General features: G+C 37.2%; 2 protein-coding genes and 1 long non-coding RNA gene across 4 annotated transcripts; 2 read left to right on the top strand and 1 right to left on the bottom strand.

Moving 5' to 3' along the window:
• Positions 1-15,263: 15,263 nt before the first annotated feature.
• On the bottom strand, positions 15,264-25,130 carry LOC132050413 (triosephosphate isomerase, cytosolic-like). Its single transcript, XM_059441647.1, has 9 exons — positions 24,977-25,130; positions 21,514-21,589; positions 20,937-21,060; positions 20,354-20,438; positions 20,104-20,236; positions 16,653-16,747; positions 16,205-16,283; positions 15,615-15,697; positions 15,264-15,533 (listed from the first exon to the last, which is right to left on the bottom strand). Exons 1-9 carry the CDS (start codon positions 25,013-25,015, stop codon positions 15,483-15,485), a joined length of 765 nt encoding a protein of 254 aa, XP_059297630.1. The 5' UTR covers positions 25,016-25,130; the 3' UTR covers positions 15,264-15,482.
• A 7,999-nt stretch (positions 25,131-33,129) lies between these two features.
• Positions 33,130-40,390, top strand: LOC132050411 (uncharacterized). Its single transcript, XM_059441646.1, has 3 exons — positions 33,130-33,503; positions 38,637-38,850; positions 39,155-40,390. The coding sequence occupies exons 1-3, from the start codon at positions 33,309-33,311 to the stop codon at positions 39,640-39,642; spliced, it is 897 nt and encodes a 298-aa protein (XP_059297629.1). The 5' UTR covers positions 33,130-33,308; the 3' UTR covers positions 39,643-40,390.
• LOC132050412 (uncharacterized) lies at positions 33,517-36,430 on the top strand. 2 transcript variants are annotated; one of them, XR_009413410.1, is made up of 3 exons: positions 33,517-33,858; positions 33,959-34,547; positions 34,690-36,430. It is a non-coding gene; the product is annotated as an uncharacterized LOC132050412 (long non-coding RNA). The 2 variants fall into 2 exon arrangements; XR_009413411.1 differs by having other exon boundaries at positions 33,524-33,858; positions 33,959-34,525; positions 34,667-36,430.
• Positions 40,391-67,055: the final 26,665 nt, after the last annotated feature.

The raw sequence follows: 67,055 nt of genomic DNA, 5'->3' as shown, positions 1-67,055 counted from the left end.
CGATTGACGTTTTTAATTTCGGTTGTTGGATATTTATTTTAAAGGGGAGGAATCGAGGTTTATGGACCCTCCCTGGGTTTATAATCCGGATATGGATCCCGGACTATCGTTAATGCAAGACTTTCCAGGTTAGAGTGTAGTGTTTGATTACTTATCCGTTTACTTGTTATTTGCTTGTTTATATGCGTGAAAACCTTTGTCGCCTATGATACCAGGGCCCCGGGTTTTGGCAAAATTTTTTCCTCCCCCCTTTTCCCGGGTGGGGTTATTTTGGGGCGATGTTCGAGTCTCCGCCCGTTTCGGGGCATTCGTCGGCTTTTTAGTATTTAATATTGCAACCAGTCTCTCCTTGTTTTTTTTTCTCTTCCCCCGGTCGTACCCGGGGATTTCCGTTATCTATTTTGTAAATTTCTTGAAGCTCTTGTGAGTCTAGACATTTTAAATTTTCTTATAATAGAGCATTTTTTCCCGCATTTTGTATCAAATTAAGGTAGTTTTTCCAAGGGTTCCCCCACCGGGAAGGTTAGGGGGTGCCCGCTGATCCTGTTTTGGGGTCGGACACTTTTATCTTATCTCTAATTTCTGAGAATTCAAGAAATTAAAGAACAAGAAGAGAGGAAAAAAATCAAGAGGCCATTCGGCCCTTTGAAGAATAAAGCCGAGGGGAAAAAGAAAAAAAAAAGGGGAAGAGAGAAAGTTTCAATTTGTTTCCCCCTACCCAAAACCTTTCCCAAAGAGTCCAACATAGTGGAAGGCCCTTTTGGAAAAAGGCAATAACCTTGATAAGTTTCCAATTGAAGCCAAGTGAAGAATTCAAGTAAAAAGGTGAGAATTCACCCTTTTTTGTGTGTTAGATTTTGGCATGGGGTGTATAAAAAGGGATGGAATTCATGTATTAAGAAAATGGTGTGGGGCGTGGCGAGGGAAAACCGGGGGTTTTTTTATGTGTTGTTTTGGTGTTGGTTTTTGATGTAAAGTGTAGATACTATGAGAATTCATGGAGTATGAATATGGGGTGTGGCCGTAGGGCATTGGAGAGAAATCTGTGCTAAATATTTTACTTAATTTTTGGTTGAATTTTGTGCCCGGGGAAAAATAAATTGAATGTTTTTTGGAGAAGAGAGTTGGTAGGTTGATGTTTGTGGTGGGTGTTGGGGGAAAAAATGAGTCAATTTTATTAGTTTTTGGTTGTTGTTATGTTTATACCTTTTGCTAATGAATGGAAAATCTTGTAAAGTTATGAATTTGGAGTTTAATGTATTCAAATTGAATAAAATGTTCTTAAAAGGGGGAAGATAAGAGACTTGTATGATATCGTTGGTATATGAATTATTAGTTTGTTTTTGTTTTCTTGGGAAAGGTCTTGATGGAAGAGTTTTTACCCTGTTGTTAGAATGTATTTTGGGAGGGAAATTTGGAAATTTTTAATATGGTTCAAATGTTTGATATTTTGGCCCGGGTTAAATTTCCCCGGATTGTTGTTGATGAGAATTTTAAGATCTTTTGGGGAATATGTATTTACAAAGGGTGCCAAATTTCGAAAAGGTTTTTGTTTACAATTCAATTTAAAAAGGCATAATATTTGGAAAAGCCCAATTTTAGATTTGCAAGGAGTTTGAATTGGAGTGCCATAAGGAGCAAAAGGGTATGTAAATTTTATTTCCTTTCTTTGGATTTCTTAGACTTTAGGTTGATTTCGCCCTGGGACTTTCCTAACTCTAGAAACCCCAGATTGTAATTAACACTACATTGGGAGAATTGAATTAGAACTTGGAAAAATGGGGAAAAACTTCGGAACCGAATTTAACAAATAGGACCGATTACCCTAAGACCCTCCCAAGTGACGCCATGAAGTAATATACGTAAAATTTATATGCCCCCTCATTTGACTCGAGGTGGGCCCACTATTCCCGAATTCTTTCCTATTGTCCCCTTTTACTTATTTTCTTCATAGTTAAGGAAAGTTTTTGGTTATTATTTTAACTCAAATCTAGTTGTTTTAACTAATCCCCCGATTCTAAAACATGATTTTCCTTCCTAAAAGTTTCAAATGTTTTCCAAAATACTCGTTTTTTTCCAAAAACTAAGTTTTACAATATTCAAACCTTAAGTAAGACGCGTCAGACTCAGATGAAAAAAAAGATATTTTTGATTAGGTTCCAAGTCTAGATTCCGGTTGAGAGAGAACGTTAAACTATTTCGAATCCCCCCACTCCACCAGGGAAAAGTGTTTTCCTTTTAAAAATTTTAAGACGCAACGAGCCCGGGTCCTATGTTATACTTTCTCTGATTTGCCCCCATAATAGTCTCGCCTTATATTAACCATCCCTTCAAGGGGATAAGGGCCCCAATTTTTCTATAATATAATCGGAGGTTCCCCCCCCTTACGTCCTCCGATAAGTACAACCCGGGCCCCCCACTTGGGATATATATACTATATGTTTAAAAATATATTTGGGGGAAAACCCGGGAAAAAAGGCGGGGGCGGGGGGCGCCGGGGTTTCCACGGCGATCCGTACACTTGAATCATCCCGGCGCGGGGTCCCCGGGCGCGGGGAATTTTACTATGTGGGCGAGCAACTCCTCATGAATACTATTTGTATGATACTACGTATACTAAAAGGGGTTTTTACACGATATCTTGCTACGGATATACGATAGACATAAATTCACATTTATGAAAAAAAATGTTTTTTAAAAAAAAGAAAATAAAGATGGTATTCGGGGCAAAGGGTTCCTACGCACAAAATTATTTTCCCACCTTTATATATACCCCCCGATATTTTATTTATAATCTATACCCCGTTTTTGTTATTTTCCATCTTCATACTCTACATTATTCGTACCGCCCCTTCTTTTGGGGGGCGTTTCTGCCCCGCGTCGGCCGGTGCCCCGGACCGGGGTTCCCAGAGTTCCTCGGGGCATTTTGCCGGCGCTCGAGTTGTTCGGAGCCGGTCCTTGGTATTACTTTTGTGTATATATATTCGGGCACGGCGGTACTCGTACTTTCTATGTATATGTGTCTTATGTTTAGAGGCTCGCCACAGGCAGTTATGTACGGTAGCTATTGGTACTGCGGTGCCCGTCGGCTGTATAGAATGACGAAAGTAAAAGCTTACTAGTTTATGTTCGTAATTGTGCTATGTATGTTAATGCTAGTCAAAACAAAACAAAAAAACGGTGTAGTTCATACGTGCAATAAGAGTCAGCGGGTTCGCTCGGCTCCGAATATGGGGTCGGGTGCCCATCACACCCTAGTAAGATCGGGGTGTGACAGTTTCTACCACTATATTTAACTAAATGCCAGGAATTAGAAAAATTTGTGGGGATCAGACAGGTAATTTGTAACAGATCATTGATTTATTTTGCCAACTTTACAAGCAAAATTCTAAAATATCAAATGTAAAAAGGAGATTAAGATTACTTGTCACTAAATTATGGCAGGCATGATGTTTAAATTATTAATTCTCAAGTTAGGCAATAGCACGTTCTTGCAATATGTTCAATGTTGTAATATAGGGACCTTGCTGGATTCACCATCTATATAAAAACTGTAGGTAATCAATCCGTGTTCTGTATTGATGTATGAAAGTCATTATATACAAAGTAGGTATCTCCTATCGAATGATACTAGGCTAAATTATAGGACTGATTACAATACGTCGGGAAGAGAATATTTACTGATATTTACGTGTACTATTGCATAGTCTATCACACCCTTCTCGAAGCGGGAGGTTGTCGTACGCTTAGATCGTCCACCGAAATCATCAAAGAGCACGCGCGGAAGACCTTTAGTGAAGATATCTGCGATGCAGTAACGGGACGGGACGTGAAGAACACGAACTTCTCCACGGGCAACTTTCTCGCACGTACGAAATGTATGTCCATCTCGATATGTTTAGTGCGTTGGTCTTTGAAACGGATTACCGATAGGTATATGGCACTAACATTATCACAATAAACCAATGTAGCTGTCCGGATGGGACAACGGAGCTCCGAAAAGAAGGTTGCGAAGCCAACAGGACTCAGAGACGACATTAGCGACGCCACGGTATTCGGCTCGGCACTCGACTCTAGACATAGTAGGTTGCGTTTGGATGACCATGAGAGGAGGTTATCGCGAGAAGACACGGTGGATGTGGATCGGCGAGTGTACGGACAACCACCCCCCCGTTGTATAAAGAGGACAGAGAGAGCGATGGAGGATTTGTACGGATGGAGACCAAACTCAATTACCTTGAATGTATCGGACTATGCGTTTAAGAGCATACGTATGTGCAACCTTAGGATCATGCGTACGTGAAGGCATACTTGTTGAACCGTATAGGAGATGTCCGTCTTGTGAATGTAAGCGTACGTGCGCCGGCCATTAACACGATATTGGCGTGGGATCGTATCGCATGAGGCCCGCCCGTGGCACCGAAGTTTAGCTTTGGTGTTGGCCGTGTCGACTTGGCTTACTGAGCGATCATGCCCGCACGCTCTATAATATACAACTGCCGCATAATTTTTTTCTAAGAGAAAACATGTCGTGTGAAGTCCGGGTAACGATACCTTAAAATAGCTTAGAGGGACCAATCCTTCATAGCAAATTCGGCATTAAGCGAGAGGCATGATGGATTTTACGAGAGCATTTGAAGAGTTTGTGAGAATAATATCATCAACATATAGCGAGAATGTAAGCAATGTCGAACCTCGATAATAAATAAAGAGAGTGATCGGATCGGCTATGTGAAAAACCAATAGTGGAGACATAGTACGCAGCGTTGGAACCGTACGCACGGGGAGCTTGCTTAAGTCGTACAACGATTTCTTCAAGAGAGCAGAACATGATGGGGATGCCTTGGATCCTTAAACCCAATAGGCGTGCGTATATAATAGTCTCGTTAAGATTACCGTGTGGGAAAGCGTTCTTCGACGTCGGAATCCGATGAATGGGCCAAGAGTGTGCGAGTGCGTGCTCAAGACAACGCGAATAGTAGTCGGTTTGACAATCGGACTGAAAGTCTCGTCGCGATCCCACTCCGACATTGAGACTTGCCATCGCGAACAGACGGGCTTTGTGCCTCAAAAGAACTATCGAGATTTCTTTTTATGACTAAAAATCCACATAGAACGAATAAGATTCACATCGGTGGGACGTGGAACCAACTCCCACGTGCGGCTATTAATTAGATCATTATATTCATCAACCATGGCGACTTTCCAATTGGTGGGTCATTTAGAGCGACGAGTTTCGTGGGATAGGCGAGATGGAGAGAGTCTTTGAAGTATTTAAGTTGAGCGGTTGTTTGGGCTTAAAAATCCCATGTTGTCTTCTAGTGACCATGCGGGTGGGCTTGCGGCGATTACGGGTGGGGGCGGTGGGGGGTAGGGGTGGCAGGGCGGCCGACCGTGGGGTTGGACCAGGCGGGGGGGGGGGGGGGGGTGTGGGAGGGGCTGGCTGGGGTCACGGGTGGAGCGAGAGGGGGGGGGGGGGGGGGGAAGGGGCCGTGGGGCGGTGGCCACGTGTTACACCTTGGAAATTTCCCCTTAGTATCTAGTGAATGGACTAACAAAGGGAATGGTGAATATGAGATTTGGATAAGCAAGAAATAGAAATTTATAGCCCTAATTAAGATTTCCAAAGACATTCGAATTGAAGAGAGAAAGTTGTTAAGGAAAGCGAGTTATAAGATAGTGTGTCGGGCGAAGTTATGAGTATTGAGTTAATGATGCCTTAAGGATGTTTTGGAGAAGAGTTATAATGTCCCCTAGATTGCTAATGAAGTGATAAACAAGTGTTAAAAAGGTTCCATAAGGATTGGAGATCAAACGAAGCGACGGGAATAACTTCGGTGAAGAAGTGATTTCCACGACCACTTCCACGGCCCATATAATATTCCACGGACCGTGGATGGGTCCGTGGAACTGCCCCGCGAGAGAAGGCGGCTGGCTGGTCGTGAACCACGACCGATTCACGGCCGAGCGCTTGGTTCCGCGGGACCGTGGAACAGTCCGTGGAACTCCCGACGGGCTGAAATGTTCCAAGTTTATAAATGTGATCCCACTTCATTTTATTCATTTTCCATCAACTTTCTTCATCTCTCAAGACCTCTAGAACCTTCCATATTTCTCATCCATAAGAAAACGAAGGGAATCAAGGATCAACAACAAGAAATCAAGTGAATCAAGTGAAGGAAACTTCATTAAAGCCATCCAACTCAAGAAATCTCAAGAAAGGAAAAATAGGGTTTTGGTGGAAAAGGTGAATTGTCACCCAAGGATTATTCCTCCATCCTCTAAGGTAAGTTTCATGATCCTTACATGTTGTTTGAAGTATTTATAAGTTGAAACTCATGGATTGTAGAAGACTACGGGGAATGGGTCATAAATGTGTGAATAGTGCAATTAGTGAGTAGTAGTTGAATTAAATCATGAAAATGGTTGTGTTGATGTTACAAATGCATTATAAATGATGTTTAGAACATGAAATGAGTATTGTAGGAGAAAGAACGCGATAATAGACTTTGGTCATGATTTTGGAGAATTGGAGTAAAATTGTGAAATGCGAATAATGTAGATGAATGACGATTGTTGCTAGTGATATTGTTATTGATGTTATAAATGTTGGGAGTTGATATGGAATATGGCGGAAGGTAGTATAAACAAAGGAAATGCTGCCCAATTTTCTTTAACCCTGAGAAGCACGTTCTTGTAATTGCGTAGCTAATGTCGATACGAACTCTCTTGAAGGTAAGGACGTGAGCATTAAAAGAGAACGAGCAAGTGATAGAATAGCTAAACGACAAAGGTATGTGAGGCTTTACCCTTATTTCTAAGGCATGAAACTTATGTATGATGATCATTCCTCTTCGAGAATTCTTCCACGTTAGAAAGACGAAGAGCCCGTGTTCGTGAATAGTTAGACAAGATAAGAAATACGCTATGAATACGATAATGATAATGATAAGTTTAAGCCTAAGGATTCTAGGGATTACGCTATGACGAACCTACGAAGTTAATGATAACGACTATGATCCATGGATGCTCTTTCCTATATGTACTCACCTTAAATTGTAAATCCCTTCAAGGTGAGATATGATGCTTATGCTTATTCCATAACATGCTCGGGGGTTCACGACCTTATGTCACCCCGACATAAACATAGTTGCCCTTAAGCTCCAATGCATGTGTTGATGATATGTACGTGTATATGTAACTAAGGATGCTAACTATGGTAGAATTATGACAAGCTTATGAGACGATAAATAATAATGAAACGACGATATGCGTGATGACGAATGTACAATATGTCTATGAAATGAATGATAGTGATGAGTCTATGATGATATATGTGTGGTACGATGATGTATATGCATATGTGATGAACGATAATGGTAAGTATACGGTATATGTTATGAAGTCCACGCCATGAAAACGATATATTTTTTTTTTTATAGATTGTCCTTAATTTAAATACATGTTTTATGGAAAGTCATGTTATGGGTATGAGGTGTATGTGGTGATAAGAGATATACCGAGCCTCGTCATGGCCGGGTACGGAAGACATATATGTGATATTGTCGAGCCACCACGTGGCCGAATACGGATATTGTCAAGCCACCACGTGGCCGAATACGGATATTGTCGAGCCACCACATGGCCGAATACGGATACTGTCGAGCCACTATGTGGCTGAATACGGATATTGTCGATGCCCACGTGGCCGAATACGGATAATGTTCAAATGTGTATAAACAGATACGGCACTATGATAGGTATGTGTATGTGTTATGATGAATGCGAGATGATGATTTGTTGTGCTAAGACCATGATATGCTTGTGTGACGTATAATGATGTTAAGGATGATACCGAGCCTAGATGGTCGGGTACGTGATTGTACTGCATTATAAATTAGTGCATATTGTAAGTATGTGAATGCAACGAGTGCGTCATTAGAGGAATAAAGAGGTAAGTATGTATGGCGAACGTTAGAAGGTATTATGAGAAATGGACAGTCCCTTTTACCTTGTGCTATCCCTTATGTTCCTATTGTGCATTATTATTATTGTTCATGCTTTACCTACTCAGTACATATTTTGTGCGCGTCCTTTCTTTGGACGATATATTGTGTTCGTACCAGGAGTAGACGGGGGGATGGTGCGGATCCACAGTAGCTATCCCGGCGGATCGACAGAGCCCTCAGCTGCCTCGGAGGTGCTATTTTGAGATATTATTTTGTATATATATATATACTGGGCATGACGGGGTCCTGTCCCGTCTATATGTTCAATGTTCTAGTAGAGGCTCGTAGATACGTATGTGTGGGTAGCATGGTCTCACAGTCTTTATGTATATGTATGTATATATTATTTTGATAGCCTAGATGGCTGATGTTTATAAAGTAAATATGTTTCAAATCAAAGTCGTTTTTCTATGATTATTAATGATAAGATTTGTGAATGAAGGCAGGATAAGACATAGAATGAGTGGTGCTCGGTGGTCAGCCTCGGGTACCCGTCGCGGCCCTAGCTGGGTCGTGACACCACGGGTGCAGCAGTGGGGGGGAGGGGCTGGATCGAGGGGACGGCCGGGTGGAGTAAGGAACTTGTGACGGAAGAATGCGGGGGGTATATAAAGAAATCCCCGCTAGTCCAAAAAGTCGCCAAGAGTTGGGGTTGGGGAGTGCAATTTGGAGAAGGGAAGTGAGTTTCTTCAAAGATGACATCTTAGTGAGATGATGATTTTGTGGGTGGATAAATCATAACATTTATATCTCATGATTCGATGGATAGCCCAGAGACACACGGCGTGAATCTTGCTTGTAACTTATGAATAGTTGTAGATGGGAAAAGTGGATAGCATAGACACCCAAACCCGGAGATGAGAATAGGAGGGGTTCGTTGATAGAGAACTTGCGTCGGTGATTTATACCCGAGGACTTTGGTGGGAAGTATATTAAGGAGGTATGTGGCCGTTTGGAGAGCATGATGCCAAAAGAGGGGGGACGGAGGAGTGGACAAGAAGAGTGCGCACTATGTTGTTAATGGATTTAATTTTCTTTCCACTTTGCCGTTTTGAGGAGAGGTATGGGGGCAGAAAATCGGAAATTTAAACCATTTGAGGCGCGAAAAGATTGAAAATGCCCGTTGGCGAACTCCACCGCCCGTTATCACATTGAATGTTTTTAATGTCTCTTTCGAATTGAGTCCGTATTAATGCCTTAAAAGATAGAAAAGTGGAATAGACTTGGGAATTGTTAGAGATTGTAAAAGTCCAAAGAAAATTACTATAATCATCAAGAAAGAAAACAAAGTAGCGGTGCCCATTAGAACTTGAAACAGGAGATGTCCATAAATCATTATGAATGATGTCAAACGGCATAGTAGTAAATGACAATGAATCATAAAATGGCAATTTAACATGTTTCCCCAAAGGACAAGAGGTGCAAAAAAAGAAGTTCGGGCCCTATTACATTCAAATTAAGGCATTACTACGAAGAGAACTAAGAATAACATTTCCGGATGGCGAGTCGGGAATGCCACGAAGCTAGGTGATGCGGCGATGAAGGTGGATGGTGGAGTGGCCCGTTACGCATGCGCATTGATAGGATATAATTCCCCGGTCTCTCCCGTCTCGTTAGGCGGATCCCCGTCGGTAAATCCTTCACAGAAAACCCAAGAGGATCAAATTCAACAGAAACATTATTATCTTTAGTGAATTTACGTACGGAAATAAGGTTTTTGATGAGTTTTGACATGCGAGACATTTCGGAAGACGTAATCGAGGATTAGGTGGGGGAAGGGATGTATGACCATAGCCTCGGTGGAATAGTGCTACCGTTACCAACAATGATTCCCGAGGTGTGCCAATTAAAAAAGCGTGAGTACACGAGTTGGCGGTCGTGTGGGAAGTCGCTCAGGTCCGTGTACCAATTTTCATCCCGGTTGATGCATGGTTAGGGTGTGCATAGCGCGCACGTACGTCGGGTGTACCCGAGGGGTGGTCGGAACGTGCGTGGAATAGGCCTGCGAGGTCGTGGACCCGCGCGAGAATGTCGCTGTCGGGCCGCGGCGGGGGGGGTGGGACGGCTGACGCCTTGTCTCGTCGGATACGGGCGAGGGGGGGGCATTGACCAGCTGCGGGGCGGCCAGCGAGCGAGCCCCGTGGTAGCCCTGTAGGTGGCCTGTCCCGTCGGCCCGCGGCGGGTCATTTCGGCTCTGCCGGCGCGCGCGCCCGGCGAGTTCCCGCGGTTGTTGTTGTTATTATTACCCTTTCCGCGTTACGGTTAGAATTCACCTTACGATTATTATCGCGACGGTTAGTTGAATTATTGTTGCCGCGAGGGTGGCGGGGAGGGAGTATCGTTATCGACGGGGTAGAGCGCGGGATTGGAATCGCGGGCACGTTCATGAGCTTTGCGTGCGGAGCTTGGTGCGGAGCACAACGAGGAAAGAGGGCAACACGTCCTTGTTGGATGGTGGTGACAAAGTGTGCATATGTCTCCGTGTCCGGCGAGGAGCGCGAGACGGACGTTGGTCGGACACGGCGACCCCACGTTGGCAAGGCGATCCGCGAGACTTGAGCTTTATTATAATAGGCCATAACCGAGCCGAAGTCGGCCGTTTTGTGGTGGTGAATTCGGTTTCAAGGTACGGCACCCTTGAGTGCTTGTTATCTTGGAAAGTTGAGCAACTCGATTCCGAACCCTCTGTGACATCGTCGCCACGAAAATAGAGGTAAGAATATCATGGAGACGGTGGCGTATATCCGTTGAAGGACCGCCGCGTCTCCCCAGCCGTTTCCGGAGGCGGAAGGTTAGCCGCCTTTGTTGCGTTGTACGCGGTGAGTTCAATGGTGTCGGTTGGTAGTATGATGTGTTCGAAGTACGGAGTGGACGCGGGCTAGAACTTTGAATAGTGTCGCCCGTTCGTGATAATGGCCGGTTTCCGTGTCTAGAGTGATTGGGATTAAAGATTTCACATTCGTGACGGTTAAAGCAGAATGGAAATTTTTGTTGTCAGCCATTGAAGAGATAAGAGGGAGGAGGAAGGGGTGGCGGCTACGGCTAGGGTTTGGGATGCTAGGGTTTTTGGGAGAAACCTAGTCTGATACCATGTAGGTAATCAATCCGTGTTTTGTATTGATGTATGAAAGTCATTATATACAAAGTAGGTATCTCCTATCAGAATGATACTAGGCTAAATTATAGGACCTGATTACAATACATAAGGAAGAGACTATTTACAATATTTACGTATACTATTGCATAGTCTATCAAAAACAACCTTCGAGTAAAAACATGCAGCATATGTGAAAGGCTACCTAGATGGCACCGACGAAGAAAAATGGTTTTTTTTTAGATGAGTATGCACCTAAGTTTTTTTTTTTTTTTTTTGGTTAGTAGTGCACCTTATATTAGTTGAATTTCTATTTAGGGAAAATTGGTCAAAAGAAAGACCCCATCTAACGTACAAAATATAGCTTAATTTTACTCTTCGTTGTGCTTCGGTATTGTTCATATCATTGACGATTCGTATTTGATTTCGACTGTAACAGAGCTCCAAACTAAACTATCATAATTTTTTCTGGCTCGAATTCACTTTCACTTTAGAAAAGGATTTCTTACTCCTTAAAGTAGGTGTTTTCTCCGCAGCATGAATAGGTTGAGCTGTGACGTCGATCACATCGGGGGGGTCCATTCTCCCATAGCAAAGCTTGAAGCAAGGGTCAGAACTTTAGGCAGGGGCCTCTGTCGATAGAGCTAAAACAGTCATTCATTAATCCACCCTCGACACACTAAGGAAAACGGTGATCCAAGTACAGATAATACAGACATAAACATAAAAAATACCGCACAAAGCGCCCGCTCTAAAAAGCTGCCCTCCAACACAACCAACTATTCATAAAAGAGATATGAATTACAAAATCAGTAAATGAAATAAAAAGATAAAAGCATATAAAAAAGAATAGAGAGATAAACTGAACATTTTTCTGCGAAGTATTTTGACACGTTCACCTTATCATCATTGGATATTCATTAAAGTCAAAAGCAAATACGAGAAAATATTTTAATGGCGACGGTTTAAAGTATTACGAATGATAATTTTAAAATATATTTTGTATATGAAATAAGTAATGTTGAATCTTTCTTGTCGAAGCATATATTACCTTCTTTTGTAGTTGGCGCATATGGAAGAATGTTAAAATATTCTTTCCTTTCCTATATATGGTGCAGATTATTAAGACTGAGAAGTCTTCATGGAGCAGTGAAGTCAAAAGGTTTGTTAGATTGCACGGCAATGTGCAAATACTCCCTAATTATTTGGTTTTGCCAGCTTTGTAGTGGCAGTAGTAGTAGTCATGCTTTATGAATTAAAAAAAGAATATTGTAGACTTGGCGAGCATAATATTTTGACTAATCTTGGTTCGGATTTCAATTATGCAGCTCAATAGTTTGACTAATCTTTTGTTTGGATTTCAATTAAAGGGTACAATCATGTATAATACTGCCCAACTTTTAGGTCTACTATTATTAGATGAGCAAAAGAAAGGGTGATACTAGGACGTAGATAGATAGAGGACTTCTATAACTATTTAACAATTACAATGTTCAACTATCCCCAAAGGAATGAAGATAAAGTTCGAGATGGACTATTTGAAGGAAAAACTTAATATCATTAATATAAATCTATTTGTCTCAATTTGTTCATATTTAGTTTGTCTAATAAGAAAGAATGACATTTGTTTATATTAAAAATATTTATTTTTAATTCTTCCTCACACTCTTTATTAGTCAGGAAGGAGTAAAACAGATCAATGATATAAAAAAAATTACAATCTGATAGTATCACTAGCTCGAATCTCATAATTCTCTGATAATTGATTTTCAAATAAATCTCACTTTCATGTCAAGAAATGGAAAAAATAAAATAATAAATGACGTGCAAATAGGCACTAAGAAACATGAGTAGTGATTATTAGATGGAGAATAATAATACATCACTAAGATGACGACAAGGTATCATTCTTAATAGGGCTAGGATGGATGCACAACGACCTGCAAATGTTGACTCTGTTCGTCCATTGGTTGACTGGAGTAGCTCCGGATTCCGGAACAAAAAATACTTATTCGTACCTAATATTTATATCAAATCATATTAACTTTTTTCATAATTATGTATTAAAGTGAAATCGAAATGTATATTTATTAATTATGGTTACGCTATAAACACTACTCGTGCAAAATGTACGTAGTTTATTTATTAATTTAGTGAAAACACAAGTGTAGATAAATAAATTCTTGAAAGATAGCTTTATGTCGTATTCTGTAGATTGATTTATGACTATACTCAACTAGACACTGTATTGTTCATTCAGTCTGGGTATTTAGTTAGACGTAGGGGACCTCAGCTTGATGCATGCAAATACATATATGGACTAAAGGGTTACCGATCAAGATATCTTTCTTCTCATGGAGAGTGTGACATTGCAAACTGCCTTTATGACTCTATGATGAGACTTGGATATGCAATGCCTTCAAGGTCTTGATGTTGTAATCAATGTTTTTTAACCAGTTTTAATTCATACTTATTATAATAAATTATCTTAGTTGTACATTTGATGCATGCACTGGCTGCTGGCAGTTTGCAGAAGCCAGGCCAGAGAGCCACATGCTGCTTTGCCTTAGGCATATCCCTCCCATACTAGAAACACGTTCCATATATTGTTTTGTTACTCCCACTTGATGGGTATGCCTCATTTTACCTTAGTTGTTGAGCTCACAAAACATAACCAGCTGTTTGCTTTACAAGAAGAAAATTGAAGATAAATTTTAGTGGTATGCAAGTCAAGAAGTGGGGACTGGTTGTCTCTTTCTGGCCTAAAGACTTCAAAGAATGACAAAGACTTGTAGCCATGGTTAGGGATATGTTAGGTCATCAGAGCCAGGATATTTACCCAGAGGTTCAAAAATATGAAGAAATAAATATACGAAGAAGCCAAGGGAGTTCAGCAACAACTATTGATACATAAAATAATAATTTTAACCTTGTATATCCAATGTAATTTTTCATTGAGGGACTCATGTTGCTTACCTAGCTCCGCCCCTGATAAGAGCCCCACCCCCACCCTAGGGCTTTAATTAAGTGATAAGACTACAACGTGTTACCTGGTCTAAGTGCAATTCGTCAGCTAAGGCGAACCCAACATTTGAAGACGACGGGGGCATCACCAGGAGTAGATGCACGTTACTCAAAGCGATGGCATGCAACACTGCTTTGTCCGAAAGTTTTATTAAACACACACATGATTGTGAGCACCACTTTGCACCCATGAGTTCCGCCTTTTTGAAACTCATCACCACCGCGTTATATGCATTTTTTAAAAGCATCTTTAACATTGTCAGCTAAAAATGCAAAAAAAATGAGGAACTCAGAAATGGAGATTCGAACCTGGTCCATCAACTCGAGAAGAGGTTCTAAGCAAGAATGTCAACTAGTGCCCCCAACTTGCTTTTGTGTCTTAGGGTGCCTAACAAAATATATGGTCATTTCTCAAGGTATATGTACACAAAAACTTTCCCGAAGTTAACGGGGTCCCGTGGCCCCCTTCCCCAACACGTGGCTCCGCCTCTGTTTGTGAGACAAAGCATGCGATGGACAAACTTCAGACATTTAAGTGGAGAAAGGTAGACGAGACAAACCCACCATCTATTGACCTTTGAGCCCTAAACCAATTAATCTTCGGGGACCTCTTAGTTTAAAGGAAAAAGAAGAGATGTTAGGTCACAAGTCATGACATGCACGAATTCACTAGCGGCCCTAAGCTGAGGTCTCCTGTGCTATCTGAGCCATTGCATTTGTAAATTCGTTGCACAGTGAATACGATAACCTCGAAGATTACCATTTGACAACCCTGCCTAAACAGAGAAAGGGAAAGCTCCTACTCAAGTCATCGAGTGACATATAAAACAAGGAGAGATGTTGCAGAAGAGCAAAAGGAATTAGTGCTAGACAATTTGGAAGAATATTAATCAGCCAGTTTCCAAAAAGCAGCATATCTTGACCAAGAGATATTTTCCAACTCCTTGGCAAGACCTTCTCAATATATATATCCCACCATACACCACTCACTCTATATATTCTAGTAATGCTTTTTCATTGACAATGATTTCTCTGAAGAATGATTTAGGATCATTGCATCTTCAGTGTTATTTCATGAGTTATCTTCTTGTATACAGATGCAACAAAAAGTCAAATAGCCGGCCCACAAAAAGTCATGTCATAAACCTTGCTATTAAAATGAAATAAAACAGTTGGATAATAAGCAAGAAAAAAAGATTGAATCCAGCAAATTAACCCAGGCATGTTGCAAAGATCACCTTCTTTATTTAAAATGAAACCTTTGCGCTTAACAGGTATTCTTGAAGCTGATTTACTATAAACATACAAACATTCTGAGAAAAGATGGTGGCTCCTAGTAGCAAGTTTTATTCCAACTAAGCAGTTGTTTTCACCGTCGCGGACTTGATGATGTCAATAAATTCAGGCTGTGTTGTAACAGAGATTTAAAGATCAGACACCACATAAGTCTACACCAAAATCAATAACACAAAAATGATGAAACAAACCTTTAGTGAAGCACCACCAACCAAAAAACCATCCACATCAGGTTGTGCTGCCAACTCTTTGCAGTTCGCTCCATTTACAGAACCTGCAAATCGGTTTAGTAAAGGTGTCTGGACATACATTATTTGCAAATATCGAAATACTATTTGTAAATCAATGTGTGTGTTATGAGTTTATCCACTATTTCAACGAGCCTGAACTAAAAAATTATAGCTTTGTGATCATTTCAGGAGCTAAACAGTGACGAGTCACATCCAAAGGTGATAAAAGTTCCCAAAAACAGTCCCAAATAGTTGGCCCAGGGTAAATTGGCTACTAAATCCAGTTAGCTGAAAAAGATGAGAACAAATACCACTATCTCCTTTCTGACACTTCGTGGCCCAAATGTCCACCTCTCTTTTCAGAATATTTCTTAGACGAAGTTGTGCAGGAGTATCTCTCCACTGATTACAAACTGTTTCTATAGACAATCCTACTTTACTTCTAAAATTAACATGACAATAAACGAAGATAATTGCTCCTACTTCACATTCTGCATTTCCTACCTCACATTCTGCATTTATATTGAGGTAACTTGTATGATTCCACGTACCTCCATAGATGATTCTAGTTGAAGCAGCAACTTCTGCACCAGCATTATCATGAAGCCAGTTCCTTAATTCAAAATGAACCTGGCAGAGAGATGCAACTTTTTGTAGTTAAATCTGTTCGCATAGAATTGAAAGACCAATAGAATATGCATCAACTTCTGCACCAGCATTGTCAAACCTATGGAAAAGAGGGAAGTAACTTGGAGAAGGCAAACATCAAATATGTTGTGCGTTCATGTCGCATAGGTGTCTGAGTATTCTTGAAAATACATACTGAGAAACAAGGTTCACCCTTTGAAAGTTGAAAGTACAAAAAAAATTATATGTGCTGATTATACTATAAATGTGGAGAAGTTCCACTAAAGTTGTCATCTTTACTTTAACCACCACGACGAATACATAAAAACATATATCATCAGAAACTGAATAGCGATGAGAGATTCAACGTACTTCCTGAGCCTGAGCTGGAGTAGCAACCTTTCCTGTTCCAATGGCCCATACTGGCTCATAAGCCAAAACAATATTGGACCAATGTGGGATTTGTTCTGCAAAAAGATGGTCGCCATCATCATCATTCATATAGATGCAAAATAAAAATAAATGCCAGACCCCCACCCCCTCCTCCTTTGAAGGACATAGGTTAATAACCCTCTTCCATTTTTGGAAACTACACAAAATACCCCTATAATAAATACACCCTTCAATTACCATTGAGCTAAATTGTGGTGAGGATAAACCATGAGTTTTCTGTTATATTAGAAAAAATTAACTGTCTTTGTATACTCATGATTTGCACAATATCATTAAGCTTCGGCACTCTACTGAACATCAAGGGGATTTGCAGGTTTTCAAGATCAGAGTAGGGACTTTAACCAATTCCCTGAGAAAATATTATAGGCAATTTCAAAACCAAACCGAAACGGATAACCCAAATCGAAAAAATACTATTGGTTTATCAGTAATGTATTGTTGGTTTAACGGCTAGGTAACGGTTTAAATTTTATTTTTTACTGGGTTATCGGTTCCATAACGGTTTAGGGTTTTTTCTTAAAGGGTTAATCGATAACCCGATAATAGCTGCAGATAAATCTTGTAGGTTCATTATGCTTTACTACTCAGGTTGTGCAAATAATGCAACATCAGTTGGTTCCTTTTGTAAAAAACGGTCGATAAGCCATTGTGTTAGGAAAATTAATCAGCCCGCACAAGATATTTCGTGAAAGGATTTTAGAGCACCCTGCTAGAAAACCATGTAGTCCAGACCAGAAGAACTAGAAACTAGAGAAAATAAGGAGAATGAGAACAGAAGACCTCAATCTCAAAAAAGTAAGTTCAGATACTAGTTTCCGTGTTTCATCTTTTTTCTCATTTCAGGTACTTCGAAGATACTGCTTAAAATGTCTGTCTATCAAATGTTAAGCTTTCTATTTCTACTTGCAATTAATCTTCCTAACACTGTGTGCTACTAATACTTATTCTAAACTGGTAGATTCCAATTTAACGGAACTTGGTTTTCAGGCGCAAATTACTTGATCATTTCTGAAATACCCTATTAGATTCCCAAGAGTACTATATTGGTTTGTCACGTTTTCTGTAAGTGATTTTCAATTAAAAAAAAAATCCATGGGAAATCTTAACGGTTAAACGATAAATAACCGAACCGATAACGATAAATAACCGATTAACCAATATCTTAACAGTTTTTTGATGGTTTTGTATGTCTACCAAGTACAAACCGATAACTGATAAGTCGAACCGATAACCTTCAAAAGCGAACCGAACCGACCGATACGCAGCCCTACATTGGACAGCACAGCTACCTACTTTATGTCACTCTTTCGTATTCCTAGCAAAGTGTTGAAGCCGCTAAATTAAACCAGAAGGAAATTCCTATGGGAAGGCAGCTATAATCAACATAGGTACAGTTCCCTGAAAGGGGACAGAGTCATACTACCAAAGAAAAATGGAGGGCTTGCAGTAAAAAAAAATTGGCACTCCACAATAGAAGTCTATTATGAAATGGCTGTAGACATGCAATAATGATAATGGGAACAGGTTTTAGTTACTAAATATACTGAAGGAAGCCATTGGCGCACAAAGGTAACATCATCCCCTTGGTACAGCTCGCTGGAAACACATAAGGAAGCTGTGGGAGGAGTTTAGTAGCAGTGTGTACTTTGAGGTAGGTGATGGGGAGCAAATCAGATTATGGTATGAGAAATGGCTGGGAAACACCACTCTGAAAGAGGAATTACTTGAAAGTTTCTCCATAGCAGTCGGTGCTATCAAAGGTGAAAAGCGCAAATAAAGAAAACAACAAAAATCCATGTATACCAGACCCCACTTGTGGGATTACACTGTGTATGTTGTATACAAATATCCATGTATAGTCCAAGACTAATAATTATAAGCATGAATAGGAAATATATGGACAAAGAAACTCAAAAAGTATTGCGATAAAGTGAAATATCAATTGTTTAGTGTCGCCTCTTCAGAATTATGCTCATTGCCAAGGAAACGTATGTCTTAGAGGCTTGCTGACGACACTGAAGCTCCCTTTAAGCGAGGCAAAGTGCTCCAAATGTTTTGTGCCTCGCTCAGGGCTTAAGCGTGCCTTTGACAACACTAATAGCAGCGCAACCTCATACAGCCATTGCCCAAGGTAGAGCTAGTAACTTACAGAGAATCATTTTTAGAAGAAAACTGCCAAGATTGGGAGTTAAACAGCATGATAGAACTGCTAGGCAAGCTAGAGCAATGTCCAATCAACCACAGAAGAAAGACGACATGAAATCGTGTAGGAATGGGAAGAAATGTTTTCTGTCAAAGCCTGCTATCACCAACGGCAAAGTGTCGTAAAAGTTCACTGAAAATTGACCTTGGAAACTCATTTGGAAAACCAAAGTTCCAATCAAGGTGGCTTGTTTCACTTGGGTAGCCCTACTAGAAGCCCGCCTAACGCAACACAATCTCAGCAGAAGAGGTCTAATGTTGTGCAACAAACGTACATGTGTAAAAGAAGAAGCAGAGGACGTCTGTCACCTATTCCTGCACTATTTAGTTGCAAGGGACATTTGGAACGTATTCTGGAGCCTGTTTGGTCTGCTTTGGGTGATTCCATACACCATAAAGGATGCATTCATATACTGGGGACATCGGAAGTAGAAAGATCCATCAGAAAGACTTGGCAAATGATTTCTTCTCCCATATTATGGCTACAGTGCTTTGATGGTGTTTCAACTTCTTCGTCTTCCCTCGAGGCTAAGTGTTTGGTTTATCTTTTTTGATGGAATAAGCAGAGCAATGTAGATATAGATCTTTTTTATAGATTTCGTTAACTCTTTACATTTTGATTAGCAATCAGATGCCTATGTATGGAAGCCTCAGAGGCTCTTGGATCAGGACTTACTTGATTCAGCATCTTCTGGCTACGCATTAATAAATTTCATTACTCTCATAAAAAAGAATTACAGGTACAAATTAAATAAGCATTCGCAAAAGCATCATAAAACGTTAATCAAGTTTTCCAGACACTTTTAAAGGCTTTCATTTGACTTCTTATGCCTATATCTATTTCCAACTTAGAGGTGGGTGAGAAGTTTCTTATCTAGAAGTTGTTTCTACTATGTTACTCGGACTCTTCAAAAATGGACACGGGTGAGTGTCGGATCCTCCAAAAGTAGTGCATTTTTGAAGGATCCGACACGGGTGCGGCATCATTTTTGGAGAGTCTGAGCAACATACTTATATATGAGTCTCATTCAGACTGCAAAGTGGGTCTGGGAAAGACTCAGATCAGGGAGGCTATGGCATCCGATTCCAAACAAGCAACATTTCTTGGACATTACATAGATAAAAGCTTTTTAAGTTCACATTTAACAGGTACTATTCAAAGACATACCTGCAATTGCTTTTGTTTGCGCTGCAACTACAGCCATTGTAGCTCCTGATTCTCGCTGCTCAAGCGTCTCCCCAACACAGGCAATCACTTTTAGGCCTTGTGAAAGTGCATATGCAACTTTATCAGCCACAAACTGCAGCAAACAATAAAAAAGGCTATACTCTCAGCAAGAACACAAAGAAAGCTAGTGCATGAACATCAATTACAACAATGCAAGAAAAGTAGCACATGTTTCCATATCATAGCTTACTTCATTTGATTCATTCAACAATAGCCTTCTCTCAGAGTGACCAAGGATGACCCAGGGAATGCCCAAATTGACCAGCATCTCAGCACTATGGATGCAGAGATTAGTATCAGTAAAATCCCATATTAATTAAAATAGAAACTATTAACTAAATAAATAAAATTAACTTTAAAGTTGATCAGATCGAGTATACTCAATAATGAAGCATTCAGCAAATCAACCAAGCATGATATACTTTTAAAGAAACAAGAACTTTAACTTCTGATATGTGTTTGCCTGTGTGCCCTATTATTTGAGAAAATGTTTCTAGTTTATGTTTGACTAAGTGCATAACAAGAAAGAGATATTACCTTTTTCTACCCAAAAAGAAGCCTGAAAGCAGACCAAAAATAGATGACTAAAAGGGTATATTAGTAGCAGAAAAACCAAGTTCTACAGGCGTTCAGAAATATTTGATCATGTAGTATACCCAACAATTGGTTAGGGGGACTAGTTCTCAGCAGGCTTGCGAAGATTTCAAGTTGCAACCTTATCAGATATAACAAAAGAAAATTAAAAGGCAAATATGTCCAGCCAGTGAGCATACCTAATCTCGCCAGTAAATGCACCTCCTTTCCTTACCCAACAGTTTTGTGCAGCAATGGAGAAATCACGACGTAACAAGGTTTTGACTAAGGGAAGAAATACATATGGAGGACTGATCACAACCTCTGCGAGAAAAGCAATCCAAATAAAGAAATAGCTTAAGACTTAGAAAAACCCAAAACAATAAAAAAGACTAGAGGTAAACTTCCAACCAAGATAAGCAAGCAAATAAAGGAATAAAAGAAAAAAACTTTTCATTAATTCATATAGGTAAAAGAATCACTTTATCAAAATGACAAGACATAATCTCAAAAGCCAAAGCCAATGCAAATATAGAGAGGAAAAAAATTGAAATACAAGAAGAAGTCCCAACGTAATGAAATGCAAATAATACATTTGTCCAAAGTAAAATCATACATGGTAACCTGATTTGAACATTCTAAGCATGAAGGAATGAGGTGGGAGGGAACTTCAATGTCAATTTAGAGTTACAACTACACAAGCAATAAAAATGTCTCCATGACCAGACTCTTCTTTTTCCTTCTCTAATTTATTGGCAGCTTAGATCAAAAACTTACCAACAACATCCTCAGATGGGACTTCCGCTTCACTCAATGTGGTCACAATTTTTTTCACTTCCTCCACGGTTCCATTCTGCACAAGTATTAAACAAAAAGCAAGATTCACAAATAAAGAAGTAAGGAAGAGGTCATATTCTCGATCGCTAAGAACGACTTGAATTAACTAATTATATCCTCAATCATTAAGAACAACTTGAATTAACTAATCATAGATTATCTTTGTGAATCAGCACACCAGTCCTCCTTGGAAAAAAGCCATGGGCATTGCACATGCAGAAGCTAAAAACTCTAATCCATCGCATACATAATCAGCAAGTATGCATTGATTCTACATGGTACATAATAACCTGGATATCCATTTAGAGTTTCAATAATTTTATCCACAGTAAACTCATGCATACTAATTACTACAACAACAACATACCCAGTGAATCCCACAACGTAGAAATGCAGGAGGGATAGGTGTATGCGGACCTTACCCTACCTTAGGTAGGGAGGGCATTTCCGGAAGACCTCGGCTCAAGAAAAATGCATACTAATTGCTATGTATATTTATTTAATTTAACACCTAAAAGTTTATGTGGTTAGATATGCAACACAAACACCAACGTCGAGTTCCGTATTGAGTCACTCGAATCCAACACCAATTAAAGCACACTTGAAATGGTGTCATATGCATACCTACTTCATTTCAACTATTTTCTTTTAAGTTAGATAAATGGTTCACCAATTTGGACACTAAAGTAACCATTGACATTCTCCAAACACCAATTCCTAGCTTTTCTTTCTTTGAGCGAATACTAGGTTTTTAAAGATAAATTGGTTGCCTAAACTTTTTTTCTAGTAATCGTGGTGTCGGGCTAGGTTGTACGCATTTTGACTAATTCCACAGGGTACCTGCTACCTCCCACCACCAAGGCTTGGGAAGAAGTCAACTAGTGTTTTCGTTTCCGCTGGATTTGAACCTGAAACCTCATGGTTCTCAACTCACTTCACTAATCACTAGGTCACACCTTTGAGGCTTTGAGTGCATTGGCTGCCTAAACTTTATTCTACTAAGTCCTAAAATGATATTGTAAAGAAATGGATCTTGGGCCTAACTCAACCCCAAAAGTTAGCTCATGAGGGGAGGATTGCTCAAGAAGACCATAGAAGGAGACCGAGTACCCGTCCTGAAACGACGTGGGACCAAAAGACACCGCCCACGCCCAGTACGGACATACGCGGCATGGATAATATAAGACAAAGGGCCCAACATCGAAAAAAATGAACTGGGATGGGCCTTACTCTGATACCATATAAAGAAATGGATCTGGGGCCTAACTCAACCCCGAAAGCTAGCTCATGAGGAGAAATTGGGTCCCCGTTTATATTGTCCACACTCCAGCTGGTAGGCTTGGCGTGTGAGGGGTGTTGAGCTCCCACATCGGCCAAGGATGGGGGACTTAGTCTCTTTAACCAACTACATTTCCAAACTAGATACACTTGAAAGCTCAATACCTCCAACTACTTCATTTCTCCTATCATGATACAATAATTTTTATGTTATTACATCCTAAAATTAAGGGCCCGTTTGGCCATGGATAATTTTTACTTTTTCCAGAATTTATTCCGGAATCATGTTTGGACATAGAATTGTTACAATTTTTCGGAATTCGAGAAACACCAAATACTTGTTTTCCCATTTTTCACTCCAGATCACTCACAAAAATTCATCATTTTTCCAAGTTGTTTTCACCTTCAAACATAACTCCAATTTCCAAATATCATTTTTCTACTTTTTTCCAAATACTACTACTCCCCCTGTCCCAATTTATGCGATACACTTTCCTTTTTAGTCCGTCCCAAAAAGAATGATATATTTCCTTAGTTGGCAACAATTTAACTTTAAGCTTTACCTTTCACGCTTATCGAGATGATCTATAACTACACAAATATCTTTGGCTTATTTTAGACCATAAGATTCAGAAGTCTTTCTTTATTTCTTAAACTTCGTGCCCAGTCAAACTATATCACATAAATTGGGCCAGAGGGAGTACTCTTTTTCCAATTTCACATTTTTTATGTCCAAACGCTCACTAAGAGTACCTTTACTATTAGCAGCAAATGATAACTATAACAAATAATATTTTTTCATACATGCAAAAATCTCAATTTTGAACGGCAAATTCAGTTCAGGTTTACACTGCCCTCAAGCGAGCAACTGAATTCCCTAGGTGTTGAATCAAATATAATTTAGTCACTTCGGTTTCCAGTGTCCAACTTCTACAGTTCTCTTACCAACAACAACAACATACCCAGTATAATCCCACCAAGTGGGGTCTGGGGACGGTAGAGTGGACGCAGACCTTACCCCTACCTTTTGACGAGTAGGAGGCTGATTCAAGATAGACCCCGGCTCGGAGATTAGAGTAATACTATGACTACTAGTATGCAAGGATAAGTAGAAAAACACTCAACTACTAACTAACCCTCTACCCTAATTCGTGACCTCCATAATCTCCTATCTAAGATCATGCCCTCAGTAAGTCGGACCTGCGCCATGTCCTGTCTAATTTTAATGTTGTTACGTCCTATTAAGAATACTACTTTCCGTTGTCCAGCTATGTTATCAAATGCAATGACCATAACTTAGAACACATGTTTATTATAGGGAAAATTACACATTTGGCCAGTTTGGCCAAGATAATTAAATTTGGTAGCCAAATATACATTTGTTGGCTATTATTTTGGTGGGCGGCTATTCATGTCAATTTCTCTTTAATAGTGCAAGTTACACATTTGGCCGGTCGGCCAAGATAATTACATTCGCCAAGCAAATATACAAAAATAATATATTATTTTGTATAAAAAATGTATAGTTTATGTATATTATACATTGATATACCCAAAAAAAAAAAAGGAAGGGAGGGGGGGATAATTTCAATAATATACAATCCAACATATAATATTACATCGACGTAGCCATATTTTTAATTTACATCTGCATAGCTAGATTTTTTTTGGCAACAATGTTTATACACACGATATACAACATTATACAGTTGACAAGGTTGATACTATACCTTGTATAAAAGTGTATAATAATGTATAAAAAGGCCATTTCGGGTAATATTAGAAACATGGGCCATTTCGGGTAAATATTTTCTCCAAATGGCCATAGAGTGTTATTTTCCCTTATTTTTTGGTTCTAATTTTGGTGGGCGCCTGGGCGGCTATTTATGTCAATTTCTCTTTAATATTAGCAGGAAATGAAAACTATAAGACATAATTTATTTATTTTCATCCATGCAAGAATCTCAATTCCGAACGGTAAATTCAGTTCTGGGTTTATGCTGCCATTAAATGAGCAATTGAAAACAAAAAGTGTTGGATCAAATATAATTTAGTCACTGTGATTTAACGAGCTCTGGTATTTCTCTAGCATGTAAATGAAAAGAAAAGTAAGGAAAAGACATACGCATTTCCAGTTGCCGCCAACGAAGAATTTTCTGCCCATTGTTTTCTTTGAGAAGAAGATAGAAGGATGCGTTTTTTGCTGCAAGAATGCACTAGAACAACATTTGAAGAGTTGCGCTATTTTATGGCCTGTTGTACGTCATTTGAAATCATGTTATATTTAAAGTTAGGAAATTTTATTTTGACGTGTAATTTTGATTTCTCAAGTTATACTTTTTTTTTTTTTTTTCATAAGCATGGAAATTTTATGATTTGTGAATACTAAATGAGCATATCATAGTTCAAAATTAGGGTATCGGCATATTCGAAGGAGCTGCATTAATAAATCACATATCTACATAAATGCTCGCAATTACATACATTACTAATTTTTAAATGCACACAATTTTACAAAGACCCACTAGTCCAATATACAATAATAGTATTAGCTATTTTTTAATATAATTCTCCTACATGGTACCAACAATCTCTTCATGTGGAGCATGAGTCTTTTTTTAAAAAAATTTAAAATTATGAATCTTTTTTGAAAAGTATAAACTTATGGGCCTAGTTTTAAATTTTAAAAATTAAATCACAAACTTGGAGTTGAAATTCTTCCTTTTCGGTGAATTTGGGATTTGAAATCATAATTATAACTTGAAGATGAAGTTTAGTTCAAATGTCATAAACAAATATTGATTTTAATCAAAATTTCAAATTTAAACTCCAAATTGCATGACCAAACTGCTGATTTATATGGAATTAGAGTTGAAGCTAGTAGAAGACTTTGCCGATGCACATAAAAGGAAAGAAGAAACATCCAAATCAAATAAAATTTGATCATTTTTTGGGTACGATTAATGAAATCAATTGGTTGGATTCAACTACTAAAGGGCGGCAACTACTCCTGTATAAACACAATATGATCAAGCTTTGTAGCTTAATTACAACAAAAAATCACAACACTAATTCACCGTTAGAATTTAAATATGCCCTCGCGTGATCCCAATTTATGGAGAGGTTTCATTCTTTTGTCCGATTTTTTTTTTTTAATATAATTGTGAGACTTTTAGCCTGTTTGACCAAGTTTTTAGGAGGTTAGTGTTTATCTGTAAATTATTTTTTTAATTTTTGTCTACACACTTTAAAGTCTTGAGACCTTATGAAATTTTCAGGGTCACTACAGCTGAAGAAGATGATGAATAGTGATGGTGGGTCATTAATTTTTAATTATGGTGTAGCAGTTGACATTAATAATATTTATAAATATAGTAAACGAACCAAAGAATTATCAAAGAGACGGATTTAAAATTTTGGATTACAAATTCTGGAGAACATTATCTTGATTACAGAACACCTTAATAATATGGAATTGCTTATTCTGAGTTGTTTGTGATGGAATTGAATTATTGAATGCAGATTGAACTTGTTCAAACTAATTGGAACTAAATTTTGGGATTAATTGAGCTAGTTTGAAGTATGTTGCCTAACCCTCTTATATTTTTTCATACCAGATTCATGTGTACAAAAATGTATTTCAAACGAGTACTTAGTGTTCGTGGGGAGAGTGGATGTGAGTCGCTTCATGTATTCTGAAATATGATTAACGCGTGTAATATAAAATTTTATACATTTTGAGTATGGATATGATTAAATGTTATCTTATTTTGTAAAAGTCAGGAAATGTATAGAAGTAATTTTGTAATGAATTGTTGAAATCATGAGTTGATGAGATGGGCATAAAGTGCTACTTGTATGAAAATGAGTCTTTGTGGGTGAAATATGACATATTTCTCCTCCGTCAATCGGTACTAGTTTGAAGTGATGAAAAAATTCTCTATTTGGGTAAAATGAGAAATGCGAAAAGATGTTAGAATAAGCACGATATTGAATTTCTACTATATTAGAAGAGTGGGTTGGATCGTCGTCCACCCACTCTTCTAATATAGTTAGGGTGGGCCCATTCTTCTACAATAGTAGAAAAAAATTAAGGTGGGTTTACGTGAAAAAGCAAGAAATAATTGCAAAAAAAAAAAAAATATTTAAATAATGATAATAAGTTCAGAAAATGATAAGGTAGGTTTAGAGAAAATTTAAATAAGAGAAATTCATGAAAAAAGAAATAACGATTTAAAATCGCTAAAGAAGTCATAAAACCAAAAGATTTAAAACTTATACTTTTGAATATAAGTTTAGATACATACTTCTTACACAAATAATGAGGAATAACATCAAGAAGACGAAATATAAACAGTCAACAAACGTATACACATATTTTCTTATAATGTGAAGTTGGTCTATACTTAAAAATTTAAGACTACAAAAGATGCTAACACATGAAAGCGTTTTTCAGTGTCATTGAGTAGAAAGAAATGATGGCATGAAACTCGGTAGGAGAAGGTGTATTTCAAATTTCTCAATTGGAGAGCCAAACCAGGAAAGTCATATATGGGAGAAGCGGACTAAGTAAAATAATTTATTGATATTTTCAATTAATTGAATTATAATACTTTTTATAATAAAAATTTCATAATTATATTACTAAAAGGTACTCTCTCTGTTCTAATTTATGTGACATAGTTTGACTAAGCACGAAGTTTAAAAAAGAAAGGAAAGATCTTTAAAACTTATGGTGTAAAATAAATCATAGATATTTGTGTGGATTTAAATTATTTCATTAAAGGTAAAAGGGGAAGTTTCAAGTTAAATGATTTCTAAACATAAAAATATATCATTCTTTTTAAGACAGACTAAAACGAAAAGTGTGGTATTATTTTTTGTGTTTGGCCTGTGCTAGCACGAGCTTTCATCATCTAGTTCTATGAAATGCTTAGGTTATGAAAAACAAATTTTAGGATTTTTTTCGAGTTTTTCTTAATTTTCTTTTTTCATGTCAAGATAATTTCAACTTCAATATTCTTTCGCAACTTGATTACAAAACTACTTTTTTATTATAGGAAAAAGGTCAAACAAACCATATTGCCTCAAGCCTAGGAGGAGAGCAATCTCTTGTGGAAAAAAGGCAATATCCTGGCAAGATCCGACTAAGCCAATCTTGATTCTCTTTGAATGCTTCAAAGAAGGCTTAGAGTGTTTAGACGATGCATTACCTTTTTTTTTTTTTAACCTCGTTTTCAATAAATGATAAGTTGAATTAAAAGAAGTCATTTTCATTTATTTTTGGAATGACAACACTTCTGGTCTTTAAGTTACTGGTAAATTTTGTTTTTGATCCTTGTGATATTTGCCTCAGCATCTTTAATCTCCTATCAACCAATTAAATCTGTATTTTTGGTCCATTCACATATAAAATATGTTATATTTGAATATTTATATAATTACATTCTTGTCGAATATGAAATAACAATACAAACTTAACATAACATATGAGTAATCAAATGACGGAACGACTAATAATTATGATAAAGTATATAACCATTCACAAGCAACATTATTAAAAGCGCACAACTCAATTATTTGAGGATTTAATGTGCCTAACCAAAAAACTAAAATCAAAATTTATCAGTAATTTTTCCCCCCGTAAATTTATCAGTAGTTGAAGAATCAAAAGTACTACCAATCCTTTCTTTTTTAAATGAAATTTTCGAGAAGTCATACAATGTCTGACTGATTAATTTTAAAGTATTAGTTATTCAATAAAAAGGGTAATCTGACTGCCAATCCTTTCTTTTTTAAATGAAATTCTCGAGAAGTTGTACAATGTCTGACTGATTTTATTTTAAAGTACTACTTAAATTATCCAGTTTAAGGTAATCTGACAGTATCTTTTTTTCACATACGAACTTTAATGAGTTGAATAAATTAAATAGTCTGACACATACTGTAGTAAATATTCCAGAATTTAAATGAGCTTCAATTAAATTGAATTCACTGTTTTGAAAGTTCAGGTAGTTTCTCGTGAACCACACAAGAAACGCGTGAGTAGTTCTACACGTCAAGAACACAGATAAAGACCAAGTCTTTACTACATTTTTAGGTCCTCCTAGAGGTGTCAAATGCAAAGATTGTTTATTCATAAAAAATTACTTACTTTAAGAAGGTATCTTTGTTTTTAAATAGCTTAATCTTCGTTTACATTCTTATTTTACGTTTTATTTGCATAAAATAAAATATAATTTCTCACATAAATTAATGCACAAACTTCCTCCGTTCACTTTTACTTGTCCACTTTGGACTTTTCACGCTGTTTAAGAAATAATAAATGAAGTGCATAATTTATCTATGTACCCATATTAATTGGTACATATTCTTATTGGATTTCAAAAATGATTTGAAGTGAATAATTACTACTATGGGTAAAACAGGAAAAAAATTGTCTTATCTTGATATGCTAAAAGTGACAAGTAAAAGTGAAAATCTATTTTTGGAATACTAGACAAGTAAAAGTGAACGGAGGGAGTATTAAATCTTTCTGATCCAAAATAATTGAGGTTTTAAGCTTAAGCACATGAATTAAGGAATTCACTAACTCCTAAAAGTTAAGAAGACTTTTGACCAAAATACCCTTAATTATGATTTTCTTTTCTTTTTAAGTTGACATAATTATTATAGGGATGTGAGAATGTATCAAGGGCAAATTTGAAAAAAAAAACTAAATATTTTCTAGGTTTTGTAAAACATCAATTATTTTGGACCAACTTCTAAAGGCTAAAACCTTAATTATTTTGGACTGGAGGGAGTACTAACTGCTAAATTCAATCTTTGTAACTCATATGTAACAAAGTCGTGAAGTGCATAAGCTCCTTAGAGATAGGGTCGACTTTTTAATGATAGTAATTGCAAATGAGGAAGTAGGGAGCGGTGATGATATTAGTTATATATGCATTTTGATCGGCAACCAAATTTTGTATAATCCTATGCGACATTTTATACTGGAAACATTATTCCACTATACTATCAAGCAAATGACCTCAAAAATAACGTTGTTAAGGTAGTATTGTTCATCATTTTTAACTCGACGGTATACATGAACAGCTTTGAAAAGATGAGCGTTGATAATACCAAATAATATGGTAGGATTGTAATATAGTTTATCTTTATTTGAATTTCGAAAATAAAGTCCCTCTCGACATGAAGAGCTCTCCTCGAATCTTAGATTAATTTAGATAATTAAAGCAAAACAAGAAAGTAATGCATCTATACAATAGTACTTATTATCATCAAGGCATAATAAATGTTATGGGATATGCACTAATTAGCTTTAAATAATTGTTTTCTCTGTTTTATTTTATGTGTTCTAAAGATATATTTTATTTAAAACAGTATTACTACTATATTACTACCTCCGATTCAAAAAAAGTGTCTGCTTAGCCACTTGTATACTCCTTAAGAAAATATCAAGACCTAGGCAAAAATAAATAACTTGACTAAACTACCTTTAAGTAAATAGATATTGAGATTTAGTCACTTAACACTTAATAAGGGCAAATCTGAAAAAATAAGCTTAGTTCTTTATGATTTGGTAAGTGGACCTCTTTTTTTAACAAAAAATAAAAGTTAAGTGGACACTCTTTTTGAACTGGAGGGAGTAGTAATTTCTGATTTTAACATTTCATACTTTAATGGAGTAATATTTAAGATCATGAAATTTACAGGACATTAGTACAATTATATACATGTTTTAATTTTTATTAACTTTTTACTTATTGTTTTTGGAATATCAGGTTCAGATAAAGTAAAAAGACATTAATTAAAAAGGATAGCGCAATAAAGATATTTGCATGTCCATAACGTATGAAAGTGACAGCCACCGCTTTAGGCTGGAATTAGGTTTAGGATAACGTTTATAATTAAAGCATACGCGTATTGGTGTTTACTGTTTACCAACCTCAAGTTGATTGTTTGTTCTTTTAAAAATATTTTGGATTTTTCTCTAAAAATTACTGGCTGCTTGTCCAATTATTGATGTGTTGTTAAATAATCTTTTTGATTTGTCAATTACTCGATTCGTAATAATATAACCATAATGCAATTACTATTAAAATATTTTTTTCCATCGTTGAAAGAATGATGATATACTGTATGATGAATGCATGTAATACTTTATTTGACCAAACTTCTAAAAATTAGCTTATTTTTTTTAACGTGTTTTCCCAAAGAGTACTATTGAGAGAAGTATTTTGTGTTTAATTAATCAATTTAAAAAACACTCTAGACCAACAAGTAGTGTTTGCTTAGATTTTAAAAAGTGTTTTTGCTGCTTCCTGAAAATACTTATTTCTTCTGCAACCTTGACCAAAAGCCTTATTTTTTTAAAAAAAAAACAAGCACTTTTGACCAGTCAAAGACGTAGCCAAATGGACTATAATTTTCGATTAAATTCTAAACCATATAAAATATCATTTTTATAGTTAAAAGTACTCCATCTAAAAGACTCGTCAAAAATATCTTTTGACTATTCAACACAATTAAAAAGAACTACTATTTCAATTTTAAAATAATAATAATAGTAACGGTCTTCTCGGAACCACCAGAAAAGTATTATTTGTAAAACTTGTTGGCTACTCAATTGACATAATAACTCCATTTTCTCCGTTCAACGGTTTTACTGTTAATATTCGCTGTACCAAAACCTTGTCTTTTTCCTCTCTAAGAACAATCGAGAGATCATAATAAAAAGCCGAACGGATAAAAGAGAGAATAAATATAGGGAAAAACTACTCAATTCCCGCTCGCCTTTATTGACAATTGACGCGTTCTCTTTTTAAAATAAAATTAACAAAAATCTAAATTAGAATATCTTCGCCAGAAATGAAGAGTCACGAACATAGTGGACAAGCAAAAAATAAAGAAAAAATAATCCCTTTATCTTAATTTAATGACAAACATTTTATTTTAGTCTATCTCAAAAAAAAAATATTACGTACTTTTCTATATTTAACAACAATTTAACTTTATGAAATAATTTATAATTACAAAAAATCTAAACTTTGTTTTGAACCACAAATCTTTACAAATTTAAAAAATCTTACTTTATTTTAAATACCGCACCTAGTCAAATTTTGGAACACAAATTGGGATAGAGGGATAATTAAATTTCGTATTTTTACTATTCAACACGAGAGAAAAGAACGGTAAAAACTACTATTATCCGTCCCAATTTATGTTGCACCATTTGTCTTGGACGAAATTTAAGAAAGAACGGAAAACTTTTAAATTTATGATCAAGAACTAACCTTAGATATTTGTGTGACTGTAAATCTATTTCATAAAATTAAATTATTTTTAAACGTTTGGCCATGAAAATCAAATACTTTTCACTTTATTTGAAATTTTGAAGTTGGAGTTGAAGATGAAGTTGTGTTTGGTTATAGTTCTTGCAAATAATATTTTGGATGTATGAAAGTACTGAAAGTGAAAACAAAATTTTATGGCCAAACAATGATTTTCAAAGAAAGTGAAAAAAATATCGGAAAAAAGTGAAAAAATCTCAAGGCCAAATAGGTCCTTAATATAGAAAGATGATTTTTTTTTTTTTTAAACAAACTAGACGAAAAGTTTGCCACATGAATTGAGACAGAAAAAAGTATTTCATTTTTCAAATAATAATAATGTAGTAATAATAGTAAGTTCATTTCGGAACCAGCCGAATATTATTTGGAAAACTTGTTGGCTACTCAATAACTCCAGTACTAATTTCTTTGTTCAACTGTTTACTATTAACATTCGCTGTACCAAAAACTTGTTCTTCTTTTTCTCTCTTTTCTCTTTAAGAACAATCGAGAGATCATCATAATAAAAAGCTGAACGAAAAGCTTATAAATTCCCACTGGCCTTCATTGACAATTGACGCCTTCTCCTTTCCCAATAAATAAATAAAAATAAATCCAAATTATAATCTATCCCGAGATGAGAAAAAAGTACTCCTCTTCTCTATCAATTTAAGTGTCCTAATTTATTTTTTATCTGTCTAAAAATTAATATTTTTTTTATATTTAATAAGTTAATAATTCAAACATTAAGTTTAAAATAATAAAATTCAGAAAATATTTACAAATTTTTAATTTAATATCACAAAAATTAAAAAATCTCTACATTTCAGATATTTAAATTGGGATGGAAAGAATAGTATTTTAAATTTTCAAATACTAATAATAATGGTAACGTTCTTTTAGGAGCCACCAGAATACTAGTATTATTTGTAATAACTTGTTGGCTACTCAATTGAGTAACATTTTCTCCGTTCAACGGTTTATTACTACTATTAATATTCGTTGTATGTACCGAAATTGTTTTTCTCTTTTCTCTATTCTCTTTAAGAACAACAATCGAGAAATCATTATAATAGAAAGCCCGCTCGCCTTTTATTGACAATTAAAATTTCTTCGGCGGAGATGAGAAGTAGTAACGAACGCCGTACTCCGAACGGCGGAGGAGGTTGTTATAGTTATGAGAGTGAACCTGACTTGGCAGCTATGGTTAGTGATTTCCTGGAAAGTAGTAGTACTAGTAGTGCTGAGTCGAGGCATAGCAGTGATAATAATGATTCCGGTTACTCTGATCTCTCTCTTCTAGCTGATAGAATATCGGTCAGTATTTTATCGCCTTTTTATTTTGCTTTTTGTGTAATTTTGGAGGTGTTAAACTGTGAAACTGTTAAAGTTTTTGGTCTACGTGTGTACTTTTGTAAAAATTGGACGCGTTGACTGTGAAATTGTTACTTTTGTGTAATTTTGGAGGTGTCAAACTGTGGAATTGTTAAGTTTTTGGTCTACGTGTGTACTTTTGTAAAAATTGGAGGTGTTGACTATGAAATACTAGTTACTTTTGTAGAATTTGGAGGTGTTAACTGTGAAATTGTTATGTTTTTGGTCTACGTGCGTACTTTTGTAAAAATTGGAGGTGTTGACTATGAAATAGTTACTTTTGTGTAATTTTTGAGGTGTTAACTATGAAATTGTTAAGTTTTTGGTCTACGTGTGTACTTTTTTTTTTACAATTTGGAGGTGTTAGCTGTGAAATTGTTACTTTGTAGAATTTGGAGGTATTAACTATGAATTGTTAAGTTTTTGGTGTACGTGTGTACTTTTGTAAAAATTGGAGGTTTTGACTATGAAATTGTTACTTTTGTGTAATTTTGGAGGTGTTAACTTGTGGAATTGTTAAGTTTTTGGTCTACGTGTGTACTTTTGTAAAAATTGGAGGTGTTGACTATGAAATAGTTACTTTTGTGTAATTTTGGAGGTTTAAACTGTGGAATTGTTAAGTTTTTGGTCTACGTGTGTACTTTTGTAAAAATTGGAGGTGTTGACTATGAAATTGTTACTTTTGTGTAATTTTGGAGGTGTTAACTGTGGAATTGTTAAGTTTTTGGTCTACGTGTGTACTTTTTTGTATAATTTGGAGGTGTTAGCTGCGAAATTATTAGATTTTTGGCCTAGGAGTGTACACAGTAAGTTTGAACAAACACAGATAAATTTTAATCAGGAGCAATTAGTGTTTGAATTGGAGTGATCTTCATTTCTGTGAGTAAAACCGAATTTTGACTAGGAATGATAACGGTTCTGTGCTTATAGGAGTTTTATTTTCCTTTTTGTTGTAGAATTTGGAGGTTTTGGCTATGAAATTGTTAAGTCATTTGATCTAGTTTGTGTATACACTAAGCTTGAAAGAGCAATTAATGTTTGAATTGGAGTAATCCTCATTTGTGCTTATCGGAGTTTAATTTTCCTTTTTGTTGTAGAATTTGGAGGTTTTGGCTATGAAATTGTTAAGTTGTTTGGTCTAGTTTTTATACAGTAAGTTTGAACAGCATAGGTAATTTAATTGGAGTAATCGACATTTCTGTGAATAGACAGGCTTTTGATTTTGCTTTTTTTGTATAGAACTTGGAGGTTTTGGCTGTGAAATTGTTAAGTTCTTTGGTCTATGTGTGTACTTTTGTATATCTTGGAGGTGTTTGGCTATGAAATTTTCTTAGTTATTCTGTCTAGGTGTGTACACTGTAAGCTAGAACACCATAAAGAGTTATCCAAAGCATTAATGTTTGAATTGGAGTAATCCTCATTTCTGTGCATATGAGTGAATTTTGAATAGAACAGATAACTGTTTTCTGCAGAGCGATTAGTGTTTGAAAAGCAGCTTTTGCAGTTATGCTTTATTTTGCTTTTTTGTGTAGAATTTGAAGGTCTTAGCTGTGAAATTGTTCAAGTTATTTGGTCTAATGTGTAAACAATAAGCTTGAACAACACAGATAACGATTAATCTGGAGCAATTGATGTTTGAATTGGAGTAATCGTCATTTCTCTGAATAGACAACTCGTTGCTCTAGGTGCATATGAGCTAAGATTTGAATAGAACAGATAACGGTTTACTGCAGAGCGATTAATGTTTGAAATGAAGATATCCTTGTCTCTGTGTATACACATGCTCATTGGATTTTAGTTTTGCGTGTTGTATAGAGGTAATAGGTGTGAAATTTGTTTTAGTGTTTCGTTCTAGGTGTATATGTAGTGAGAATGAATAGCATAGATAAGGATTAAATCAAGGAGCAATTGAAGTTTGAAATGGAGTAATCCTTGTTTATTTGTGTACATGTGTGTGTTCATTGGGTTTTAGTTTTGCATGCTTTGTATGCCATGGAACTGTTCGAGTATTTTGGTTAGGTGTATGCAAAGCTAACTTGTATAATAGTGGAGGTGTACGCAAGTTGGCCTAGACACTTTTGGTCTCAACAAATAAAGAAATAATACTATAGCACATATGATGATTTCTCTAGATGATTAAATAAAACTTGAAATGGAATAACTAGAGTTTCTTCATTCACCTGTGCATCATACAAGTCAATCTGATGAACCAGTGAAACTTTTTGAAAATGAGATTGATGTTTTTGATATATAGGAAACAGGAGTCATAAGTACTTTGAGCCTTTACATGTAATCCAGGGAGAAATGATTTGTCCGAAAATCCAGTATTTGATTGCCAATCAACAAGCTATGTTGGTTGGGTGGATGTGTATTGTGGTGGCTGTGTGATGGTGAAATTCTCTCTCAGTCGACATGCATAAATATAGATTTTGAATAACAGCATTTCAGAGCCTGTGTTGAGTTTGTTGGAGTAAAAAGTTGAAGGTAATGAGGAGAAAACTAATAGATTGATAATAGGATTCCATAGAGTAGAGAAAATGCAAACCACCTCAGGAGCTTAAGTGGTTAAAAACTTGCACTAATATAAGTACAAAAATAGACAAGGTAATAATGCAATTGTGCAAGAAATGTGATTTATTTTTTTGCTAATTGAGCTTCATAGCAGCAGTTGATTTTGATAATAGCGTGTTACAAAAAGGGGTAGTCAATGTAGAATTACGAGTGTGGTGTTCTTGCTCAATTTGCATGATTGCACACTGTAGGTATAATTACTCTATGTTAGTACAAGCTTCTATAAGTGCAAAATCTCAGTGGCTTAGCAGCCTGAGTTTTTTGCTTCTGGTTCGTAACTCCCAGCTCATACTAGTTTTTTTTTGCAGTATTTGGAGTTATAACCATATGATTTGTAATCATTCACGCATCTTCTTGATGCTTTTTTAATGCAACAACTTACTTCAACAAAAAAAAATAAGTGCAAAATGGCATAGCCACCGCTGTAAGCAAAATTACTATCCTGTACCAAATTCATGGGTGAGCAGTGAGCACAGCACTCCCCTTTCTTTTTTTGGTCATATAAACATACCTTGTTGATGCCTTTCTAAGTATATAAGGCATGAATGTCAGTATTAGGCTCCAGTGAAGATTGCTTTCCTTTTCCAGTAACTAGTGGATTGTTATGACTGGGAATGAATAATTTTAGCTGTTGAAACAGATACTGGTAGAACTGATCAAAGAAGTAGGATCCATAACAATTTCCTGAAGAAGTGAAGTTATTCTCGCCCTCGTTTCTGCTTTCCACAGTGAAACAGATTTCTTTTTCTTTACCTTGTGCAATGTGTTTTAAAGTAACGTCTTCAATGATCAAACTTGTCTAGGTGTACACTATAAGCTTGAAGAGCATATATAGAGATTTATCCAGAGCAATTAATGTTTGATTGAGCAATCCTCATTTCTGTGAATAGACATGTTTATGCTCGTTGGTCTAGGTGCGTATGAGCGAGCTTGAATAGAATAGGTAATGATTTTCTGCAAAGCGATTAATGTTTGAAATGGAGCTTTCCTTGTCTCTTTATGAACACACAATTATCCTCATCGGATTATAGTTTTGCATGTTGGATAGACGTGCTAGGTATGGAATTTGTTCTAGTGTTTCGGTCTTGGTGTATGTGTAGCGAGCTTGAATAGCACGGATAAGGATTTTATCGAAGAAAAGCTTGAAATGGCGTAATCCTTGTTTTTATGTATACATGTTTGTGCTCATTTTTTTTATACATGTGTGTGCTCATTGGATCTTAGTTTTTGCATGGGTGTTAGCAACAAAATTGTACAGTGTGAGCAATGAAATTGTACAAGTATATTTGTATACGTGTATACAAAGTGAGCTGGTGTCATAGTGGAGGTGTACATAAACTACCCGGGACAATACCCATATCAACAAATTAAAAAACAGTAGTATAGCACATATGATGTGTTCCTCTAGAGGATTAACATTTGAAATGGATTAAATATAATGGTGAAATTCTCTCTTGATCCATGCATATATTCAATGAGACAATGACAGCATTCCGGAGCTTGTGGTGAGGTTTTTTGGAGTTGAAATTGGAGATAGTGAGGGAAATGGATTGACCATTGAGAATGGGAATACATGGAGTAAAAAAAATGCCCAAACCAGCACAGGAGTTTAAGAGGTTGAGAACTTGCACTAGCTATAAGTACAAAAATGAACGCAAGAAATAATACAATTGTCCAGTGATGTGGAACAAAATGCAATTGTGCTTTATAGCAGTGATTAATTTTGATAATAGAGTGTTATAAAAGGGTAGTCAATCATGAATGTGGTGTTCTTTGCTCAATTACCTGCATTTACTTCAACTCACTTCAGTGATTGTTCTAACAAGACAAGGTTTTTTGATTGAAAAGAGTTTAAAATTGCATTTGTAGGTAAATACAAAATTTAATTATTTTACATTAGTACAAGTATCTAGAAGTAGTGGGATAACCTACTGGCATAAGCAAACTACTATCCTCCACCAAATTCAGGGGTGAGCTACCACACTCCCCTCTCCTTGTTGGACATATGGACTTATCCTGCTACTGCGTTCCTAAGTATATAAAGCAATAAAGCATCACTATCAGTATTACGCTCCAGTGGAGATTGTTTTCCTTTTCCCATAACCAGGGGACTGTGAATGATTAGTTTTAGCTATTGGGATAGTTACTGATAGCTGCTGATCAGAGAAAGTAGCAATTTTATGAAAAAAGTAAAGCTATTTCTTTGCTCCTTTTTTCTTACCACACTGAGGTAGACTTTTTTCTTTTCATGTGCAATGTGTTTATTGTAACTTCTCAATTTTGCCAAATCATCTTTTAAGTTACTGTTGCTGCTCATGAAAGAGAAGATTAGTCATTGGAGCGAATTTCTAAATGACACAGTTTCGAGCATAAGATAATTGAAATCCTAGCTTTCACATGTTGGTGTGTTGCTCCTTGCTGAACATTAATTAGTGCAACTCTACTTCTCAAAAAGAGAAAAAATTTCAATAATGCAACTTCTCGGCAAATTGTATAATTTTGCAGCTGTACAAGAACTCAGTGGATCAGTATGAAAGTGACTTAACAATGGTGGTTCATTCCCTTATTCTTTCAATGACCGATTCTTGCCATATTGGCAAGCCCGAGACTTGCAATGCGAGCTGCGTCAGATCTTATCTAGTGAAGCTCCTCCAGTCTTGCGGTTATAATGCAGATATGCGTGCAACCAAGTGGCAGGGTTGTGGAAGAATTCCTGGAGGTATGCTTTCTTCTGATTTTAATTCTTGCCTGTTTGCTATCTTAAAGATTTCTAACTATGTACGTTCTTTAGCTTAAGTAGGAAAGCCTTTGACAGTCCATAGCCTGTGTTTCAACTTAGTTCGGATGACAATGTTGTGGCATTATGTGCCATGTGTATTACTAGTAGATTCAACAAGATAATGTGTTCATGGCTGTATCTTGTGATTAAACTATTTAATTTTGCACTCTCGAGCATGCACTCATCTAAATTTGAGAGCTAGAGTGTTGGTTGACATTGTGCTACTTTTCCTGTTGTTATGTAGGTGAACATGAGTACATTGAGGTGATCTCCCATGGAAATGATGGATGCTTCGAAAGGTATATCATTGATATTGACTTCCGGAGCCACTTCGAAATTGCAAGAGCGGTCAAATCCTACGATGTGGTCTTGAATTGTCTTCCAGCAGTTTATGTTGGCACAATAACAAAGCTCAAGCTGTATCTTCAGGCTATGGTAGAAGCAGCAAAATGTTCTCTCAAACAGAATTCAATGCCTCTTCCGCCATGGCGATCCCTTGCCTATCTAGAAGCCAAGTGGGAATCATCCAGTCAAAAAGTAGTCAATATTCAGGTCCAAAGTAGCGTCAGCCCCTCTAATTCCTCCCATCGGCATTGTACCGAGCTGCTGTGGAGGATAAAATCCTGTATTGGATCTGAAATCAAGCCCAAAGGACTCTTGGTACCTATGAACTGTAGAAAGAGGCAGGGGCTAAAAATCGGATTGAGTCATTCTTCTCCGGTGACTCCATGATCTTGCATTGATCAGAAAACACAATTTTGTTCGACATCAACTTTCTGAACGTTTTTGTTATCTCTTCATTTCCACTTACAACAAATTACAGAAGCTTGAAGATGAGGTAAAACACTGCAGCTTTAGTATTTTGTATCATAATAACACGACCGGGGAGTATCTTGTTCATGTGCTACCACGATCAAGGTTTTGCAGTTTTGGTTTTCTACAAGTAGAGTTTTGCCTTTGGTTTTGTTTTAGCATCTCGCTACCGTAATATAGAATATATTGTGCAAATTTTGCCAGTGAACAGGTTTCCCCAATTTTTTTTTACCTTCTTGGTCTAAAGATCATATTCAATTTGATTCTTTCCTGATAATTCCTCCCTTGACACTTGACTAATCACCCCCGATATCCTTTTTTATGAAAGGGTTTAAGGTCTATTCTTTTCATATCAACAAACTTGAGAGTTGAGCCTCGCTTTTATCAATATATGAATTGGCTCATGGCTAGTGGATGATCTCATTGTAATGACAATTTCTTTCTTATTGACTTATGTACTGTGTACTGTTGAGCAGGAGCTCATTTGGCATTCTTTACTCATGGGCCAGATGTTTGGAAGTATAATTGTGTCTTTTAGATTGATTTATCGTTTGACAAGAAAGCATTTAGAAATGCAAGTTCAGATTGATTTATAATGTTCCTTATGTTTGGAAACTCCTAACCGTTCATTTAGATTGATTTATAATGTATCTTATATTTGGCGTTAGATTCAAGCCTTGCTTTGGTCTTTTTAAATTTGTCAAATTCTTATTTCGGTTAAGTATTTATACAGTCAAATCTCTCTATAACATCATCGTTGAGCCCAAATTTTTTTGGCTACTATAACGAATGACTGTTATACACTCATAACAACATTGCCATTTAAATAATATTTCGTTGTAATAGGTAAAAAGGGTCCATAAAATTTAATTTTTAATTTTTAATTGTTAAATCCTAAGTTTAATCACTTTTTGTAACGACCCGTTTAGTCGTTATAGGCATTCCCCCCCCCCCCCCCCCCCCCCGCGCGAAAATTCCCTTCTTGTAGATTCTCTTTGGTATTACTTAACTCATGGAGATGATTAATGTGGTTCCCGAGGCAATCAAGTGGTGCCTTTGATTTGTTCGAGGATTGTAAAACCTTCTATTTGGAATTAGCGGGTAAGGGTTGACCTATAGTCGATTTCTGAGAGTTAGTGGAAGACATAGTATTTTCTTGTATAGGTGTAGCGCACCTGCGAATGAAGTGCGGCTCGCATTTGCGTTGCTTCCTCCGCCTCTACGGAAAAGGGAAAAGTTAATGAGTTCCGCTTCTGCGAGCCTCCGTCCGCAGAAGCGAGGCCGCATCTACGACTGTGGAATTGCTGGAATTAGATAACCTTTTTAATCCTTTGTTTCCAAACTCGAGCCTCATTTACTCCAAATGAGGAGTTTTTCAAGGTAGTTCATTTGGGGTAAGTTCCCTAACCCTATTTGTGATTTCATCTTAGATTAGTAAAGGTTTTCTTGGGGGAAATTGTTTTCGAAAGAGACTTATAAACACTAGGTTATTAAATGGCTTTCTTAAGTAAAATCATGGATTGTTTTGGGAGGAAAGCATATTGTTTAGCTTGGGTAAGTTAATCCCAACTCCAAATTCGACTTCTAAAATGAATTTTCAAGTGGGTTAATTTATGGTTTTCTTGAAATTGGAGGTTTGGGTAGATTAGAGGAGTTAAAGCTCATTTAGGTGTAGAAATGCGTGAGAATTAGGATGTTGATTGTTTGAGCTTCGAGTGGTCGAATTTGACAAAAAAGTTATGATTTTGCCCTTATGGGCCCGAGATTTACTAAAGGTCGTTTTCGACTCCTTTTAGGAGTATAGTATCTTGGGTATTCATAGACTCGTTTGCTAATATAGAATACTTATTTGATTAGACCTTGATTCGTTCAGATGCGTTCCACAAAGGGGAAAAAGCATAAGATGGATAGTTCGTGACTCCTGTTCGGCTTCGAGGTAGGTTACGGCTCACTTAAGTTTAGACTTCGATTAGGGAAACGTATGTAGATAGTAGTTGTTGACGGAGAAATCATGATTAGAGCTTTGGGCATGGTGTGGAGGTCAATTCCAATTAGGTTGGTATTGCCAGCTGTTATGTGGCTTGTCGCCATATTTGTTGTGTTTGTGACTAGGATTAGTGTGGACTGTTTCCTGAAACTATGTTGTACCTCCTTAAGAGAGAGGGAACTTTAGTTGATTTGTTGTGGCATTGATTAGTCGCCTGTCGGTGATTTGATACTCATCCTATGAATGATGTCTTGTTGAGTTCGGCATCCATGACATGCATTACTGAATTCATGACTTGAGTTATTGTGGGTTGATTCATTGATTTCATTGGTTCCAGACATTAGCATATGTTTTCTAGTTCCTCGTAAACTTTTGTATTGAGGTTGATTTCATGCAATGCATGCATCGCATTGCACACTTCATGTGTAATTTGTTACGTTTGTGATGGAAATGATGGTAAAAGTGAAAGTATAGCTTCCGAGGTCTTTGTCGGAGAGCATAAAGGAAAAAGAGAGTGCCCATGATTCGAGGTTGTTTTTGGAGCGTGAGAGTGTGCTTGTGATCCGAGGTATATCTCGGAGTGAGAGTGGTACATGGACTTCGGGGGTCGTCCATAGGTCATGACTATGAGACATTGTCCTTAGCATGTGTGTACGGTAAGGAGAGGAGGCCTAGGAGGCATTGCATAGCATGGCACTGCATTTGCAGTACATCCCACATCATTGCACGGTACATTCCCTCATTGATTCCTTAGTGGATGACTTGGTTAAGTGGTTGTTTATTTGTGTGGTTCTTTATTTAGAAATGTGATGGACTTGAGGACTAGAAATTGCTCCTAGGCCTATGATCTGAGAACATTGAGACTTTTGTGCATTTATGAGTTGTGAGCTGTTATTAGAACGTGCTTCGTGCCTATGCTTAGATTGCCTATCTGCTCTATATGTTAATTTATGCTCATTTATATGTGTTAGACAATCAATGTCGGCCTATAATACCTATAAGTACTAGTTTTGTGCTCATACTACTTTTTTGTGGAGTGTAGAGTTGATTCCAGGTTTGTGTTCGAGACCTCATGTTAGATCCCGAGGATATCATCAGAGGTGTTCAGGTGATGCTATTAGCCGGACCTGCAGCGCGGAGTCTCTTCATATGTATTCTGTCGATTTTATTCCTACGAACAATATTTATTTCCATTAGAAGTCTGTATGCCATTTCAAACTTTATAATTCCTTATAGGAGCTCTTGTACAAGTTAAGACCAGATTTTGGGAAGTTTTATAATCAAAGTCTTTCTTTCCGCACTTACTTATGTTATTAAGGTATTGATTTATGTTTCAATATATTTAATTTCCGCAGATGTGTCTTAAAAGAGGTTAATGTTTTGGGAATGGTTCGCCTACCGGGAGAGTAGTGTAGGTGCCATCATGACCTATGATTTGGCTCGTAACAAGTTGGTATCAGAGCCCTAGGTTCACCAGTATCATGTGTACAAGAGCAATCTCTAGTAGTGTAGTGTTTCGTGGAATAGGGTGTAGACGTCCGTACCCATCCGCGAGATGCTATAGGACATTTAGGAAATTCCCATTCTTTCACTCCTTTCCTGCACTTCATTTCGATAGGTATCTAGTTGATTCGAATTGGTATCTAGTCGTGGCGTGGTTTAAGAGCGGTACGCATGGTTGGATCATGTCCGAAAGGTTTTGGATGAACTTTTGGTGTCGCATTGGAGTTTAAGACTTAACATATTTTCTTTTCTGGTTCCAAGCGCCTCGCATCTGCGAGAAGAGTGCCATATCTGCGGGACCTCATCTGTGTAAGGTGGGCCGTATGTGCGACGTTGGCTAAGCAGGATAGAGGCTGCATTTGCTTGACATAGTCCATAGATGCGAAGCCGCATTTGCTGATTTTATCTGCAGAAATGGATCCGTATCGATAATGCTAAGCTCGCAGGTGCAAGCTGTTTCACGCAGAAGCGGATTCGCACTTGCAACGGGTGGTCTGCATTTGTGAAATAACTGGGCAAAATAGTGGTCTTCTTCCCTATTTCAGTTTCCATTTCTAAATCATTCAACAAATATCCCTGCATAAAATAAAAGCCCCGCGAGGGAACACGTCTAGCATAAATAAAGGCCCGACAAGGGCACAAAACCATCATCCAAAGTCGAAAACAACGAAGCAAGTACGCAACATCCAAGATTACAACATCAAAATAAAAGCAAATAAAATGTCTGAAGAAACATCAAGAAGACTAAAACAGATATGCAGAAGAGCTCAATCCTGTGGAGCCGAACTCTAGGCCTCATTCTCCCCATCAGTGCTGCTACGGCCATCACCACCAGACTTACCATCGTTCGCCGATAAGAAGGAGTACTCTTCCTTGTCATCCTTATCCTCGGCCAGAAAACTCCTTTTCGGATTGACCCACTCGAAGATTGCCTTAATACCTCCCCATATCTTCACCATGAGCTTACTTTTTGACTTGTTCTTTTTCTTCTCCTTATCGAAGTCTTGACAAAGATTGCCATGTGCCTTAGCCATGGTGCCATAGGTTGAATCGAGTATACAGATAGACTCTGTAAGCTTCTTATACGAATCTGCTTGCTCCTTCTGCTCCTCCAAGTACGCCTGCATCTCGGTCTGGGTGAACTGGCTGGGACTGGCCTCTGAGGGCCCACTGGGGAGCTTGACACCAGCTCCCGAATAAACTGTAACTGGGAATCTAGTGCCTCAAAAGGTCCCTCTGGCTAAGAGGGGGAATCATCACCAATGGTTACCTTAACCTTCCTCTACCAAAAACATAGCAAAATCCTAGTATCGATCTAATATATTTCTATAGATATTTGGACTAGAGTTGACAAACAAACAAAACCAATAATATATTTTATTAGTATCGAATAGAAATCTAAATAGGGTGTGGCCAAGTGGTAAGGCAACGAGTTTTGGTCCCGCTATTCGGAGGTTCGAATCCTTCTGTCCCAGAACATATATATATATATATATATATATATATATATATATATATATATATATATATATATATATATATATTCTATGAACTTGCTTTGTGCTACCTTCTCCGGTGGCTTTCAATGGGTGCAATGCCCTATCTGTCTCCACCCAAAGGATCCGGGACGGCCAACCCCAAGATTCCTGCACAACTTTGTAATCAAGGTAGGAAACATCAGTCTTAGGCTGTTTTGGTGCAGTTACTCTTGCAGCTCCCGGATAATGTAATGGCTAACATTCACTAGAATGCCATCCAGTAAGCAAGCAATCATCGAAGCACGGGTGTACATGTAGTTTGAAGTGTTCCCTGAAGGGCATAGCCTGCGAGCAATGATATACTGCCATATCTTTGCCTCCGCGGTAAAGTCTGTAGACTTGATCCCCGTCTTCCGGCTACCCCAACGAATCTTATCTCTACTGCTTTCCGGGCACAACTTCGACACTAGCCAGTTCCCATTATAACATGTGTCCTTCTCCTGCATTGGCCTCACTGGATGATTGGACAAGTGGTAAAAAGCATTGATTTCCTCGGCACCAAAATTCACTACCCGACCCCGGATAATAATCTCCAGATTATCAAAACCTCACGCGCTTCAGATTTTTGTAGAACTCCCTTACCCATTCCTCATTTGCCTTGCATACAGTGGGGCCAAAGCATATCCAACTAGTGGCTTCAAGACGAACATAGAACCCAGTAAAAGTTTAGGGATTTTCTCCAAATCTATTCCCTTTTCGGGCAGAAGTTTCTTGTCCAGCAAATTAGAATAATAGCGGCGATGGCAATCACGAGACATAAATCTGGAAGTGTCATATTGTTCTCCGGCAGCCCTTTCAGCTTTTTCTTGACCTTGTTCCACGTTCTCATTCACATTTTGATCCATTGTTCACCGCTTAGCACTTACATTAACGAAAACCAAGTTAGTCCAACAACAAAATCATGTCCAGCAATTTAAAACTCATCAAACAAGCCAAAGAAACCAGCAAAACAGACCCTCTGAAAACCAGTTACAAAGCTATTGGTTTGACATTCTATGCAGGTTTCGCACATGCGGAAGAAGTCTTCTGTGGAAAATTTTCCGCATCTACAAAGAATGTTTCCCCCGCAGTCACTACACCTGCGCAAGGTAATGTGCAGATGCGAGGCCACATCTGCGAAACGATGCGAAGTTTGTCATCAACCCCAAGCACCCAACAAAAAATCTGATTCTCACCATAGATTTTGGACCTAGAATTCTCCATTTTTACTCCTACGTCTTCAACCATTCAAGAGTGCACGATGACTAGACTCGATGGGTTACAATTTCAAGCAACAACACCCCAAAATTCTTAAAATCCCATGAAAACTACCATGAATCCCTGTCACACCCTAATTTCCGTTAGGGCGTGATGGGCACCCGACCCTTGTTTAGGGCCGAGCGAACCCGCCGAATCACATAATTCTCACAATCACACCGGCCCTCGATCATGACACAAATACATAATGAAAATTTTTTCGAGAATAATATACGATTTTCGTTTCTCAAATCAATGAAAATCAGAACATATGAAGACATATAGAACTTATAATATAATGCGTAATAACTGTCGGCTTACATAGCCGCTTACATAACCGACATCTTATACCCACAAGATCGTCTCGCAAAGTCTCTAACTCGGAACATGAATCCATATCATAATGCTCGACCCGGCAAAGACTCCGAGAAAATGGAGCTCGCCAATCCCGCCCGGAACATCTTCGCCAATATCTTCAACTCATCCAAGGGTGTATTCAAGGCGGATGAAACGCACCGAAGAAAGGGGTTAGTACGGAATATGTACCGAGTATGTAAAGCATGAAATATAGTAAATGGGGATCACACCGAAGTAAAGAGTACGTAAAATCATAAAACTTGCCTTTTTAAAACATTTGTCATGCGTATATGCATATTTCGGTAAGTAAAATCTTAATCATATCGTTATATCATCGAACATATATACCGTACCCGCCTCTAGTGAGGGACTCCATTGCGAGCCATCCCGGCGCCATCTCCATCTCATCACATCACCATATCATATATGTATATATATATATATATATATATATAGCGTATCCGCCCTAGTGAGGGACTCATTAACAATGCAGAGAGTTGCACGAATGCGTACCCGGCCCGGACTCGGTGAAAGACATATTAAGCTTGCACAAGCAGAGTAGTGAGAAAACCATATGCAATGTCAAACAAATAATGTTTGCCAAGACTCGAAAGAACAATCCGACGATAGATCATTTAAAGGAAGCTACCAATAGCCATAGATCATACCTTTCGGAGTTGCGACGAACTATGTCAAAGACAAAACCTTTGGGATCGTTTGTACATGGCAAAATATATCATAGAACTCAATGGAATAGTCAAAACGATCACTTTTCAATAATCGGAACTTAGTCAAAAGTCGTACTTGCATAACGCTCAAAATAAGTCAATTAAGTCAACGTGAAAAAAAATCTCGGAAGTTGGGGGCCCACCTCGGGTCAAGTCGAGGTGGCGTACGTAAAACTACGAACATTGGGCTTTATGGAGCCACCTATGAAGGTCTCAAGGTAATTCGGTTCCATTTGTGAGAGTTATAGATGTTTAAGCTATTTTTCCAACAAAACATAAAGTATCTAATTCAATTCCATTGAATGAAAAAGGGCCAAATCTAAGCTCGGATTCCTAGGAGCAGAGTCGTCCCCGAGGCTCGTATCAAAACCTATTATGCCTAGGACATGCCAAGAGAACAAAAGATGAAGCCTTACATACCTTATTCGCCTTTCTCGCTCGTCCAAACTCGAGTCCCGTTTTCTCCAAAATCTACAAATGGTCATAGTTACCAAACATTACTATAAGCTTTTAGAGTCAATCTTGAAGTAACACTTGTCTTACAGAATTTCGGCAGCATTTCCCCTGTAAATGCGCCATCCCCGAGAGTCCAACTCGGCCAAAAATTACAACAACAAATCCGAGAATGTAACTCGGCCACAATATCAACAATAGTACCAACAATCAATACAAAACACATTCTAACGCAAGTAGTCTTCCTTTCTACATAATGCAACAACTTCTATTCCAACTTCACACTTTCAAACCAATATCAACATTTACATAATCATTCCTTAGTTTGCCATCATTTAAACATGATTCAAGAGTATTTTATACAATTTACACAATATTCAACAATTCCACCAATAAACCATACTTCACCCGAAAACTCCATTTTCAACAAGAACGATCCCAACACATTTTTATCTTTCAAATTCATGCACTATACTAACAATTAACATGTTAACAATGTTGTACCCGTAAAATAAGAAACGACATAAAACTTACATTGACCTCCCATTCGGCCATAATCATTTCTCAATTCTCATTGTCAAACTCTCATTTCCATCATAAAATACATAACGACAACAACTAAATCGGTATATAAAAATTAAGTCGGCTTTCTACACATCCAACATATACACGGCCAAGCTCCAACATCCACAACTTCAACTTAAATCATCAAATTCTCATCTACATCATAGAATACATATCAACAACAACTAAAATACTACATAAAAATTGTTTCACCATTTCTACACATAACATACCCACACGACCCACCATGCAACTACCATATTTTCATGGTTTCTACCCATTACTACATACTACAATATAAATGAAGCCTTTATAACACATAAAAAGAATTAAATCTTACCTTTTCTTCCTAACTTCTTCACTTGACCAAGGTACGAAATCGACGAAACGAGCGACCTATCTTCCGAAACAATTACACCACGTTGTAGAGGACCCTTGAATTAGTAGGAATACATGAAGAAATAAATTTTTGGGACAAGATTTCCATGGGGGTGCCTTTTCCTCTCTCTTGGCCGAATAGGCATGGTTTCTCCCCTTCTTCTTTCTTTTTTTTTTTTTCTCAAGTTTTCTTGAATTTCCAAATACAAATGTGATGAATTTTTCATCCATGTGCCATATATTAAAAGGTCATGTGGGACATGGCCCACACCCATGTGCATGGCACATGCCCCACCCTCTCTTCTTTTTCTTTTCTTTTTCTTTCTTTTCTTTGTCTGTTCAAGACAACCAATTTCCCAATTTCAATTTTGCCCTTAACCTTTCCACAATATTACCATAAATTCTTTTGTGAATTTCCATTTTTACCCTTAACCTTTCTCAATATTTCCACACTAATGACATCCACAATTAGTACTCATAAACAACTTGTGCATTAAACAAGATCACAATATAGCTTTGCCCTTAGCTTCTTGCAACTATCTCGAATTATTCGAACGTACGAAATACGGGTCATAACAATCCCCACCCGATTTTATTCTCAAATTTTCAACCAACAAATCAAAGTAATACAAAGGTTCTAATAAAGAATCATGATCACAATTCACAAGACAAAACAACACCAACACTAATAATTCTACCACAAACCACATGCAAAACCCAACCAAAACTTTTCAAGACTTCTACCAAAAAATCTTAACATATAATCATGCTAGGTAGAAATAACCTCATTTAATTTCATTCTAGAGTAATGGAGAGCATGAGAGCATACCTTGTATAAGATTTTTGGGATAAATGAGAGCGATTGGGGACCCCTTTTCCTTTGAAATTCACCTAAAAATTTTGGTCCTTTCCTTTGTAAAATTCTAATATGGGGTTGAAAATAGGGGTGGCCATAAACATCGAAAACCGAAAAACCGGACCGAACTGAATTAGTTCGGTTTTTCTGCCGATTTTTCGGTCAGCCATTTTTTTTTTTAAATAAAAAATTCGGTGTTCGGTTCAAGATTCGGTTCCGGTCACCGGTTCTTCGGTATTCGGTTAAACCGAAAATTTAGTAAATAATTTTTACTCTCCTCACCTTCAGATCACTTAGCTGGTTAGCCCACTCCAGTTTCTGTCTTTCTTAGGCCCAACTTAATATATCCAAGATCCAACTATAACTATCCAAGCCCGTCCTACCTGACCCAAATTAGTATTACCAGGCTACCAGCTATCCAACTCGTCTCCAAGACTCCAACAAATCAACCATTCAACCCTAACTTCATTTCCTCTCATCTCCTCTCCTCCTCACGCCTAACCTAACAGTCCGACTCCTCACTCCTCAATCCTCACACGATCCACACCTAACAGTCCTCACACTGCTCTGTCTAACGGCGGCGGGAGTTCTCGCACCTCACACCAAGGTAATTTCATTTTCTCCTTATAATTTCTTTGTTTGATTGTTCTTTTCCTTTTCATAAGTTTGAACCTTAATTTCTTTTTCACCGAACCCTAACTAGTTTTGGATAAAGAATCACTGAATTTGCAAGTATTGGGTTGGATTTGTTTTAAATTCCTTTCCTTTTCAGTAAAGTTTAAATCTTTATTATGGGTGTTATTTTCTTAAATTATCAGTGGGTATCTTTAGAATTGTAAAGAAAAGAAGAAGATAACATCTCGTTCTGTAGTTTTGGAGAAATCAGGCAAGAATTATTTATCGTAATTGCTAGATTTTCTTTAGGTGCATAACTACATATTTGTCGCTTCTTGTTCGGTTTGTTGAGTGTTTGTTGAACGCTTCTACGCTATAGAGCTCTATTTTTTTTTTGAAATCGGTAATCGTTGCTATAGAGCTTCTATCTTATAGTTTCTCTTTTTTAATTTTTCATAGATGGCGGATGAAACTAGACTAAGTGCGGTTGGTTCAACCGATACTCGTACCTAATACGATGATAGCAATGACATTGACAAGTCACTGACACCTGACTCAGGTAACAAAGAAAAGAAAAGAAATAAGTTCTAGGTCAGTGGTTTGGGATCATTTTGATAAGGTCGTTGTGAATGGTATTGGTAAAGCGAGGTGTAGACATTGTAAAAATCTTTATGCCGCTAATAAAACTATAAATGGGACAACGGGATTGAGACAACATATAAATTTGAGATGCCCAGTATATGAAGCCAAGGTTGAAACTTGCACTCAGAAAAAGATAAATTTTGCATCTAAGGGTGAGCCGCTTTGGGAATTTGATCAACAATTAATTAGGAGGGCTTTAGTTGAGATGATAATTACGGATGAACTACCATTTAGCTTTGTAGAAAAGGAAGGCTTCAAGAAGTTTATGAATGTAGCCCAACCTTTATTTCAAGTTCCTCACCGTAGAACAATAACAGGAGATTGTTATGAACTTTATGGCGAGTTGAGACTAGATTTGAAGAAGAATTTTAGAGAAGCAAAATCAAAAACCTGCCTTACTACTGACACATGGACATCATTGCAAAGAATTAATTATATGTGTTTGACTACTCACTATATTGATAAAGATTGGATGTTGCATAAAAAAATATTGAATTTTTTCCCTATCACTAGTCATAAGGGTGAGCATATGCAGAGGCTATTAGTAATTGTTTGCTTTATTGAACGTGGATAAGGTTTTTTCTCGTTATCGTTGATAATGCTTCTTCCAACAATGTTACAGCTTAGAGAATTGTCTAAACAGCTTAAATATGGGGAACTAATATAATGGATGGTAAGCATCTTCACGTGAGATGTATGGCACACATACTTAATCTAATCGTGCATGAAGGTTTGAAGGAAATTGATGCTTCGTCAAACGTGTTAGGCAAATGGTGAGGTATGTTAGATCATCTTCGGCAAAAGAGAAGTCACTTTAAGAAATGTTGTGTTCAAAGGGTGGATTGTTCTAAAACATTAGAGCTAGATGTGCTACTAGGTGGAATTCCACCTTGATGTTGATGGGGCACAAAACTTTGAGAAGGCCTTTGATAGGTTTGATCTTTTTGATGAGAATTTTTATAATTATCTTTCTACTCATGTTCTTGAAGATGGAAGTATTGAGTCCTCTCCAATCGATGATTGGGTGAATGTAAGGAATGTGATGAAGTTTTGAAAGATTTCACGAGCTCACCGTAAAGGTTTCAGGTTCACATTATGTTACTTCTAATGTTCATTTTGAGGATATATGTGAGCTTGATGTACATTTGAAAGTGTGTTTAGCAAGTGAAGATCTTAATTTGAGTAAAATAGATGAGCGGATGAGAGAAAAGTTTAAAAAGTATTGGGGTGATCCTGAAAAGATGAACAAAATGATTTTTATTGCTTCCGTGTTAGATCCTCGTAATAAGTTTGTGTATGTTAGCTTTGGGCTTGAAGAGCTATTTGGGGAGGAAGTAGGAAAGAAAGTAAGCAAATGAGTGTATGATTATATGAAATCATTGTTTGGAGAGTATCTAAAAAATTATTCAAGAGAATTTCATCATAAATAATATCCATCTACATCTTCTTCATCTCAATGCTCATCTGATGTATCTTCTAGTTCTGACAGCTCTTTGAGAACAAAAGCTTTGAGAACTAAGCATCACTTGAAGAAACAAAAGGAAGATTCTGGATGTGGGGGTGCTAAATCGGAGTTGGATAAATACATTAGTGAAGAACAAGAGCCTGAAGATGAATGTGTTGAGTTTAAGGTCTTAGATTGGTGGAAAATAAATGCTCCTAGATTTCAGGCTTTCGGAGTTGGCTCGTGACGTGTTGGCTATTTCGGTTTCTGTGTGGCATCGGAATGTGCATTTAGTACCGGTTGGACGTATTCTTGATCTATTTAGAAGTTCATTGACTCCTAACCGTGTGCAATCTCTTATTTGTGCCCAAGATTGGCTTAGAGAAGAGACTAAACCCGTTAGTGTGGAAGAAAGTTTGGAGTATCTTGAGTAACTTGAACTTGGTAAGGTTTTATATTTTTTTGTGTTTTTTAGTGCAAAAATCATATACTTATTTATGTTGTATGACATATTTGATTAAATTTCCTTTTATCCTTGCATTGTTGATGTTTGATTTAGGGAGTTTGATTGCAATTTGCTACTAGTGGTAAGTTTAATATTTTATTTTGTATTTCTATTCTTTTATCTTGAAAGTTATATTCTAACTTTTGGTTTTGTCTTATTTTTTATTATGTTCAAGTTCAACAATGCCTCTTAATGCTCGCTCACATGTTTGGGAATATTTTGCGGTAGTTCAAGACAATGAAGAAGGGTGTAAATTAAGGTGTGACATGTGTATGATACTTAAATATAATTCAAGAGTGAATGACACAGTTCCTTGATGAAACATATTGGGAAATGTCTTGAGTGTCAACAAGAGAGGCAAATTCGCCTTAAATTTGAGCTTGTGTTTTGAATTTAATGAATTTACGTAGGATTATGATTGCTAGTGTTGTGTTAAGACAATGGATTTAAGACTTAGTTTGTGACAGCTAATTTTTTGTATTTGGAGCTAAATTTTAAGACATTTGTGTTGTTTATTTATGTTGTTTGGCGGTTGCTGGAAATTTCGTTGTTTTAAGCTTATGTTATATTGTTATTTGTGTTGCTTGTTTTTGCCTTATCCGTTGTTTTACTGATGCTGGATGGCTATTGTTATTGTTTTAAGTTGAAGGTTTTAAGCCTACTGGTTTAGTTTTCTTCAACGTTTACATCGATTTTTGTGCCAACTTGGTCAACTGCTCGATTTTCGGGTCATTGCCATCGTTTTTTTGTATTAGTCTTTGTCTGCTTATCACCGTGGGTCTTCCATCGATTTTTGTATTAGTGCTACTTATCACTGGAAAAAACGATTTTTGTATTAGTCTTTGCCATCGATTTTTGTAGTAGTTATGTACGAGCGATTGTACAAGTCATAATTTTCCATATCATTTGAGGAACAATGTTATAGGGTCAGAATAGTTGAGTTGCAAATATGGTTAGTTGTACGTAAGATAAATGACATGCCGTCTATTAAAGAAAGTCCATTTTACAAATAGAAAACCGAATTAGAAAAACCGAAACCGAACCGAACCGAACTTCAAAAAATCGAACCGAACCGAATTAATTTGGTACGGTGTTCGGTGTCCACTTTCAAAAAACCGAAACCGAAAAAATCGAACTGAAGTTTGAAAAACCGAACCGAAGAACTGAACGCCCACCCCTAGTTGAAAATGGTGGGTGATGTGCCGTGAAATTACGGGATATTCGATGCTAATTTCTTAAGCTTTTGTAACTCTTCAAGCACTTTTGGTGTTACTTTTCGTATGTTTTTGTCATTTTGTAGGAAATGATATTCGGAAAGCATAACGGAGCAAAATGAAGAAAAATAGGCCAAGGACACACTTTCTGCACAACACGAGCCGCATGTCATGTCTCTGGATCCATAATTCCACCGCATGCATGCATGACGGCCATCAAGAATAGAGAATTAAAGGTTGCGTAATTTGCGAGATCAACATGCGACTCGCATGTTGAACTTGCGAGACAACGTGTTAACGCAAACCTTGTCCGAAATACGGAAGCACCGAAGTCAAGCGAGAGCATAACATGCGGTCGTGCTTTGCGTCTCGCATGTTTGTCTTGCGACACAACATGCGAGACGCACGTTGCGCACGCAGGGGTGTTTTTGTATAATGTTGGTGCTCTACTCAGTTTTATGTGATTTAGAAGTGATTGGAAGAAACCAAGTGAAAACAAAGTCAAAAGAGGCCAAGTTAAATGAGCTTTGCAAAACTGTCAAAAAGTGGACAGTTTTGCAAAAATGGGACAGAGCTGCAAATCTGAAAATATGGGGCTGTTTTGGTCATATTTTTGATATGGAAATATTGGGGACTATAAAAGAAAAGACTTGGGAGGAATATCTTTCATCTTTGGCCATATTTTCAAGCTTGGAGAGCTAGGGTTTCATCTACACCATTGGAGGAGAAGATTGGAGCATCTTAATGAGATATTTCTTAAAACCTTCTTCAATTCCTTGTTTTGTATTGAATATTTAAGTGGGTAGTATTTTCTTCTTTCACTTGAATCTTGTTTATGATATTATTAATTATCAAGTGTTGGATTAAATCTCTTGTTATGCTTATGTATTGAATGATTTTTATTCCTAATGAAGTGGGTTATTGTTTCTTTAATTAATCTCGTTCTTGAATGTTCCCAAAGGGGTTAGCTAATCCTAGAACTCACCCATTTAATTTGATTTGAGCTCGAGAGAGGAAAGTCAATTTGGGAAAAATTAGTTAACAAGAATTTGAGGCATAACCCTCATCTAATGACTTGAGCTCGAGAGAGGAAAATCACTTGGGATTATATTGATTGTGCCTAATATCACACTTTAAGGCTTGAGAAAACTTAAAGTGAAATTCATTGATTTGGTTGAGAAACTTTCAATGAGAATTTAGAAATCATTATCTATTAACATAACCTCGTTCTTAGTTATAATATTGTAAAATACGTTGGATCGTTACTTGGGTGTAATCTCCTATTATCCATGCTTGTGGTCATTGATCATTTTACTTGCTTTCTAGGTTAGTTTACATTTTTACGATTAGTTATAATTTTCTCAAAAACCAAAATATTATCTATCCTTTTGGCTTTAGCTTAGTTGGTGAAGTTCTTTACTTTCTTAATCGCCTAGTATATTGTTCCACTGTGGGATCGACCCCATTTCATAGTTGGGTAAATTATATTACATACGACACGTGTACACTTTCTTTGAGGAGTGGATTTGGACGTTATCCGGTGGGGGGGGGAGGGGGGGGGGGGTGGAGTTTTATGGGAAGGGGGAGTGATGAAGGGTTGTAACGGTTGAGAGTGGAAAGTGAAAACCAGTTGTGGGAGTGTTTGAAGTGTTGGGGGCAAACTCTTCTTTTTCGCCAATTTGAATTGCCCCATTGTCGCATATGCGAAGTGAGTTCCGGATCTGCAAACTTGCTCCTGCGCCATTTTGGTTCGCATCGGCGAAACTAAGCAATTTGCAGTTGATCGTATCTGCTTGAAATTGTTTGCCTCTGCGAACGCGCTTCTGCGTAATCTCTTTACTCTCGCGGATACTTCTCGCATAGACAGTTCGCCTGCACGGAATGTGGTGCATCCGCGTGCCCGCGTCTTCAATGTTGTTTGGTGATGCGCCTTGCATCAATTTTTCAAAATCTCTGAGGCGGTCCTTTTTTTGACTTATAATCCAGATCCCAATCCTTATGGAAGTCCATGAGAGATAATTTTGGACTATCGTAATTACTACCGTATGTGTGGGCGGAGTTATTCGAATAAAATTCGACATTACTGTTCTTCGTCCTGGCAAGGAAATAGATTCTGTACAAAAGGAGTTCACCGTTCTAGGCCTTCCATCACTTCCGACACTATAAAGGTGTATCGCGAATTGTGGAGGCATTACCGGAGGAAAGGGGATATCCATGAATATTGTGACAGGGTTACCGAAGACTTTTGGGCAACTCGATGCCATTTGGGACACCATGGGTATGATTAACTATGATTGTGTTCACTTTTCGGTTCAAATCGCCTACAAATAGGAGGAGATAGTAAGGAACTACATTGGGGAGTTTACCCGATATCATGGAGTACTCGTTCCTATTATTCAAGGAGTACTCGTTCCTATTATTCAAGCCGAGATATCCGTTCACTTCCATTTCTAAGAGTTACGATGTCAGCGTGCATATTCAATTTAGGTGGTCCCGAGAACTGTATTGATCCTTAGCAGCGTTTACTCACTACGATAATCATTACATGTATAAAGGCCTGGCGCCCTTGGGTTTTGGTACGATGGGAGGTGTTATCCTCTGGTTAGTTAGTTCAATGCGCTTGAGGAGGAATTACTTGAGAGACCAAGGATGACATGCACGACGAGTTTTCCTGACTCTCTACTGATTTTCGTACCTTCCTTATGCTACCTTCCGTACGAGGATGAACAATTGTTTAATTGATATCTGATTTAACGATCCACTTGGTCGTTATAGGCATTTTCTCTTTTTCTCGAAAATACCATTCTTGTAGATTTTCTTTGGTATTATTTAACTAGTGGGGATAGGTAATGCGATTCCCGTGGCAATCAGGTGATGCCTTTATTTGTTATGAGGATTGTAGAATCTTCTTTTTGGAATTAGCAGGTAAGAGTTGACCTATAGTTGATTTCTGGGAGTTAGAAGAAGACCTAATATTTTCTAGTACAAGTGCATCGAAACTGTGAACGGCGGGCCACACCTGTGAGCCCCCATCTGCATTGCTTTCTATGCCTGCCGGAAAATGGAAAAGTTAATGAGTTCGCCTCTGCGAGCCTCGGTCCGCTCGGGGCAGTGCAAAATCGAAACCCTTTTAATCCACTTGTTTCCAAACTCGAGCCTTATTTACCCAAACACATACCTAGACCTATGGAGCTGGAGGAAGGCCATTTTTGAGGAGTTTCCCAAGGTGATTCCTGTATACTTATTTTGTGATTGCATCTTAGATTAGTAAAGGTTTTCTTGGGGGGAACTTGTTTTTGAAAGAGAGTCTAGGACTTATAAACCCTAGGTTATTAAATGACTTTCTTAACTAAAAGCATGGATTGTTTTGGGAGGAAAGCATATTGTTTGGCTTGCGTAAGTTATTTCGAACTCCAAATTTGACTTAGAAAACGGATTTTCAAGTGGGTTAATTTATGGTTTTCTTGAAATTGGGGGTTTGGGTAGATTAGAGGAATTTAACGCTCATTTGGGATTAGAAATGCGTGATAATTAGGACTTTGATTGTTTGAGCTTCGAGTAGACGAATTTTACCAATTTTTTTTAATTTTGCCCTTATCGTGGTCGTTTTTGAGTCCTTCTAGGAGTATGGTATCTTGTCTATTCATAGACTCGTTTGCTAATATAAATACTTATTTGATTAGACTTTGCATTGTTCGGATGCGTTCCAAAAAGGAAAGATGCTCAAGATGGATGGTTCGTGACTCCTGTTTAGCTTCGAGGTAGGTTACGACTTACTTGATTTTAGACTTCGATTGGACACGTATGTAGATAGTAGTTGTTGATGGAGAAAACATGATTGGACTTTGGGCATAGTGTGGAGGTGAATTTCAATTTGTTGGCCTATAATACCTAAGAGTACTAGTGGTGTGCTCATACTATCTTGCTACACTCTTTGTGGAGTGGAGAGTTGATTCCAAGTTTGTGTTCAATACCTCGTGTTAGATCCTGAGGATATCATCAGAGGTGTTGGGATGATGCTATTAGCCGGTCCTGCAGCCCAGAGTCTCTTCATACGTATTCTGTCCATTTTATTCCTACGGGCAATATTTATTTCCATTTTGAGTCTGTATTCCATTTCAAACTTTGTAATTCCTTGTAGAAGCTGTTTTCAAACTTTGTAATTCCTTGTAGAAGTTCTTGTACAAGTTAAGACCAGATTTTGGGAAGTTTTATAATCAAAGTCTTTCTTTCCACACTTACTTATATTATTATGATATTGATTTATGTTTCAATGTATTTAATTTCTGCACATGTGTCTTAAAAAGGGTTAATGTTTTGGAATGGTTCGCCTATCGGAGGGATAGTGTCGGTGCAATCATGACCCATGATTTGAGCCGCAACACTTTTTGACCAACCTCACACATTTGGGCCAGTCCAAGCCTCAACTCTCTAGTACCCCCACTCTGCCCCCTTGCTTGAAATGACCCTACTATTGTTTGTGCTTAAGGACCCTACTATTGTTTGTGCTTAAGCATGTCATATAGATTATAAATCTGCCCTGCTAATAAAGATGTTAATCATTTGATTAACTACTTTTGCTAGTTTATATGTTTGTCTAAGTTTTGTGCTTCAATTCCAAATAAGATTGGAATTTTGATTATTTAACAAGATTTGCATGACTTAGTTGAATCCAAGTTTATATTCTTCAAAAAAAAAAACGATTACAACAAAATGGATTGATTTCTCCTTAAGGCCACTCAACTATCGTATTTGTAACACAAAATATACTTAACTTTGTTTTGTAACTAAAATGTTACTCAACATTCATTTTAGTCAACTTTGGCTGACATGGCATTTTAAAAAAAAAAAAAATTAAATCCTTATTTAATATAAACTCACCCATTGTTACCATTTAGTGACCCGCCACCTAACCTGACATGCTATCCAATGAATTTAGTGTAGGACTTGATGGGGATATATGAGATCTGATCCGTAGTGCAAATTTTGTAAAGCAGAGGATTAATATAGTAATTTTGAACAAAATCACTACTTCGCCCAGCTCCTGCATTAACTAAGTGAATTGAACGTTGAGTATCGATGTGGCATTTACTTTCCGGCAGTTACTACTAACTTCTTGTGGTATTCTTTATAAAATTCAAAGGCTTGCTTAAGGGAATTGTATTCTGAGTACATCATAGATGAAAAGAAGAATAAATGTACAGCTAGAATCAGTTGATTTGCGTAATAGTTTGTGAATAGAATGTATAAATTTGCTTGAAGAACTGTTAGTACTTGCAAATAGCTTAGTACTAGTGTCATAGTAATCAGATGAACTTGAGGCAAAATTTTAAGGCCTGAGTAGGAAGGAGAATGTAGCCACATTACCGGTAAAAAATTACTAGTTAAATTTCAGTCCTTAGCGTTTTGTTATAAAAATTTGGATAGCGGGCGGATCACTAAATGGTAAAAATGGGTGAGTTTAATTACATAAGGATTTAACTTTTAAAAAATGTCACGTGAGCAAAAGTTGACTAAAATGAATTGAATGACTTTTGTGTTACAAAAATGAAAGTTGGTGAAGCTTTCCCGGGTTATAAAACAAAGTTAAGTGACTTTTGTGTTACAATTACGATAGTTGAGTGACCTTTTGAGAAATCAACTCAAACAAAATCTGTGTTGCGTTTTTTGGACGTTAAGGGAACTAAAATGATGAAATAGATATAATCTTTAACAGTGAGATATATTCTTAATAGGAGTTTTCCTCAAGATTGACTAAAGTTGGCATCTATTATGAATAGAATGATGAACATCACTTATCTTGTTAAATAGGATTGAAGAAGATGAGGACAGACAAGATCTCAGTTCTTATTCTCGACGAATATTTAAGGATGTGCTCTTGAACCGACTGTTGACACCTAATTTTGGCTCATCGTCCTTAAAATTAATGTCTCGGGGAGCCCTGATTGTTAAAAAAGCGCGAAATACACTTTTTACATTTTTCGACAATTTATTGATGATTATCCTTATTTTAGGGATTTTTTCAATTTATTGTCATTTTCAAGAATCATTATTTTTGCACATGTACAATGTAATACTACCATTTGGTGCAATTAATAATTGTTTCTTAATTTTATAGAAGTACATTTTCATATCTTATACATTAATATTTATATTTTATGCTTATATTATTATGACTACCTGTGTTAGTTAACTATATTTTAATACAGTCCGTTAGTGCAGGAAAAATCGTAGCAATTAATTCTTCAACGCAGAGTAAAAATTTGATCAAGTCAAGATATTGTCACATTTTAAAAATTGACATTTTGAGTGACGGGTTGGAGTTTTCACCCTTTGGTTAATGATTTTTACACTTTGGTTAAAAAGATGGAAGACCCCTTGGACAAAAGCTCATGGGCTAAACATAGCATTGAGGAAACAAAGGGGTTAAGGCTATTATTCTTTGGATAATAAAGGGTGTCATTTAGTATTAAATTTTGTTCTTGTTTCGATTTATCCGGTGATGGTTGTTGATTTTGCTAACTGTTATCCGGCGAACTCCGCTGTTGTTGACTGCCCTGTTGCTCTTGTTTTCTTTTCTTATTGTTACTCTAATGTTGTTGCTTCACATGTTTTTGGACTGATTACGTATAGTTTTGAGCTTTGCTCTCCGAGATTTGCTACTGTCTCACCGTTATTGCCACCCAAAATTATTCGGGCAATTCTGCGAATTGCCCTTCTTGTGGGGTGGTCTTTAAATTTTGCCCCTCATATTTGAAATCTTTAAATTTTGCCCTTCGGCTAAACCCCATGGGTTCCGGTCGAACCCTCACATGGAGTCAAAATTTTAAAAAACAAATTCGCAAAGCCCGAGTTTATGGGCCCGGTTTGTGAAGGAATTATCAAAACTATGGGGCCCGACATACTTATACGTATAGAGGACTTAGCATAAGTATCTTAGGGTCCAACATAACACTGGTAATTCCTTCTGGAGTTTATCGAGGTCCGGCATAAAAGTTTGCCCATTAAAGTATGCCCCCACCGGCATAAACTTGTTAAAATTACCAAACATGCCGGACCCGAACATACTTATACATATGGGGCGGACTTGGCATAAGTATGCGTGTCCGGCGTAACTTTAGTAATTCCTTCTGAACATACCGAATCCGACATAAAAGTTTGCCCATTAAAGTATGCCCCCACGGGCATAAACTTGAAATTATCAAAGTTATGCGGACCCGGCATACTTATGCCAGAAATCCGCATAAGGCATGAGTATGCCGGGTCCGGCATAAATTTGATAATTCCTTAACAAATATATGCCGAGTCCGGCATACACATATTTGAAACCTTACCTTGCAATTTTTTTTAATTATACTTGAGCGGGGGTTCGAACTCCAACCTCGGATTTACTGCGTGGCTCGAGTTGCGATCACGAAGGGCAAAAATTAAAGACCAGCAATATGAGGGGCATAATTTAAAGACCACAAATATGAGGGGCAAAATTTAAAGACCACCCAAAAGAAGGGAAATCCGCGCAAAAAAATGAAATTATTCTCAACTGTTTTAATATTTATTTTGTTAAATAAATATTTCGGCCTGGAAAATACTACGCTCGGGACTCATGTTTACACTATTACCCCTTTTATCACTTTTTATTAAATTGATTTTGGGAAAATACTATCCCCAAATGGCTGATGAAGAAATTTCTGTCTAATTTCCAAGGCCTTCCCTTACAAAACACTGGTTTTTATTTTAAGTTTATTTATAATTTCTTATTTATTTATAATTTCTTAACTCATTTAATAGTTACTTATACTCTTACAAACCTTTTACTAAGTGTTTGTATAGGTATCTGGAGATACATACCGAAGACGACACTTGGAAGGAACTCTCCAATACGACACTCAAAAAGTAACTCGAACACTTCTATTAAATCATTGTTTGTATTTATTTTTCGTGTCTTTAAAATTGTACAAAGCATAAACTGGTAGTATAGTGTAAACATCATTTTTTGAATGTCTGACGGAGATATCTATTAACTTGTCATATTGCATGTTTAATTTAAAGCTTGTTGTTCTCTTTAGGCAAGACTTAGGCCGTAAACACACCTTTATAATCGGACTAATTAAGACACATTTTAGTTAATTTAAATACACATTTTTGAAGCTAGGTAAATATTAGGCCGTCCATTTAAAAATACTTTATTCTTTAGGCATTATATATTTTTTTTTTCACTCATTTTTTATATATAATTCCTTATACTTACTTTTTTTTACCAATACTTTTTACAATTATTTTGTTCTTTATTCTTTTGATAAGATATTTCATTAAACAAAGCTTTTTACGAAACGGTAGAAACAAGCATAACGACTTCATTTTTTTCTGAATTCTTTAGTTATATATATATATATACACACTTTACACCAATGAATATTCTTTAATTCTTTTTACATTCTTTATGCACTGATAAACATAGTTATACAATTCTTCATACATTTTATGTTTGATATACACTCTTTTGTACTTGAGATACATTCCGTATATGTTTAATATACATACACTCTTTTATATACTTTGTACTTGAAATACATTCTTTATATGTTTAATAGACATACACTCTTTTATATACTTGATATACCTATTTTACATATTGTTATGTTTTCATACATCCTTGATGTAGTTGATATACATTTTCATATTTCCATACATCCTTTATATACTCTATATACCTTTTGTGCCAATAGATATACATTTACATTACTAACAAATACACTACTATATGAATGAGGTATGTTTTCTTTGCACTCCTTTGTACATTCCTATCGATATATATTCTTTATGAATACTTGAAACTTGATGTACATACATACATTTTTCATGAAATCACAACATTTTGAAAACAGGTAATAATAATGATAAACAGATAGATAATCCCCCTCTAGTGTTTAGTTAAATAATTTAAGGACTTTTGTCTTCGGACAAGCTACGAGGGATGCTTAAAACCTTCCCATCGGAGTAAATAAAACCCTTATCGAGAATCTCATAGGTCTCATGCTCTAAAAATGGAGTAAACACACAAATACATATAGGTTTCCTGATTTCCCTTAAAAATTAGGTTGCGATTCTAACCCTTTTAAAATCAATTAGAAGAACAGGATAGTTGCAAATTATCTTGGACCCATTCAAAATAGAGTATAACACGGCAATAACACGTATCTTGTCAAAAGAATGAAACAATTTGGACTAACCGTCCAATCTTTATAGTGAATAGTCAATTCTTTGAAAAGATGGAGGCAATATTAGAATGATCCGAATATAATTTTACCTATGACAACAAAATGATTCAAGATAATCTTGTCAACTATTTTACTAAGCCCTCAAAAATCAAACGAACTGTAATAGAATCCCCAACTCGAATTCATAAATTTTAAATTATAGATCGACCTATATTAGAGCCTACAAGCTAATACACGTATGAGATAACAATTTTAATAATGGCAAAAGTCATAGATAGCCCCCTAAACTTTGTCACATTTTCCTCTGGGCTACCTAACCGAGGGTTGTACCTATTGGGTACCTAAATCAGTCTAAATTGATCCCATTGGGTACCTTTTGCCTATGTGGCGCCTACGTGGTGCGGTACCATTGATTCCTTTTTGTTGGGTGCGTGGACGGCCTTTTCATCTTAAATTTTTTTTTTTGGTTAAAATTTTACCTCTTTTAAATAAAATTTAATAGATAAATTAATTAAAAACTAACCCACCTCCCCCCCCCCCCGCTGCCTTTGTACGTACGACCCCGCCCCCGTGTGCGTTCCTTTCTTTTTTTCTTCTCTTATTCTTCCTTTGTAGTTCTAACCTTTCTTCTCCGCTTTCTTCTTCACACACACACACACACCATCCATTGTACGTTTCTCTTCCTTTCTTCTTCTTCTTCCTTTTTTTTTTTTTTTTTTTTTTTATTTTTCTGTTCTTGTTGTTCATTATAAAACTTAATTTTTTTTAATTATTTATATAAAATTAATTTTTTAAATTGGATGTTATTTTTTACCACCATTTTTTGTCCTTTTTAGATCTGAAAAGTAGCATTACCATCTTGTTCACCGAAAAAAATGGGGATTCACCATTATTATGACTCGTTCACCGGAAAAAATGGAGATTCACCATTACTATGACTCCTTTTTTTTCTCATCTTTCATTAAAGGTTAGTGGGTCTTGTAAAGACATTGATAGACCTAAATAAGAGAGAAAAAAGAAATAAATTATTGGTGGGGTGGGGAGACGGCGGTTGGGAGCGGTGGTGCGGCGGCGGAGGTGGGGGAGTGGCGGCCGGATTGGGGGGGGGGGGGGGCGAAGGAGATGAAAATTGGGGGGAGGGGGTGTATAATTTATTTTTTAATTATTATGATGGACCCCACCAAGTGTCACGTTTTCATTGGACAAAGTTGCCACGTCATAGAGAGTGTAATACACTCTCTTAATTTTGCTGATTATTATGAAAAAGGTACCCAATAGGATTAAATTTAGACTGGTTTAGGTACCCACTAGGTACAACCCTCGATTTAGGTAGCCCAGAGGAAAATGTGGCAAAGTTTAGGGGGCTATCTATGACTTTTGCCTTTAATAATTATATCGGATATTATGATGTAACGTCCAATTTAGTCGTTATAGTCTTTCGAAATTTTCGCCCTTTTTTAGAGCTTGGTTAGCTCACTTTTGACTTTGAGGAACGGTTAGCGCGCTTCATAGGGGTGTCTAGATCGGATTCGGAAACAACTTTGTGAAATATGGGCTTAAAGTGAAAAAGAGTTGACCCAAAGTTGACTTTTGGGTAAACGGACCTTTTTCAAAAATCCGTCGATTTCGAGAGGTCCGGATGGTCATTTAGAACTTGTGTGTATATCTGGTTCGGTTCCCAATGTACTCGGATGCATTTTGGGACTTGGGTTGGGAAATTGAAATTAAGGTATCGGGGGTTGACTCGGTCAACAAGACCTCCGTTGGGAATTCCGAGGCCACGAGCGCGTTCGTCGCGTGTTTTTATGTGTGTACGAGTATGTATGGATGGCCTCGGGGGTTAGTTGGAAAATCGGGTTGAATCATGAAACTTGGGTGGATTTCTGGTGTCTGGTGCTCGCTTTGGCGGCACCAGCACTGCAGCAGCGGTACCGCTAGAGCGGTCACCCTGCCGCTGGAGCGGTCCAAGTCAATTGGGCTTGACCGCTGGAGCGGTCCCAGCGTCGCCAGAGCGGGTGACGGGCAGTGAGTATAGCTAATGAAGTGTTAAAAGCCTTGATCCCTCATTTTTAATACCATTACGAAAATAGAACTCTTGGGATGTTGTTCTTGGAGATTTTTTAGTGAAGATTCTTGGTGGTAAGTTCTCTGTAATCCTTTTTCTTTATTTCATTAATCCTAATCGTCTTAAATTCCTCTTTCTTATCAATTCCTTACTAATGGAAGATTAAAAGTGGGTTTGGTTGTTTTACTTTCTAGGCTTATTAATGATGAAATTGTTGGAGTTTATGCTAGATTTTGATGAATCTAAGGTTATTGATCATTTATCTTCCATTATTAGAGTTGAATTCTTGAATCGAAAGAGTTAGGGTTTATACCCGAAAGGTGGGGATTTTGCTTGATTTCGAAATTGATTCCGTAGGGATTAAATTAGCAATTAGTTGTTGGATTATGATCATTCTAATGCTTAATTTGATATTTTGTTCTTGAATTTCCCGTTTTACCTTATGGGCCCAGTTTCCCCAAATTCTAGGGTTGGATTTGACCTAAATTGAATGATAGTAATATTAGTTTCGTTCTTCATGATTTCTAATCTAGATTTTGAATATGCCTAGACTTCTTTGATATTGAGGCTCAGCGGAAGGCAAGGCAAAGGAGTGAGTTGTCGGTGTTCCTGTTCGGCCATCCAGGTAGGTTATGGCATATCCTTGGTGAGACTTCGTATAGCGAAGCATATATTTAGATTATTTCATCGGAGAAAGCATGTAAACCTTCGACTATGAAATTGGGTTGGATATTGTCTTAGGTTGGGCTCTGTTGCGTGATTGGGGCTAGCAACCCCGTTGTATTGTGATTTGTTTGTTCCATTGTGTTGGCTTGATGCCACGTGTTGCTAGTAGATATTGGAATCTGTCGTTCCTTCTTGATTATGATATTGTTGGCGTACCAGCCGGTACTTGTGACAACGATTTATTGTTGGCGTACCCGCTTTGTTGGTCTTTTTGTGATATGGAGCATGATTATTGATATTGATACATACATTGCACGGACTCTCATTCTTCATGTTATACTGCTGAGACACTGTTGGTACTTGATAAAACACTGTGATGAGCTGGGCTCGGTTTTAAAATGAGAGAGAGTAACATGAGAGTCTAATATCTGATGTTAGTTTCGGAATCGTGGATTGAGTGAGTGCATAGACTCCGCGCATCCCCCAGGGTGGTGCCGGTGAGAACCCCCCGTGGGCAAAGATCAGGGACGAGTGGCACTTAGACTTCGCGAGTCACCTTGGGTTGTGCTACCGAGATATCGATATGTCCGTCCGGAGTACATGTGTACACGGCATTTGTATGGCATTGCATTGCATTGTATCACGACTTACATTGATATGATTTGGTGTTGTACTTATGATGTTGGATTCTGTCACGGCCCAATTTCACTAAGTCATGCTGGCACCTACCTTTTCTATCTCGGTAGGCGAACCCTTAACTCAACATTCACGAATAATAGAAAATAGCGGAAAAACTAAAATAGCGAAAGTCTCACAATTATAATATAAATTAGAAAATACGGAAGTAAATGAAATCCGCCCGATGTATACGGTACGGGTCATACCGAGGCATCTAACTAAAATCTACAAGTGCGGAATATCAATAATACATGAGTCAGGAATATGTCTCGGAATAGGAAATAAGACATAAATGAGAAGAATTTTCAAGGCGAGCGGACGTCTCGTGGTACTGCATCTGGTAGACTACAAGCAAATCTCGGAGCGGCTTTGACCACGAGAAACGAGAAGTAGATCGACACGGAATACGCGTTCATAAAATAATGCGACGAGTGCGAATCGGTACAAAACCACGATCTTGGTAGATATCATCGGCCCGACTAAGTATAGCTAACATAATCGGAACAATAATGCGAGATAGGTAGATAAATCAACAAGTATAATGCAAACACAATTCGGAGCAAGTATCACGTCGCCAGCACCAGGTTGGGCATCCTAAACAGTATTGCGAGTCTCGATATATCCCAATCGAGGAATCTAATAACACGGTAAATCACTAGATCTACCTTTTAAGCCAAAAATGAAT

The sequence above is a fragment of the Lycium ferocissimum genome, chromosome 3, assembly GCF_029784015.1.
Source record: "Lycium ferocissimum isolate CSIRO_LF1 chromosome 3, AGI_CSIRO_Lferr_CH_V1, whole genome shotgun sequence".
Taxonomy (NCBI): domain Eukaryota; kingdom Viridiplantae; phylum Streptophyta; class Magnoliopsida; order Solanales; family Solanaceae; genus Lycium; species Lycium ferocissimum.
This window is presented reverse-complemented; position numbering and strand designations above follow the sequence as displayed.

Bases quoted from the DNA above. Each gene is read 5' to 3' on its own strand.
- LOC132050413 (XM_059441647.1), bottom strand. From the start codon at position 25,015: ATGGGCAGAAAATTCTTCGTTGGCGGCAACTGGAAATGC. The intron at 21,590-24,976 runs GTATGTCTTTTC...ATACTTGTGCAG, and splicing joins TTGGCGGCAACTGGAAATGC to AATGGAACCGTGGAGGAAGT. The intron at 15,698-16,204 runs GTACGTGGAATC...ACCGATTTGCAG, and splicing joins AACTAGAATCATCTATGGAG to GTTCTGTAAATGGAGCGAAC.
- LOC132050411 (XM_059441646.1), top strand. From the start codon at position 33,309: ATGAGAAGTAGTAACGAACGCCGTACTCCGAACGGCGGAGGAGGTTGT. The intron at 33,504-38,636 runs GTCAGTATTTTA...ATAATTTTGCAG, and splicing joins TTCTAGCTGATAGAATATCG to CTGTACAAGAACTCAGTGGA. The intron at 38,851-39,154 runs GTATGCTTTCTT...GTTGTTATGTAG, and splicing joins TTGTGGAAGAATTCCTGGAG to GTGAACATGAGTACATTGAG.